Genomic DNA, 72,089 nt, shown 5'->3' with positions numbered 1-72,089 from the left:
CTCCTTCTGGTGGAGCCGTCTCCCTCCTTTCAGCGCGTCTCTCCAAAGCTGGTTTCCTTTCCGAGTACCTCTCCTCTTTGGCTTGGAGCGTTTCGCATCTCACCGCTCCTCTTAGTGTCGCCTCTTCGCTCATCTCCCAGGTCATCTGGTGAAGCAGTCCCTTCCAGTCCCTTTTATTACTCCGGGCCGAATCAAGCCGCCGGCTGCGAGGGCACGCCTACCGGGTCGCTAACCGCGGTGCTGGTTGGCCAAGTGGGGTTGGCTCACTCCTCCCCTCTATGACGAGGTGGAGACATGCCTTTCTTCTCCGAGATTAGCACATGGGCAATGGCGGCTTGCGGGATTGAACACCACTCGCACCCCTTTTGAAAGGAACTTTGGAGAGCGGAGATGTTTGGGGAAATTGAAAGGGCCTACGCTTATTTTGTTTGATACAATGCAAAGTCAATCTAGTGGGAAACACATATTTAGCCTACATAGAATAAGGAAATACACTATTTAAAAAGATATATCGTGGCCTGCGTGTAAGTGTCATGGAATTAACTAGGAGGACGGCTGCGACCATTATTTACATTACGAGGGTGTTACACATAACAAAACCATACTTTTTTACATTCGTTACACTTCCTCCAAAATTGTTACACTTCTCAAAAACCGTTACACTTCTCAAATTCGTGACACACTTCTCAAAACCGTTACAATATGTATATATATATAATTGTTAATCCCTCCTTCCCGCATTCCCGCATTCCCCTTTACCGCATAGGGCCACATGTGATGATCTTGATATGATGGCAATTTTATTTTATCTTGAAAAATTTTGCCTTAATATATTTACAGTTTTAATTAAATTTACAATTTTATTGTTTACAACTTTAACTTTTAATTAAATGTAATAATTGTTCCTGATTTTCTAAACACTTGAGTTATAATCCAGCATTGCTTACAGGATTATTTTGAGCCGTTAATATGCGGTTGATTTTTGAATTTGGTTAGTAACATCTCCGTTCACGAGAGCGGTGTGATACGGTTTCATTGGCTGTCCAGCTTTGCCCACCCCACTTTGCATATACCCCGCCCACTTTGCTTATAAGGGGATGTTGAGATGATTTTATCACTCTTGAGGAAGATTAACGGAGGCGTGTGGCTTCACATGTTGTTAATCGAAACGTTGAGTCATTGTTTGTTCAATTAAAGGATGGAGATCTTACCATGGAGTCATTTGGATTTACTCCCAACCGCAAATCTTTGCTATATATATATATATATATATATATATATATATATATATATATATATATATATATATATATATATAGATATATATATATATACAGACTTGGCATTTAATATGGAAAAAATTTTTTGTGGGGGTGAACTTACTTTTCAAGATGACTTAGAACCAAAAGTTCATTGGAATCATGTTGAAATTATTCTAGATTTTGTTAATGTGACCTTTAAAAGAAACAAAAACCACATTTGACATTTCGAAGCAAATAAATTGATCCTTGAAAGTGATGGAAACTAATATCGAACTCGATATCACTTGATATCACAGTCGAACATCACTTGAAAGTGATGTTCGACTGATATCGAACGAACCAGGAAACAATATCTCTCCGTTCTCAAGACCGAACTCTCTTATCTGTCTCCCTCTTCCAAATCCTGGTGGCGTCTGGTCAAATCCGTTTCTGGTGTTTGTTCCCCCTCCATCCCCTCCCTTACCTCAAACTGCTACACAGCTGACTCCGCACGTGAAAAAGCTGAATGCCTCAACTCTGTGTTTGCCTCTAAATCTTGTGTCCCAAACCCATCCCTCTCTGCACCCACCATACCCAGTCGTACCCAGCTGCTCCTGGACTCCATGTCCTTTCCTCCTGACAAGGTGGAAAAGTTTCTGTCAACCCTCGATTCTGATTCTGCAACTGGACCCGACGGCATCAGCCCACGGGTCCTAAAATCCTGCTCTGCCACTCTATCTCACCCTCTCTCTGTTATCTTCACCCTCTCTTTTGCTCAAGGTCAACTGCCATCTGCTTGGAAATCAGCCAACATAACCGCTTTGCACAAAAAAGGTGCAAAAACAGATCCTAGCAATTACAGACCAATCAGCCTTCTCCCAATTATCAGCAAAGTCATGGAATCCATCATTGCTTCAGATATGAAATCTTTCCTCTTCTCTAATGGCTTGATCTCTGAGCATCAATTTGGTTTCAGACCAGGTCACTCTACTCTGGACATGCTGCTTCTGCTGTCTCAACAATGGATGGAGGTCCTCAATGCCAAACAGGAAATTAGAGCTGTCCCCCTCGACATATCACGTGCCTTCGATACGGTCTGGCACCCCGCTCTGCTCACCAAACTCTCCTCCTTTGGTATCCATGGAAATCTCCACGCATCGCTGGCTGACTTCCTCTCTAGTCGTCGTCAACATGTGGCCCTGAATGGGATTCTCTCATCTCCTCTTCCTGTTCAGGCTGGAGTTCCCCAAGGCAGTGTTCTGGGCCCTGTGCTTTTTCTGGTCTTCATCAATGATCTCTCTGACTCTCTTGAAAATCCTCTCTATCTCTTTGCTGATGACTCCACTCTCTGCCGCTCAATTCCTCTTCCCTCAGATCGGCAGTCTGCAGCCTCCTCACTCTCTGAAGACTTGGACAAACTCACAGACTGGTCAAACAAGTGGAACATGTCTTTCAATCCTGACAAATCTCACACTCTTACTATGTCTCTCCGAAAAGATTGACTGGACAACCCTCCCATCTACTTTCTCAACAATCCTCTCCAAGAAGTTCTGTCGCTCAAGCTTTTGGGTCTCACTATCTGCCATGATCTTTCTTGGGAAAACCACATTTCCAAGCTGGCCTCCAAAGCCAGTCGCCGACTGGGCATCCTCCGTCGTGCGAAGTCCTTCCTCGGCACACCTAAGCTCCTCACCACATACAAGGCTTTCATCCGCAGCTCAATGGAATACTGTTCTCCCCTATGGGCCGGTGCTCCTGCCTCACACCTAGCTCGGCTTCACGCTGTTGAAACCAAAGCTTTCAGAATTATTGGAATCTCCCGCGATGAAGCTATCTCTGAGGGCCTTTCACTCACTCACCGCAGGCAGGTAGGTGGTCTTTCTGTCTTCTACCGACTCCTCTCCGGCCTTGCACCCCCAGCTCTCTCTGTGCTCTGTCCCCCAAATATTCCTACATGTCGCACAAGATCTGCCAGCAACCCTCTGATGGTTAAACTGCCGAAATCTCGGCTCTCTGCTCACCTTCACTCTTTCATTCCTCTTTTCTCCTGCCTCTGGAACAAACTCCCCCACTCCCTTCAATCCCACTCCTCCCTCCAGGTCTTTAAAACAGCTGTTCACCACCATCTCTTATCTTCCCCCATCCAAAACCTTGATCTTTTCTACCCCCGCTAATTCACCCCAGATCCACCTTGTTTGAAATTCCAACTTCTTTCCTGGAAGTCCTGGCCATGTCCATATGTTTTATACCTCTCCCTCCCCCCCCCCTTCCCATGCCCCCCCCAAAGCCCTCACCCTCTCTCAGATCTCTCGATGTCTCCATGTCTCTCGGTCCCTGCTCTCAAATGTTGTGTTTGTGTCCTTCCCCCTCTCTCCCCATCTTGTCTACCGCTCCCAATGTATATGTTTTTGTGTCGGTTTGTCTTTCTGTGTGATTAATGTTCGCTCTTTCACGAGCCTCGATCTTGTATACAAAAAAAAAAAAACTCAATTCACGGACAGTACTGTGTTAAACTTCTGTGCATTTTCCAGAAGTATCTCTTTATTTTGCACATTAGCCAAAAAATTTTTAAACAAAAGTTAAATTACGACTGGGATTACGGACAGTAAAATTACAGTTCAGTACTTCGTGTAACCCACACGAGCATTCAGGAGAGCACGTACATGTTGAGGCATGCTGTTCACGAGATTTGCCAAGGTTTGGACAGGAATCGCTTGCCATGAGGTTACAATAGCTTGCTGCAATTCACGCACAGAGGCAGGCTGCTGGCCCAAGTTGTCGATTTGATGCGTTAATTCTGCCCACAAGTTCTCTATCGGATTCATATCCGGGGACATGGCAGGCCACTTCATATGCTCTACACCACGGTCAGCAAGAAAGTGTTGGTTCACGCGAGCACGATGAGGCCGTGCATTGTCATCTTGGAAGACAAAGTTTCCTCGAAAGGCTGCACAAACAAATGGAAGCAATGTTTCTTCCAGAATGGCCCTGTGCTTGAACTGGTTCAGGTTTCCATTCAGAACAACCAGGTCAGTTTTCCCCCTGCATGAAAAGCAGCCCAAACGGTCACCCACCACCTCCAGCTTGGACTCTTGGCACTATACAATCTTCGTTGTGGGCTTCATGCACTTGTCTGCGCACTCGGACGTGGCCATCTTGACGATAGACCAGAAATCTAGACTCGTCACTGAAGATCACGTAATTCCAGTGTCCTGGCTGCCATTGACGGTGCTCTCTGGCCCACTGCAATCGGCGCTGGCGGTGTTGTGTGGTCAGACGTGGCTTTCTCAGGGGACGCCTGGCACGATAGCCTGCTTGAACCAGTCGTTAGTCGACTAGCCTTCTGGATACAGGCACATTTGTCAGTTGCTGCCACTCAGCCATAAGCCGATTAGCTGACTTGGTATGGCCATTGCAGACTAACCGGTGCAGCTGGCGATCATCCCTCCTTGTGGTTCTGCGGGGACGTCCTGGCCTTGGTATTGGAGTAGGGACACCCCTTTGAGCATTTCGTTTCAGGATCTTTGACACCTGACCTTGAGTGATGCCATACTGCCAAGCAATAGCACGCTGTTTCATGTCGGAATTTCGTAAAGCCACCACTAAATGACAAACAGCATTGTCGAGTTGACGGACCATCTCCAGGGGAAGCGGCAATAACTTTTGTCGACGTGCAGCAGTTGTTTTCCACTAATACAGAACGCAACAACCCTTATATACCCGATTGTGAAGCCAATCGTCAAATATACCTGTCCGTACATTTTGTCACGCCACCTGTGATATAATCCTGTTATTGACTTCTTGCTGCGACAGACAATCAGTGACATGGTTCTTTTAACAAAGAAATCACCGAAGCGTAAAAGAAACTCACCAGATTGATATACCGAGTTCAGAAATTAAACCCGGGTCAAGAAAAAAAAAAATCCATAGTAAATGCCAAGTCTGTATATATATATATATATATATATATATATATATATATATATATATATATATATATATATATATATATATATATATTGTTGCGAATATGGAATTTGGCCTCCATATCCGCTTGTAAATATTCCCCTATTTCCCCAATACTCCCCAACTATCCCCAATCCCCCATTCCCTAGTCCCATTGTCTGTAAACAACAATCAGTAGAGCCGACCTTCCCCTTTTTCCCCCATTAAATGTCGTGCCCAGGTCCACCGCATCTCACGTAGACAACTTTCGGACATCTTGCTAGTTATTCTTAGTCTATGTCAGTTAAGGACTCCTTTCCATTAATTCTGACTCTTCGTTGCACCAGAATGTGATTATATGGCACCAGTAGTGAGTTTAGGACCTTTCCCATACCTCCTTCCATCTTCTTCCCCAAACAACAACAACAACTACAACTACAACTACAATTACAACTACAACAACAATTACAACAACAACGACGCTCCGGACCATGCGCTCCACGGGGTTACCACGAAGGGGCTCCTTGTCAGCTCCTCGTCAAGGGCGGAGCCGGTAACCCCCCCGCACGCACCCAATGAGAAGCAACGTGCCGATTCCACGAGGCGGAGCTAACGAGCCGAGGGCGTGTCACTCCCCGCCGGATATACGCGGCCACGTAGCGGACGTGACGTCAGATGCGCCCCCAGCCTGAGCAGACAAGTCACCATCTCCGAGCGCTGTGACCTTCCCGCATCTCTGGACCGGACCGAGTCGATTCTGCCTCGAGCCCAGGTGCACCTGGAGCCATCGATTCTGCCTTTCCTTGCCATCAATCCCCGTGTGAGTCAGCCTTTTGTCCCGTTTATCTGTCGTCTGTTGGGAATAATATAAGAGTGTGTCTAAGTGCTTGTCTTTCTATGCTGTACCTCTTGTAGTTGTAATCTAACCTTCCGCCTTAATATAACCTCCTCCGGAGGTCTTGAGAACTGAACCCTGGGTGTCGTGTCATTTGAAACCCAGCCGTGTGTCCTTTTCCTTTATTGCCTTTATTGACCTAGCGTAGCGCGATTAGTCAACGTTCGAGTATAATCGGGTAACTTGTGCAGACGTGGTCATACCAAAACCGCTCGGTAAATAACATCTAAGCCACGTCTGTAACAATTGGTGTCGAGGAGTGGAATTCGAACCCGGGACTAAATTTATTAGGCCCAAATTTGTAACAATTAGAATCGATTCGGAGCGCGTTTCCCGCGCGTTGTTAGGCCCAAACCAGGGAGGGAGAATCGATTCAGAGCGCGTTTACTGCGCTCGACGAAATTATAACGGCCGAAATTTGTTTTGTTGCATAAAAACCCGAATTTTGAAAGTCGCGCTATGGCAGACCAAGACAGCTGGGGTCCGGTAGGGGAGAGTGAGGCAGGGTCGGTCCAGGACCAAATTGAGGGACATGAGGGACAGGAGGAGAGCGAAGCAGCGAGGGTAGCAGACGCACAAAATAGCGTCGTTGTGCCCGACATTGCGGGAGCGCAAAATGGCGCCTCGCTGATCACCGCGCCCGCGACCGTGGCAGCGCCGCCGGTGGATTTGAACTTGTTTTTCATACAAATGAAGGCCCTTATGGCCCAGAATAGCGAACGGTTAGAACAAAAGATGGGGGCCAATAGCGAACGGTTAGAACAAAAGATGGGGGCCAATAGCGAACGGTTAGAACAAAAGATGGGGTCCAATAGCGAGAAATTGAGGGAGGACATGGGGTCCAATAGCGAGAAATTGAGGGAGGACATGGGGGCCAATAGCCAACGGTTAGAACAAAGGATGGGGGCCCAGATCGGAGGGTTAGGGAGTAGAATAGAAGGATTAGACAATAATTTTAAGGGATTAGACATGAAATTTGGGAAATTAGACGATAGATTAGGGGAAATACAGGAGGGGTTAATGGGGGTAGAAAACAGAATGGCCGCTCAAGAGAATCAAATGGAAGGGATGCAAAAAGGGTTAGAGGGGTTAGAAAACACCATGGAAGGCAAATTGAGGGACATGAGGGACCAAGCGGAAAGGGAAGTTAAACAAATGGAGCAGCAGATAGAGGGGGTCAGAATGGGGGTAGAAACCAAACTGGATGCTCACAGGGAGGAGATGGAGCAGATGAGGGTGGCATCTGGGCAGGAGATGCAAGTGATGGGAGAGGAGATCAGAGGAGGAGTGAGTGAGGAGGTCGGAGGAGTGCGCGAGGAGGTGAGGCACTGTAAGGAGCACATGGAGAAGGAGGTGAGAAAGGGGACTGTAAAATTGCAAGGGGGCATAGAGGACCTGACGCAGGAGGTGGAGCAGCTGACGGTGGGACAAACGGAGTTAGTGGAGCAGGTTCAAAGGAACACTGCGGTATTAGGAGGTTTAAAAGCGACACAAAACGACATAAAAAACGACTTGATAGCGACAAAGAGGGAATGTCAGATGGTACGTGAGGGACTGACAACGAGGTTGGACGAGGTGATAGAGGTAATGGAGACGACGGACCGGCAGGTGAGGACGCACATGGAAACGGTCAAGGTAGCCTTGGAGGACGAACTTGAAGAGACGTACCGGGGAATAAAAGAGGTGAAGCACAAATTAGAAGAAGTGGAAGAAGGGATGAGTGAAATTAAGAAGCGACGGAGAGGGGATAAGAAAGAGATAAAAGAGGAGATAAAAGAATTGGTCCAAAGTCTGTGTTCGGATCGTGATGATGTGCTCATTAACCGGATGAGGGATTCGCAGGTGATGGAGGAGAAGCGAAGAGGAAGAGGACCCGGTGTAAGTGGTGACCAATATGGTCGTGCGTATGATGCGCCAGGGGATTTAAGAAGCTTGGGGGTCGAGATGGACCCGGGTGTTCGTGAGAGGCCGTGGGTGAAGTGTGCGACAGGTCTGGTGTGCGAAAAAGGAGGTGAGCGAGAAAGTCCGACTCTGGGGTGTGTGAGGAAAAAGTGCGTGCCAAGGAGTGAGGGTGCTGGCGAGAGTGAGTCGGTCGTAGCACATGTGCGAGGGAGCACATGGAAGCGTGGTGTGGTGAGTGTTACAGAGGGTGTGACGGGAGAGTGTGCGCGAGAAAGGTGTGTGACGGACAGGTGCATGAGGAAAGAGTGCGCTGTCAGAAGTAAGGAAGAGTGTCCACCTGTGGTGAGTGTTACAGAGGGTGTAACGGGAGAGTGTGCGCGAGAAAGGTGTGTGACGGACAGGTGCACGAGGAAAGAGTGCGCTGTCAAGAGTAAGGGTGAGTGCGCTGTCAAGAATGGAGGTGAGAGTATTGAGAGTGACAAGGAGAGTGAGTTGGTTGTGACAGGTGAGCGAGGATGTACACCTGGGATGGAAGGATGCACACCTGGAATGGTAGAGCGTGAGTGGGAATGCACGCTGGAGTTGGTAGTGAGGCACGTGGTTGGGTGTGTGAATGAGAGCACACCTGTGATTGTCACAGAGGAGGTGACCGAGGAGGGGGTGCGAAGAGGTGTGTTGGTGAGGTGTGCTACCAACGAATGTGTGCCGAAGTGTTCGGTGGTCAGGTGTGTGACCAAGGCTGTGAGTGGAATGGGTGTACCTGGGTGTGTAAGGAAAGGTACGAGGAGCATGGGCACGGCTGGATGTGTGAGCAAGGAACGGGCTGCGGGGTGTAAGCGTCCAGGTGAAGCATCGACGTTAGACGGGGTAGAGTTTAGAACGACTTATAGCCGAATCGGGCCCTCGGTGCGTGCTGGGCCTCGCTTTGAACGGCCGCGTCCGTGCTCCACTAGGCGGAGCGGGCAGCCCGATAGAAAGGGTCGTCATGGCGACCACTTTTTGTTGAGGCAGTCCGGCAGGTCGAGATCGGGACATGGGATGGCTCCACGCCGAGGTGGTGCGTGGGATCTCGGCCCGGGTAAGCCCCCGTCCCTGCACCGAGTGCCGGACGTATCCAGCCGCTGGCACAGAACAACCCGCATTCATGGCTTGGCTTTACGAAGCCGGGCTTTGGACAGGGATTGGCGCACCGAGAGGTATTAGTGAGTCGACTGGGTGATGAGGTTAGTGTTTTGGCCCCAAGTTTAGAGAAAAACAAAATTTGATGATTGGCAAGGGATTGGCAGTAGTGATTGGCAGATGATGGGTAGTGATTGGCAAATTTTTAATTTGTTGAAATTTGATGTGCAAAGTTGGTAGTGAGAGACCCCCGATGTGGTGGGATGGCATCCCTGCCACCCTTCCCATGTGTGGGGGCAAAGGAGCTATAGTTTATGGGGTGTATGGCAGTGAAAACTAGCCCGGGTGGGTTAGGTTATATGGATAGGGCCCTAGAAGATGACATTAGGTGACGTTAAGGTTAGTTAGTGACTGATACCTGTAGTGGGGACGCAGGTAGTTTAGTATGGATGATAATGACGAGGGAGCGCAATAGTTTAAAGGGGCGACTGGGAAGCGCAAGTTTCAGAAGGGAGTAGTTAGCTGAGATGATGCCGTGTGTGTGAGAATTGAACAGGTGTGATTGCACAGGTGTGCAACTGGACAGGTGTGTGGAGCAGTGTGTGAGTAATGAGTGTTGTGGATCAGCGCGAATGCGCTTGGGGAGAGAAGGGTGCAGGTGGCACCAGGTGTGAGAGCACAGGTGTGCAGGTACAGGTGTGTGGAGAGAGTTGGAGTAAGTGGTACGGAGTGGTGTGCATGGTGCGAAGGTGTGGATGGGGGAAGAGTGGACCCCTTTCACGAGTACCCGGGGCGGGTAGTGTAAGTGTTAGGTAGAGGGTACAGGTAAATTGTGGTTGGATATTGGCATTTGTGGTGCGGTGGCAGAATGGTGTTGTGGATGGGTGCATTAGTGTTGTGGAAATGGCTGGGCGTGTAGCCTGTTAGTGTGTGTAGTTGGTTGGGCACTCCACCACTGTGAGGATGTCGGCCAGGTGAGGCCGCAGGTGGGCTCTGGGAGCCGGTAGAGTTGTGGATGGGGCCCGAGGATCCGGAGGATGGACCCGGGTAGCCCAGTGCCAGAGAGGGCACCGAGTGGGGAGAGTGCCAGAGGGCCTTCCCCAGGTAGTTAGGTTAGGGTGAGGAGCAGGTAAGCTCGGAGGCAACTGCAGTGGTGGAGGTGTGCAGGTGGGTAGACCCACTGGGAGAGGTACACGCCACAGCCCAGAAATTGTGGGAGGGCACCGGGAGATGAATTGGGGGAGTGAGACCCCAAATTGAAAAGCACCACAGGTTGGCCAATGGGAATTGGTTTTTAGAACCCATAGTGTAAGAGGGCCAATGGTTTGGCCGGAGAAAGACCCCGGGTAGTGTAAAGTTGTTAAAGTCATTTAGGAAATAGTTAGGATTGATGAACCTGTCGCACCATACGCAGCCACTTACCTGTGGTGATGATGAGGACTCCACACCTGTGTTTTCTTTGTTTTGTTGCAGAAATGAGAATTGCTGTGAGGATTTGTGAGACGCATCACGACGTGGATGAGACATTGGGGTGATTCCATCTCTCCCTCCCTAGGAGGGACTGATGATGAATTGGTGATGGCAAATTATGATGTTGAGTTGGAGATGGCAAATTTTGATGTTGAGTTGAAAATGGCAAATTTGATTGGTTAGGAGGGAGAGAAGACGAATGTGGTATATGGGAGGAACGGGGAAGACAGTAGGGATGGTTGTTGATTTGTAAAGTAGATGTTTATGGGTAGTGTTGTGTTTTGTGGATACAGTAAGGGGTAAGGGAGGGGCCATGTAGGTTACCTGGTGGGGGGGGGGGGGGGCGTACGATAGGAACGTACCTGTCTCACCTGGTTCCCATGTGCCCCCAGTGTGCATTACCTTACATTGCGTGCACTTTTGCGCCCTTACCACCTTACTCACTTGTCTTTTCTTTTGTCTCCCACCTCCGAGGATCTGGCTTTGGGGTAGAGAGAGAGGAGAGAGAGGTGCTGGCTACGCAGTTGTGGGCCTGCACTTTCGCTGCTTGCTGCTTGGATCGATACACCATATGGACCGCAATGTTTGTGGCCACCCACCATGGACCGCAGCTCTTTTACGGCCAAGCACCACCCGTGGATGGACCTATGGGCCAACGTGGCACCTATGCCATACAGGTGAACCACTTATAGTTGGCCCCCTGACGGCCACAATAAAGAAATGGACGCGGTTGGCGCCTTTCTTTATTTTGTTTAAAAGAAGTAAGAAGGCCAAGTGCACCACATGAAGGCAAGACCAGCGGCAGAACATCGGCCGGCTGCGACACCACCGGTGATTTGTAAACACTTTATTGGTGCACCGGATGGTGCTCACTGTGTGATGGGGTGGTGCTTGATGCTTGGAAGGGGTGCTCTGCACATTATTAAAGGCCGTAGGCCACAGAGCACTCGTGGGTTGGTGTATCGATGCTAGCATGCGTACTCTCTCTATGCATAACATCTGCATGTGTTCCTCCAAAAACAGGTCCTGGATCGTAGTGTAAATATCAGCGTAGTCTTGTGTAAATAATGCTCCCTACCGGCTGTATGTTTAGTTTGAGGATTCTTTCCGGATTCGGTTATCCTGTGGGTGTGTTTCTGTGAGGAGAAGGGTGCAACGTCGCAGGGGGACATACTTACTCATTTGTGAATATCTGTAAAACTGTCGCACTCAGGGTAGAGTTAATAGTAGAGGGAACTACATTGCGTGCCACACTAAAGTAGGTAAAAATTTATCGGGTCGGGACGCCCCGAGGGTAGTGAAGGGTGCAATGTTGCGAATATGGAATTTGGCCTCCATATCCGCTTGTAAATATTCCCCTATTTCCCCAATACTCCCCAACTATCCCCAATCCCCCATTCCCTAGTCCCATTGTCTGTAAACAACAATCAGTAGAGCCGACCTTCCCCTTTTTCCCCCATTAAATGTCGTGCCCAGGTCCACCGCATCTCACGTAGACAACTTTCGGACATCTTGCTAGTTATTCTTAGTCTATGTCAGTTAAGGACTCCTTTCCATTAATTCTGACTCTTCGTTGCACCAGAATGTGATTATATGGCACCAGTAGTGAGTTTAGGACCTTTCCCATACCTCCTTCCATCTTCTTCCCCAAACAACAACAACAACTACAACTACAACTACAATTACAACTACAACAACAATTACAACAACAACGACGCTCCGGACCATGCGCTCCACGGGGTTACCACGAAGGGGCTCCTTGTCAGCTCCTCGTCAAGGGCGGAGCCGGTAACCCCCCCGCACGCACCCAATGAGAAGCAACGTGCCGATTCCACGAGGCGGAGCTAACGAGCCGAGGGCGTGTCACTCCCCGCCGGATATACGCGGCCACGTAGCGGACGTGACGTCAGATGCGCCCCCAGCCTGAGCAGACAAGTCACCATCTCCGAGCGCTGTGACCTTCCCGCATCTCTGGACCGGACCGAGTCGATTCTGCCTCGAGCCCAGGTGCACCTGGAGCCATCGATTCTGCCTTTCCTTGCCATCAATCCCCGTGTGAGTCAGCCTTTTGTCCCGTTTATCTGTCGTCTGTTGGGAATAATATAAGAGTGTGTCTAAGTGCTTGTCTTTCTATGCTGTACCTCTTGTAGTTGTAATCTAACCTTCCGCCTTAATATAACCTCCTCCGGAGGTCTTGAGAACTGAACCCTGGGTGTCGTGTCATTTGAAACCCAGCCGTGTGTCCTTTTCCTTTATTGCCTTTATTGACCTAGCGTAGCGCGATTAGTCAACGTTCGAGTATAATCGGGTAACTTGTGCAGACGTGGTCATACCAAAACCGCTCGGTAAATAACATCTAAGCCACGTCTGTAACAATATATATATATATATATATATATATATAGCCAGATGGCAATGCAAGACAAATGGAGTGTCTGGCAAAGCCCTGGAGGTTACTTGTGCTAAACATATGATGATATGGTACGATATTGACAGTGAAGTACACAGCGGCACGTGTATTGTACAACGTATGAGAAATGTGCTCCTTCGCTTATCGCCCGAGCACAAGTGTGTTTTCATTTGGCTGACAAGGACTTGCTTGGTTTGATTCATAAGGCTCTAGGCTCTATAGGTGGCCACATGGGTGCTTTCACACGGATGCAAACCCAATCTCATTGGTCGTCCTTGTGGAAACATAATGGCTGCCATTACAACTTTATAGATGCAGAATGAGGATGCATTCCTTGTCACGGTGAAAGAACAAGCAGTAATGTTTTAAATATAATCTGCGTTTTGTGCGCCTGGGAAGGTTATTACATGATATTTACATATTTCACCAGCAATCACGTTTTGTAGTACTGAGGTGGATTTGATACGACACTAACCACTACATTTATGCGTTTTTAGGTCATTTTTCATACTATATGTTCACAATATGCTGAATTATTTAGATCGCCTTTACCGAGAGTTCACTGTTCAAGTTCGATCCCAAACTCCGGAATTTCGGGATTTAAAAGGTCTGCGTATTGCCTTGGATTTTTGCACCTGTGATTGTCGAGTGCGTAACCTTTTAGGTGTCCTTAAAATTGTGCCCTGATTTAGAAAAGGAACTCGGAACATGAATCATTGCGACCGACCCGACTGGGTCAAATAGCATGTTGTGCAATATTTAATATGACTATCATGAACAGCTCATTAAACTAGCCGTGTGAGACGAGTTCTATTTTTACCTCCGCCACCGAAGGTGGATGGAGGTTATGTTTTCACCTGCCTGTCTGTTTGTTTGTCTGTCTGTGAACAAGATAACTCAAAAAGTTGTGGGCAGATTCGGATGAAATTTGGCAGAGAGATAGTGTATGTGACGAGAACGAAATGATTAGATTTTGGTGAAGATCCGGATTCGGATCCGGCTAGTAGAACTTTTTAAGTGATTCTTCACTATTGGGAGATAGAGCCAAAAACTATATATAGCAGGATATCTCAAAAAGTTGTGGACGGATTTGGACGAAACCTGGTAGAGGTTGTGTGCGAGACAAGGACTAATCGATTCGATTTTGTTGAAGATCTGAATATGCATTCGGATACGAGATATCTTAATTTGGCAAAGGATTACATATTGACATTTAGGAGATGACGCACCTTTGGTGTGTTGTCGAAGCCTTTTTACAAACTAGGTCATGTTGACATATTATGGTTTGATATGATCTTTAACCTATTTTTTTCCAATTGATTGATTATGCAAACCTTGATTATGTGGCTGCTTGTCTAATGCAGACACCTATCTTATGTGGCCACAATAATCTTTATTCAGGTTCATTTCTACGACAAATATTTTGTGGTGTTCAATAACCTCGATTACATGGCCACTCAGCAATACTGTTTTCATTGGCCAACATTTTGCAATATTTGTTTTTACGCACATTTTCTAAATTCTGATTAACAATTAAAAAAAAAAAAATCAGTTGTCATACCCTTCCTCCCGTCCACGATACAATGAATCTTGTGGTGAGGCAGTTGATCAGAAACAATTTGCCTTCGCCTCCTGGAAGGCAAATCCAACTGAAGACAATCTCAGTTCCTTTCACAAAGCTCGGAACAAATGTATGTCCACCCTCAGGAGAGCCAGGAAACTATATCTTTCGACTCTCAATATTGAACTCTCAAACATGTCTCCCTCTTCCAAATCCTGGTGGCATCTTGTCAAATCTGTTTCTGGTGTTTGTTCCCCTTCCGTCCCCTCCCTTACCTCAAATGGCTACACTGCTGACAACGCCCATGAAAAAGCCGAATGCCTAAACTCTGTGTTTGCCTCCAAATCTTGTGTCCCAAACCCATCTCTGTCTGTACCCACCTTACCCAGTCAAACCCAGCTGCTCCTGGACACTCAACCCTCAGAACGGCAGGCAGCAGCCTCTTCAGTCTCTACAGACCTGGATTTTAAAAAACTGGTCAAACAAGTGGTACATTTCTTTCAATCCTGACAAATCTCACACTCCCACTATGTCTCTCCGAAAAGACCGTCTGGAAAACCCTCCCATCTACCTTCCCAAGAATCCTCTCGAAGAAGTTCTGTCACTCAAGCTTTTGGGTCTCAATATCTGCCATGATCATTCCTGGGAAAACCACATTTCCAAGCTGGCCTCCAAGCCAGTCGCCGACTGGGCATCCTCCGTCGTGCGAAGTCCTTCCTTGGTGTCATGTATGCAGTGCAAATATTCACCGTTGTATCCCTACACCGGGACCGGGTTGTATCCCTACGCCAGACCTCGGATGGCGCTGCTGTGAATCGGGCCTTGATCGGCAGAGTGAATAAACGCGTACGACAATTGATCGCAGTTTGTCGAGATACTTTACATGGCGACGAGGATAAACATCTAGACCATGACTTCTTTCGGCCATATCGATGAATTCGACCCTCATGAGGGGGATTTTGACACGTATTCTGAGCAGTTGTCTTTCTACTTCGAGGCGAACGGCATCGCGACCGAAGCCCGGATGAAGGCCGTCTTCCTGTCCGTTTGCGGAGGTGAGACGTTCACACTTGTTAAAAACCTGATTCGGCCTCGGACAATCCAGGAGCTCACGTATGCAGAGCTCAAGGCCGCTTTGAAGGAACATTGCAACCCATCTCCTTCAGTCATCCTGTGTCGGTTTAATTTTTACATGTGCAGACAGCAGCAAGGTCAGTCGATCGCAGACTTCATTGCACACCTCAAAAAACTGTCACATCTGTGTGAGTTTGGGGACACGATCGATGACATGCTTCGTGATTTGCTGGTGGTTGGCATGTCCGATGACCGCACTCGTAGACGCCTGCTTGCTGAGAGAAGACTGACGTTCCAAAATGCCAGAGACACCGCCATTTCCATGGAAAGTGCTGAACGCAACGCTACAAGCATCGGTGCCACTCGCTCGTCTGGTACCAGCCCTGCTGTGAATCGGTTGGATCATGTTCAGCCAAAACGTTGGAACAAGGCTCCTCGTCAGAAGCCAGTGCAGTCTCAAACCCACAACAACTGTTTTCGGTGCAACGGAAAGCACCCTCCGGAGACGTGTCGGTTCAAAGATGCCACCTGCCATTTCTGTTCGAAAACTGGCCATATTGCTCCAGCTTGCATCACTCGCAAATCGGGAAAAGGAAAAGCTGCTGACAAGATTCATCAGTTTATCGGTTCGGAGGAACCCGAGCTTGACCAGGTGAGCTCTGTTTCCGACAACTCAGAATCGTATGACCTGCTTCATATTGATTCTCACCATAGGCGGGACCCTCTTCTTGCCAATGTTGTCGTCAACAATCGACCATTGCAAATGGAGGTCGACACTGGTGCGGCCGTCTCGCTCATCAGCCATGCTGTTTTCACAAACCTGTGGAGTGATGCTGACCGACCCCATCTGAAACCTACTACCTATGGACTCTCCACCTATACAGGTGAGAAGATTGTTCCCTGCGGTACATGTGACGTCACGGTGGGCTACGATAACCGTGAGTTTCACCTACCACTGATCGTCATTCCTGGAAAGGGCCCTTCCTTACTTGGCAGGAACTGGTTGAGCATAATTCGACTGAAGTGGGAAAGCATTCATCAACTCCGGGCAGCCAACGTTTCTCCTACCGCAGCATACACACTCAAAAATGTGCTGGATACGTACCCGGATGTCTTCAAGGATGAGCTTGGAACCTTGAAAGGACATACAGCCAAACTCAGGGTTGACCGGGATGCCAATCCTATATTTTGCAGGGCTCGCCCAGTCCCTTTCGCCCTGCATGAGCGGATTGACAAGGAACTGGATCATTTTGAAAATCTGGGGATCATCGAGCAAATCCAGTATGCCGAATGGGCGGCGCCCATCGTTCTGGTCATAAAATCGGACCAGTCCATCCGCATATGTGGAGATTATAAAATGACCGTGAACAGGTGTTCTTCATTGGATAAATATCCAATCCCGAGGATCGAAGACCTCTATGCTCGTCTCACGGGAGGCAAGACTTTTACGAAACTCGATCTCAAATCCGCCTATCTACAGCTCTGCTTGGACGAGAATTTGAAACAGTATCTTACCATCAACACGCATCGTGGGTTGTACAGGTACCACCGACTTAGTTTTGGAGTGAAATCTGCACCTGGAATTTATCAGCGTGTCATGGACAGTTTGTTTGCCGCCGAACGCAACGTCGTTTGTTACCAGGATGATATTCTGGTTACTGGTCGTACGGACGCAGAACATCTACAGAACCTGGAGAGAGTTCTGAAGAAGATTTCGGACTCCGGCCTACGTTTGCGTCGAGACAAGTGCAAGTTTATGGTGCCATCAGTCACGTACCTGGGTCATACGATTGATGCCGAGGGTCTACACCCGACAGATGAGAAAGTCCGAGCTATCAAGGATGCTCCTGCTCCACGAGATGTGACCGAATTGAAGTCATACCTCGGTTTGCTTCAGTTCTATAGTCGTTACATCCCGAATGTGACCGACGTTTTTGGCCCCCTTTATCGGCTTTTGAGGAAAGGAGTCTCCTGGAGCTGGGGGTTTACTGAACAATCAGCATTCCAGACCTCTAAGGATCTGCTCAAATCGTCCAATGTTCTCGTTCATTTTGATCCAGAGAAGGATCTTGTGCTGACATGCGATGCCTGTCGGTATGGAGTGGGGAGTGTATTATCACACGTGATGCCTGACGGTACGGAAAGACCGGTTGCATTTGCATCCAGAACGTTGTCCCCGGCAGAGAAAAACTATTCCCAACTTGACAAGGAAGGATTGGGAATCGTTTTCGGCGTCGGCAAATTTCGCCAGTACCTTCTTGGACATCATTTCACGATTCGCACTGATCACAAGCCGCTGATCAGTCTGTTTGGTCCAACTAAGGCGACATCTGACACACTACCGCCCAGGATCATCCGCTGGTCCCTGTTTCTCGCTGCTTATGACTACACCATATGTTATAAGCCCGGTTCGTCTATCACAAATGCAGATGCCATGAGTCGGTTACCCCTTCCAGAATCCGTTGATGATTCGCCTACACCAGGATCCATTATCGCACTGATGGATCATCTGGAAGATTGTGCTGTCGATTCCGGCCAGATCCGCACTCATACTCGACGAGACCCCGTTCTGTCCAGAACTGTCCAGGCTGTACAGCTTGGATGGCATTTGCTACCTGAGGGTGACCCAGATTTTGCGGCTTTTAAAGCACGTAAAAACGAACTCAGCGTGGAAAATGGTTGCCTACTCTGGGGATGTCGTGTCGTGATCCTAAAAAATCTGCATTCCAGGGTCATGGATGAAATCCATGACTGTCACCCCGGGATTGTGAAGATGAAGTCACTCGCCAGAAACTATGTGTGGTGGCCGAATATTGATGCTGATATCGAACATCATGTTCGACATTGTTACCCCTGCCAGAGCACCCGGAATACACCTGCGAAAGCGCCACTGCATCCCCGGGAATGGCCCAGCGAACCGTGGCATCGCCTACATCTCGATTATGCTGGGCCTATTAACGGCAGCATGATTCTAATAATTACGGACGCGCACACAAAATGGATTGATGCCTATGTGACGCGTGGTACTACGTCAGCCATTGTCATCGAAAGACTCAGACGCTGTTTCGCCACTCATGGTCTGCCCAGGATGATCGTGAGTGATAACGGTTCGTGTTTTTCCAGTACCGAGTTTGCCAAGTTCACACGTCGGAACGGCATCAAACATAAGTTTGTCAGCCCACATCACCAGGCTTCAAATGGCTTGGCCGAACGATCCGTAGGAATCATCAAATCCGGATTGCAGAAACTTCAGGAGGGAACCCTGGAAACAAAGCTGTCTCGTCTCCTGTTCAAATACCGTATCACGCCACAATCAACAACCGGTGCAGCTCCGTCTGAGTTATTGATGAAACGACACTTGAGATCGACACTTGACAATCTCAAACCAGACATATCATCAAATGTTTATCAGAGCCAGCTTAATCAAAAGTTGGTGCACGATAAGACGTCCAACAGTCGATGTATCAACATTGGAGATCCAGTGTTTGCCCGAAATTTTGGTGCAGGTGCGACGTGGCTACCGGGGGACATCATCGAGAAGCCAGGTCCACTGTCCTGTGTGATTTGCCTGCAGGACGGCCGCGAAATTCGTCGACATCAGGACCACATAACCTACCGTCACTGTGAGTCGATGGAGCCTGTAGCATCGTCACAGTCAGGACAACAGTTCGACCCGCCACTGCCGGAGATCGTCGTGGCCGCTCCAGCCGGCTCGGATGCCCCGAAAACCTCTGCAAACGCTACACCCTTCGTGGAGACCAAAGGAATCACCTCGGACTCTGTATCCACTGGTACACCACGACCCAAAGGAATCACCTCGGACTCTGTATCCACTGGTACACCGCGACGCTCAATGCGTGAGAGAAAAGCACCCGACCGGTTGAATCTTTGAAGATGTTTTTTTTTCACGCTGACACATGTTCTATTTTCATTATTCTCATAACCGTTTGCACACATATTTTCACATGTTTTGGAAATGTTGCTTTTGAAATGTCAATTCTGGAAATCTAGCACGTATTGCTCGTGGTAATTTTGGACTTAAAGGGGAGGATGCAGTGCAAATATTCACCGTTGTATCCCTACACCGGGACCGGGTTGTATCCCTACGCTAGACCTCGGATGGCGCTGCTGTGAATCGGGCCTTGATCGGCAGAGTGAATAAACGTGTACGACAATTGATCGCAGTTTGTCGAGATACTTCACACTTGGCACACCTGAGCTCCTCACCACATACAAGGCTTTCATCCGCAGCTCAATGGAATACTGCTCTCCCCTCTGGGCTGGTGCTCCTGCCTTACACCTAGCTCGGCTTCACGCGGTTGAAACCAAAGCATTCAGAATCATTGGAATCTCCCACAATGAAGCTGATTCTGAGGGCCTTTCACTCTCTCACCACAGGCAGGTTGGTGGTCTTTCTGTTTTCTACAGACTCCTCTCTGGCTTAGCTCCCTCAGCTCTGTCTGTGCTCTGTCCCTCAAATATTCCTTCAGGATGCACAAGATCTGCCAGCAACCCTCTTCTGGTGAAACTGCCAAAATCAAGACTCTCTGCTCACCTTCACTCTTTCATTCCTCTTTTCTCCCACCTTTGGAACAAACTCACACACTCTCTTCAATCCCACTCCTCCCTTCAGGTCTTTAAAACAGCTGCTAACCACCATCTCTTGTCTTCCCCCATCCAAAACCTTGATCTCTTCTACCCCCATTAATACATCCCAAATTCACCTCTTTCAATCTCCGACTCCATTTATACCATCCCCCCGTCCTCTCCCCCCTCCTCCCGTTTCTATTACTTCCACTTCTCTGTCTTTCTATATATCTGAATCTTTTTCTGTCTATGCATCCAATCTTTGGCTGCAGTTGTGGTTTGGTGATGAGTACACTGGAATGGCATCTTAATAGGCTTGTAAATACACCTGAACGCAGTGGTATTATTAAGGATTTGGATTATAAGCTTCAGGAAGTTGTTTGTTTCTGGAACTTAGGGAAGTCTACTTCATTTCCACATTTATTGGTTTCTCCCATGATGATGATCGAGCTCCCTTGGCTCTCTCTCTCCCTGTCTTCTGACCATCCCATAATTACTCCAAGATGCATATGTTCCTCTCGTAAACACATCCTGGAAAAAATCCCACAATACAGACTTACTGCACATCTTTACTCTTTTGTTCCTCAATTCTCCAGCTCTGGAGCTGCTTTCCTAGTGTTTTCAACCATGCAGTGCACCTCTCTCTACCATTAACTTTGATATGAAAATGAAAAGAAACAAGAGCAATAGTCTGGGTGGGGATGGTGTAGCCAGGCTTGTTTGATACTTTAGTTCCGTGGTCCTCAACCTGGGGGCCATGGTGTATTTCTCGGGGGGCCATGGGGTAATTTGAACCATACTAAAATTAAAAAAATGTAAAAAAAAAATGTTTTGACTTTGATATTGTTTTTGTTTTTTTCCTATTGCAGATTTGACGTTATGGCTTCTAGGAGTAAAAAAAAAAAAAGTATCTTGACGAATGCATAAAGCTTGGATTCACGTCCATTACCGTGTCTGGCCAAGAGAAACCACAATGTGTGCTGTGTTACAAGGTTTTGAGTACTGAATCCATGAGGCCATCCAAGTTGAAGTTGCACCTCGAGACGAATCACGCACAACATGCAAAGCAGGATCCCAAATTTTTTAAGCAACATGAAAGAAATTTAAAGCGACAGAAGTTGGATGAGGGAGGAGCTTTTCAACAACAAAATGTAGCAACTGTCCAGGCTTCTTATGAAATTTCTCTTGAAATTGCAAAGAAGAAAAAACCCCACTCGATTGGGGAGACACTCATCAAGCCTTGTACCCTCCTCATTGTCAAATGGGTTCTCAGCAAGGCAGAGGCTCGCAAAGTTGAACAGGTGTCTTTATCGAATAACACAGTGAAGCGTCGTATCCATGACATGTCGGAAGATGTGAAACAACAGATCATCAATGAGATTAAGGCGGCGCCGTTCGGCTTGTTTTCTTCTTTTCAACTACTGGCATTCGTTCGCTATGTCAAGGGAGATGATATCAAGGAAGAATTCTTGTTCTGCGGTGCCCTGGAGACAACGACAAAAGCTAACGACGTCATGGAAAAAATGAAGTTGTTCTTCAATGCGGGACTAATTCAGTGGGAGAATGTATGCGGTGTCTGTACTGACGTTGCTCCTGCCATGCTTGGTTCCAAATCCGGATTCCAAGCAAAAGTGAAGATGCTGGCACCACAAGCGAAAGGAGCCGACTGTATGATTCATCGCTCCACCCTTGCTTGTAAGACTCTCCCTCTCTCATTGAAGAAAGTTCTTGAAGTCGTAATCAAGATTGTTAACTACATCAAGGCAGGGGCTCTCAACACCCGAATGTTCAAGGAGCTGTGCAAAGACATGAACGCGGAACATGAAACATTGCTATACTATACTGCTGTATGCTGGCTTTCGAAAGAGAATGGTTTGAACCGCATCTTTGAACTTCGAAGTCAAACATTTCTTAAATCTTCAAGGGAAACATGACCTCTGCAGCATTACGAGGAAGAATTGTCCAACGAACGACTTGCTTATCTTGCTGACATTTTCGAGCAGCAGAACCAGCTGAACCTCAAGCTCCAAGGAATAGCGACTAATATTATTCTTTTCCACAATCATCTCAGAGGATTAGTTGCCAAGCTCCAAAACTGGCGCAGGAAAGTGAACACAGGAAACATTGCTATGTTCGAAAAAATGTCTGAATTGCAAGACAGCATGGGAAAACAGCTTGATCCCATACTGAAAAATGACATTCTTGAGCATCTGCAGTCACTGGAGCTAGAATTTCATAAGTATTTTCCTGATTAAGACGACAATGAGGCAAAACTTGTGAGGAATTATTTTTCCGTCAACCTTTGCATGGAGATCATGCCGGAGGCAATGCAAGATGAATTCCTGGATCGCCGAAACGATTCATTTGCCAAAGACACATTCGAAGAGAAGAGCTTGACGGAGTTTTGGGTGGGAATGGGTCACTACCCTAATATCAGCCAGATAGCTATCCATGTACTTCTGCCATTCTTGTCTACCTATCTCTGCGAAGCGGGGTTTTCCACGCTGTTGAATATCAAATCGAAACAGCGTAATCGGCTCCACGTGGAAGATGACCTCCACTGTGCCCTGACTGTGACTCAACCACGGATACTCCAATTGGTAGCAGAAATGCAATTTCAGCCATCCCACTGAGTTTTTAATTTGCTTTTACGGCGCATGCACCGCATCCCTAGTTTTGATTACCTGAGTTGTTGTCGAATTTAGTTTCTTTTTGTGAGATTATAACACACTGCGTTAAATACAGACACAACAGAGGTTTTTAGTTTTCACATATTCTTGACTTGGACCTTTTCATACTGTTTTCTTGTCTGACAGTTCTATTTTATGCTGTCCATAGTGTTGCTACTGATAATATTAAAATCTCATATCAAACATGCATCATTCTAGTGACGTTGCTTTGTTTGCTTCTTCCAAAAACGATGTAGTTGGGAGCCAGTAAGGAACAGAAAAAAAACTATGGAACTAAATGTTCATGTTGGCTACTTGGAATTCCTCATTTTCTGTGTAATAATTTACCAATTCTCATACAAGCAAAATAACTAATTAAAGGAAAAAAACACCTCTCAGAATGCACCACAGAGCATCTAGAAATCAAAAAATTTCTGGGGGACATGCCATCAGACCCCCCCAGCCTACTTACACGTGCTCCGCTGCTTGACCCTCACGAAAGGGAGGGGGGTGCTGGGGATGTGCTCTGGGAGCCAAGGGGGCCATAACACAAAAAAGGTTGGGAACCCCTGCTTTAGTTGAAGAGGATAGTATGACCTGGGTGGGGATGTTAAGTATTAAATAATGTTAAGTATTAATTTTTTTTGGACTTCAGGAATGACGGGTAAAAAAACGGCGAATGGCAAACGATGAACCAAAAAATTCCACATTCCTGATCCACCTTCAGTCGAACATCAGACATTGACAGCATGTTTGTGAATGACTTGAACGAAAACGTGCCCAATCTGAATGTTGCTATATCCAGTCAATGGCGAAACTGCAAATGGTTAATCCGTGAATGTCACGGATGGAAACCTGTACGTCATTTCCTCATTCTGTTTTAAAATCAATATCCCTATATTTTCATTACAAACAGCATCATTCATCATTTCAATCACAAATTAATACTATGGTATTGATATATCAAAATACAATGTTAAATCATGATTGTATTGAGATGTTATCAAACCAGTGAACCATTATCATCTGGTCACTTCCGGATTTGAGAACAAGGTCCATGTCGATGGCATTTCAAAATTATTGTATATTGAGGAATTTCTGAAACCTCCTACCTGCCTTACGACACCTGCTGGGACCCCAAAACATTCCACAGAAGGTTATTTTATTTCCTTTTAGTAAAATATTCAACTGTAATGGTCACTCAATGTGTCCCTCTGTCATGTGACCAGATCCTCAGCTTTGATTGGTGTGCGTTTGGGGGACATACGGACAGACAAACGCTGTTCTAGACGGCATTGTCCTCCAGGCTCCGCCATAAAACTGCCACAAACCCCGTACTTGCTCACCCTCCCAAAGTCAAACGCAAAATATACAGGCAAAGTTTTTCTGTTTTTCCAAGATGGCGGCCGAACCGCGTGACCTATGACGTCATAATTATCATTAAAACTTTTTACAGGTGGAGTTGCACCTATGGTGAAAATTTCCTGTCAATCGGACCAACGGTTACAGAGAAAATCATATTTATTCTGTGCGGACAAACAAACAGACAAACAAACAGATGAAAAATCGGTCAGAGACCGAGGACTTGCCGGAATGTACTTTTTTTATCCGCCATTTTGGATCAAGTTTTTCGGGTTTTCCAAGATGACGGCCGAACCACATGACCGATGACGTCATCCTTTTTTCTTTTTTTTTCTCCACCAGTTTATGCCGACATAGTGCTCAAGAAATTGCATCTTGATTGGATGAAGTTTTGTACTTGTCGAATTATCGAATTATGACGTCATAATGGAGGCCTTGGGCCGAGAGAGTTAAAAATTGGGCACAGTCTATTCCAGGGCAAGCCAATATGTGTGTAAATTATGGCGATGCTATGTGCAACGATGTAGACATAGCACTGCGCACAAACAGACAGACAAACCAACCAACCAACATACTTGGCGGAATCTTTTCCGGCAAGTAACAAACAGACAAACGGACTCAAATGCAATACCCTCTCCTCAGGCGAGGGTAACAAGAAATATATCGTGCGAAGAAATGTGCCCGATACTTGCGAATTCCCAAAAATAAGTTGTTGACCTTTGGCCTATGTTGACTTCAAAAATAATTGGTGGTTGAATTCAGTGATCAAGTATGCAAATCCTCTTCAAATTTCAAGTCAATCGGATGAAAATTGAGAATTTTAGAAATTCTGCATAAGTTGTTGACCTTTGACCTATGTTGACCTAAAAATATTGGTGGTTGAATTCAGTGATCAAGTATGCAAATCCTCTTCAAATTTCAAGTCAATCAGATGAAAATTGATGTTAGAAATTTGGCCTTTGTTGACCTTTTCACCTTAAGACCTCAAAAACAATTAGTGGTTGAATTTATGACCGGATATGCAAATCCTTTTCAAATTTGAAGCTAATCGGATTTAAGTTGAGGTTTTTAGGAACTTCACCTTAGTTGTTCACCTTTGGCCTATGTTGACCTTTTGGCCTGTTGACCTCAAAAATAATTGGCGGTTGAATTCACTGACCTTATATGTAAATCCTCCTCAAATTTCAAGTATATCGGATGACAATTGAGGATTTTAGAAATTTGACAAAGTTTTTGACCTTTGGCCTTTGTTGACCTTTTGGCCTTTTGACATCAAAATCAATAGGCTTCTTCCTAATGACAACTCTAGCATTTGGTGAAGTTTCATAAAGATCGGTTTAAAATTGTGACCTGTAGGTGATTGACATACAAGCATACAAACAGACAAAAAGACAGACAGAATAACACACAAGACCAACAAATAGAGTGCCTGTGGAAAGTCTACACACCCTTTCAAAATTTTCATGTTTTGTTGCCTTAAAGATTGGAATTAAAATGCATTAAATCGGGCTTTTTCCACCTTTATTTACGCATCGTAACCCACAACTTTTAAGTGAAAAACAAATTCTACAAATTTCAGAAAATAAATTAAAAATACAAAACTAGAATATTTTGGTTGGATAAGTGTTCACCCCGCTGAGTTAATACTTGGTGGAAGCACCTTTGACAGCAATTACAGCTGTTGGGATAGGTCTCTACCAATGTTGAACACCTTGATTTGGGCAATATTTTCCCGTTCTTCTGTACAAAACTGTTCAAGCTCAGTCAAGTTGCATTGGGAGCGTTGATGGACAGCAATCTCCAAGTCATGCCACAGAGTTTCGATTGGATTTAGGTCTGGACTCTGACTGGGCCACTCAAGGACATTTATCTTTTTGCTCCTTAGTCACTCCTGTGTAGCTTTGGCGGCTGTGTGCTTCGGGTCGTTGTCATGCTGAAAGGTGAACTTCCGTCCCATTTTCAGTTTCCTTGCAAAGGGCAGCAGGGGGTTTTTCTGTATTTTGCTTCATCCATTTTCCTCCCGGTGTGTACCCTGGTTTAGAATAGGTACACCGTATCCCTGCGTGTCGTAAGAGGCGACGAAGAGGGTTGGCGTCAGGAAGGGCATCCGGCCATAAAAAACATTGCCTCAAAAAGAGAACCATGACAATTACAACTACATATGGGCAGGGTACAGCCCGAAGTGGAGATCGGTTTCTGAGGTTCGGGACATGGAATGTAGGGACAATGACAGGGAGATCAGGGGAAGTGGTGGAAGTATTGATCAGAAGAAGAGTGGACATATGTTGTGTGCAAGAGACGAGATGGAAGAGAAGTGGTGTGAGAATGGTGAAGGGTAGGCAGGGACAGAAATACAAGTTTGTGTGGCAAGGGTGCCCGGAGGGCGTGAATGGTGTTGGTGTCCTGTTCTCTGAGGAGTTTATAGACAGTGTGGTGAGTGTGACTAGAGTGAGTGATAGGTTGATGATGGTGATAATGATGATTGGAAAGCTCTTGGTGAACGTCATCTCGGGATATGCTCTGCAGGTTGGTCAGAGCGATGAAGAGAAGGAGAAGTTCTGGTGTGCGATAGAGAAGCTGATGGAAAACGTGAAAGATGAGGAAGTTGTTGTAGTAGGAGGAGACCTAAATGGACATGCGGGAAGGAGTATGGACGGTTTTGAGGGAGTTCATGGGGGTTACGGATATGGTGTGAGAAATGGAGAAGGTGAAAGGATTTTGGAGTTTGCTGAAGGAGCTGATTTGTTGATTTGTAATACTCAGTTCCAGAAACGGGATAATAAGCTTGTTACATACATGTCAGGTGGGTCGACAACAACCGTTGACTACCTGATGGTGCGTAGGCGAGAAGGGGGCACCTCCGGGACACAAAGATGATCCCGGGGAAGGAGGCTGTTTCACAGCACCACTTGGTTGTCTGCGACGTAAGGGTGAAAGGTGCGAGGAGAGCTCAGCGGGTGAAGTACCAACCGAGAATGAAGGTGTGGAGGTTGAAAGAGGTGACAGTAAGGGAGGCATTAAAAGAGAGGCTGAGAAGGGTAGAGGATGATGTGGTTGAGCTTGAAAGTGGTTGGATGTCAATGAAAGATAGTCTGTTGGGAGCCGTTGGTGAGGTATGTGGATGGAGAAAAGGACCACCGAGGCACTCGGAAACATGGTGGTGGGATGATGAAGTTGGAAAGAGGATTGACGAGAAGAGGAAGAAGTTCAAGGAGTGACAGAAGGCGAAGGGTATGGGGGCAGAAAAGGCAGAGCATGAAAGTTATAAGGCAGCCAAGAAGGCTGCAAAGAAAGAGGTAGCAAAGGCGCAGGAGGCATGTAGGAAAATGTTCGGAGAATGCTTGGATTCGGAAGAGGGTCAGAGAGCGGTATTCAGGATTGCAAAGCAGATAGCGAAAGAGAGGTGTGATGTGATGGGGGTGATTTGCTTGAAGGATGAAGTGGGACAAATCGTTGTGGACCCAGATGGAATTAAAGGAAGATGTAAAATATATATGGAAATGCTGTTGAATACAGAGAATGAATGGGATGGCAACACAGAGAGTAACCCAGGTTTAGGATCGGCAGAGAAGATAACTGAGAAGGAAGTTGAGGAAGCGATAAAAGCAATGAAGAGTAGAAAAGCGGGAGGGCCGACGGGAGTTGTGGGAGATATGTTGAAGGCAGCGGGAAATTGGGGTGTGAAGAGAATGACAGAGATCTGCAATCTGGTGGTGAAAGAAGGCCGCATTCCAGTGGTTTGGGTACTGAGTACCCTCGTCCCTCTATACAAGGGGAAAGGTGACCCTCTGGACTGTGGCTCGTACCGAGCGATAAAGTTATTGGAGCATGGAATGAAGGTATTGGAAACGATGTTGGAGGGGGGAGGATAAGGAAGAAGGTGAAGATCGACGAAATTTAGTTTGGATTTATGCCAGGAAGAGGAACGACAGACGCGCCCTTTATTGTGAGGCAGTTGCAGGAGAAGTACATGGAGAAGAGGAAGAAGTTGTATCTGGGGTTTGTTGATCTGGAGAAAGCATTCGATAGGGTTCCACGCGAAGTATTGACATTGGCATTGAGGAAGTTAGGAGTGGAGGAATGGTTGATCAGAGTAGTGATGACAACATACAAAAGAACGCGCACAGCTGTAAGGACGAAGAACGGGACCAGTAGTGAGTTTGAGGTGAAGGTGGGAGTGCATCAGGGGTCTGTACTAAGTCCACTACTATTTGTAGATGTGATGGAGGGGCTGGCTCAGAATGTAAAGGAGGGTTTACCGTGGGAGTTCCTGTGTGCAGATGATCTGGTGTTGATTGCGGAAAGTATGGATGGACTCAAGAAAAAGATGGACAAGCAATGTATGGAGACAAAAGGTCTGAAGGTGAATATCGGAAAGACGAAGGTGATGGCAAGTGGTAAAGCATGTGGTGAGGTGGAAAGAACTGGGAGGTGGCCATGTGCTGTGTGCAGGAAGGGTGTCGGAGTGAACTCCATTCAATGTACAATGTGCGCTGAGTGGGTTCATCAAAAATGTAGTGGTCTGAGAGGGTCATTAACCAGTGTGGCAGCTACATTCAAATGTAAGGTGTGCACAGAGGGAGCTGCAGATGGAGGAAATGTTGAGCTGGATCTTGGAGACTGCGTGAAGCAGGAAGGTGTGAAAACATTTTGCTACCTCGGAGGCATGCTGAATGGAGAAGATGGATCAGACTCGGCAACGGTTGCTGGAGTGAGTTGTGCATGGAAGAAGTTTCGGGAACTGAGTGGCATTGAAGCTGAAGGGAAAGGTGTATGCTGCATGTGTGAGAAGTGTTATGATTTATGGGAGCGAGACATGGTTAATGAACGTAGAGCAGCAACGAAGGCTGGAAAGGGTGGAAATGCAAATGGTTCAGTGGATGTGTGGAGTATCGTTGAGAGAGAGGAAGACAAATGATGAATTGCGAAAGATGATGGGAATAGAGCCTGTGATTGATGCTGTGAAGAGGAACAGGTTGAGATGGTTTGGCCATGTGTTGAGGAAGGATGAAAGTGACTGGTTGAGAAGAGTGATGGAAATGAATGTAGAAGGAAGACGAGGACGGGTAAGACCAAGAAAGACTTGGCTAAAGATGGTGGAAGAAGAAATGCGGGCAAGGGGGTTAACAAGGAGAGATGCAGAAAATAGAGCAAAATGGAGAAGATTGTCATGGGGACCGCAAGACTAACCACCGCTCTAGCAGGGAAAATGGCCTTAAAATGCATGTTGTTGTTGTTGTTGTTTGCTTCATCCATTTTCCCTTCTATCCTGACAAGTGACTAGTGGCTGATGAGAAACATCCCCATAACATGATCCTGCCACCACCATGCTTCACAGTGGGGATGGTGTTCATTGGGTGATGTTCTGTGTTGGGTTTGCACCAGATGTAATGTTTTGCATTTAGGCCAAAAAGTTCCATCTTGGTTTCGTCAGACCACAAAACCTTTTGCCACACGGCTTTAGAATCTTCAGAGTGGTATTTTGCAAACCTCAAATGGGACTCAAGGTGGGCTTTTGAGTGTTGGCTTCCTTCTTGCCACCTGACAGTACAGGCCAGACTTGTGGAGTTATTGGGATATTGTTGCCACATGCACACAGTGACCAGGATTTGCCATAAAGGCCTGTAGCTCTTTCAAATTTGCCATTGGCGTCTTGGTGGCCTCTCTGATCAGCCTCCTCCTTGCTTGGTCATCCAGTTTGTTGGGACAGCCTGATCTATGCATGGTTTTGGTGGTACCATACGCCTTCCACTTCATAATGATTGTCTTGTCTGTGCTCCAAGGGATATTCAAGGCCTTTTCAATCTTTTTATACCCTTCCTCTGATCTGTACCTTTCCACAACTTTATCCCGGAGGTCTTTTGAAAGCTCCTTGGTGCTCATGTTTGAGTCCTTGCTGTGAATGCACTATCCAGCAGAGGAAACCTACAGGCACAGCTGATTTTATTGGAAAATAGTCATAATCACTACAATTTAACACAGGTGGGGCCAATTAACTTGGTGTGTGATTTTGAAGGTGATTGGTTACACCTGAGCTAATTTACAATTGCCATTATGAGGGTGGGGGTGGGGGTGAAGGCGGGGGGGAGGGGGGTGGACACTTATCCAACCAAGAGTCCTAGTTTTGTATTTTTAATGAATTTTCTGAAATTTGATGAATTTGTTTTTCACTTGCAAGTTGTGGATTACGATGTGTAAATAAAGGTGAATAAAGTCTGGTTTAATGCAATTTAATTCCAGGTTACAAGGCAACAAAAGGTGAACAAGTACAAAAAGTTTTAATTAAAACAAAAGCCGCGTCGATGTTACACAATGCCTAGATGCAGCTGTGCCTATAACGTCGATGTTATAGGCACAGGACATTCCTATTGATTCGATTACTTGATGTTATTTTTGTGCAAAGTGAAAATATATCTCGGCAATTTCCCGTGTGTGGCGACGAATTTTTAATATATCTCGGCATTTTCCCGTCTGTTATTTCAGGCGGTGTATGACTAACCATGCCGCGATTAAAAAAAAAAAAATCTCGGCAATTTCCCGTGTGTGGCGACACGTGAACGAAGCTATGCTCCTCTCTCCACATTATTGTGACGACGTATAAATTAAATATTTCATCGTGACGATTGTCATCAAATGGACGAATTTTTAATATATCTCGGCATTTTCCCGTCTGTTATTTCGGGCGGTGTATGACTGACCATGCCGCGATTTAAACAAAATATATATATCTCGGCATTTTCCCATCTGTTATTTCGGGCGGTGTATGACTGACCATGCCGCGATTAAAAAAAAAATATCTCAATGGACTTGAAGTTACAGGCCTTTGAGAATTCATTTCGTTCTATAAAGGGCAACTTTCATCGGATTTTCTTCCCGTTTTTTTTCAACCGAGTCTAAAACTATGTTAGCGACTGTGAAAAATGCAATGATATATCGAATTTGATTTGAAATAAAACTGTGTGAGAGAGGAAGACACCACGGGCCTACAAAACAGGCCTCAAAGCTATGCGAGTTAATAAAATGGTGGATATTTGTTTATATGAAGCCTCTTCCAGAATGGGTGGAGCTATGATTCCCAGAATGGGTGGAGCTTTGAGGTTTTGTCTTCTCTGCAAGAACAAGAAGCAGAAGAAGAACAAGAAGAAGAACAACAACAACAGCAGAGGGCACTCTATGACCAGCGTCTGCGACGCGGCTAAAAATTTGAAATGGGGTGTAGACCTCCTATAGGCACTGTACACTTGAAAAATCTTCGATTTTCACAAGTAACAAACATGGATGAAAACATAATCTTCGTTTATAGAGGTAAACATAGCCTCCATCCACCTTTGGTGGTGAAGGTAATAATAAAACACCATTTTCTCAGTATATTTGTGTTTGACGTTTTTCAGATCAAATCGGATCATGAAACATGCTCTATACAGAGCGTCGGTGTTGGTGAAGCAGTTTCTATGGATAGGGTTACAATTCGGGTCGAGCTGCCATTCCGACAGAAAGTCAAGGCAGGAATTTGGAATTTGATCAAGTTGCCGGCGATAGCTCGCCGACTCTTTACAAAGGACCCAGTGGAATCTTTAACATCCCCCAACTATTGCCAGTAAATGTGATGCCCAGTTTAACGTCAATCCGAGGGATGAATCACCCTGACTGATACACACTGATGAATAACCCTGACTCTATACACACTGATGAATCACCCTGACTGATACACACTGATGAATAACCCTGACTCTACACACACTGATGAATCACCCTGACCCTACACACACTGATGAATCACCATGACTGATACACACTGATGAATCACCCTGACCCTATACACACTGATGAATCACCCTGACTGATACACACTGATGAATAACCCTGACTCTATACACACTGATGAATCACCCTGACTCTATACACACTGATAAATCACCCTGACTCTACACACACTGATGAATCACCCTGACCCTACACACACTGATGAATCACCCTGACTGATACACACTGATGAATAACCCTGACTCTATACACACTGATGAATCACCCTGACTCTATACACACTGATAAATCACCCTGACTCTACACACACTGATGAAACACCCTGACTGATACACACTGATGAATAACCCTGACTCTATACACACTGATGAATCACCCTGACTGATACACACTGATGAATAACCCTGACTCTATACACACTGATGAATCACCCTGACTGATACACACTGATGAATAACCCTGACTCTACACACACTGATGAATCACCCTGACTGATACACACTGATGAATCACCCTGACTCTACACACACTGATGAATCACCCTGACTGATACACACTGATGAATAACCATGACTCTATACACACTGATGAATCACCCTGACTGATACACACTGATAAATCACCCTGACTCTACACACACTGATGAATCACCCTGACTGATACACACTGATGAATAACCATGACTCTATACACACTGATGAATCACCCTGACTGATACACACTGATGAATAACCATGACTCTATACACACTGATGAATCACCCTGACTGATACACACTGATAAATCACCCTGACTCTACACACACTGATGAATCACCCTGACTGATACACACTGATGAATCACCCTGACTCTATACACACTGATGAATCACCCTGACTCTACACACACTGATGAATCACCCTGACTCTACACACACTGATGAATCACCCTGACTGATACACACACTGATGAATCACCCTGACTGATACACACACTGATGAATAACCATGACTCTATACACACTGATGAATCACCCTGACTCTACACACACTGATGAATCACCCTGACTCTACACACACTGATGAATCACCCTGACTCTACACACACTGATGAATCACCCTGACTCTACACACACTGATGAATCACCCTGACTCTACACACACTGATGAATCACCCTGACTCTACACACACTGATGAATCACCCTGACTCTACACACACTGATGAATCACCCTGACTCTACACACACTGATGAATCACCCTGACTGATACACACACTGATGAATCACCCTGACTGATACACACACTGATGAATCACCCTGACTCTACACACACTGATGAATCACCCTGACTCTATACACACTGATGAATCACCCTGACTGATACACACTGATGAATCACCCTGACTCTACACACACTGATGAATCACCCTGACTGATACACACTGATGAATAACCATGACTCTATACACACTGATGAATCACCCTGACTGATACACACTGATAAATCACCCTGACTCTACACACACTGATGAATCACCCTGACTGATACACACTGATGAATCACCCTGACTGATACACACTGATGAATCACCCTGACTGATACACACTGATGAATAACCCTGACTCTACACACACTGATGAATCACCCTGACTGATACACACTGATGAATCACCCTGACTCTATACACACTGATGAATCACCCTGACTCTACACACACTGATGAATCACCCTGACTCTATACACACTGATGAATCACCCTGACTGATACACACTGATGAATCACACTGGTCAGGAAAATCACATCATTCATCACATTCATCACACTGATGAATCACACTGACTGTGAAGCACCATGATGGTGGTTTGTAGCTGAGTCGAGATTCGAACCCAAGATAGAAGGCTCAGAGTCGAGTGTGCGTACCTCTCTGTCGGCCATTTTGCCAGCCCATGTATTTCTTTTGGCAAACATAAATGGTAAAATGTATTCCAGAAAAGCACTAATCCAGACAACAAGGGCCAGAGCAAAGTGCCAGGAATGTCCCGAGTTCCAGCCAAGGCACTCGACGCCATGGCAGCTGCTGCAATGACTTCCACGTTTCTCCATGTACAATTATGCTCCCACTCTGTACAAATATGACTAACAACTTGACGCTCTCCGTGGTTAAAATTGGAGAACATGTCGGGTCAATGTCTTCCATATGACCGTGGTCGAGGCCACTCGGATGTGCCTGACGTCGTGCCCAACACTGCTGTTTGATATTCAGTGACGAGGGGGCAAGGCGAGCTTTCTTGTGGAACAGCTCAACGAACGAGGAATTTAAAGTCGTTGTGCTCTAAAAATAGTGCAGGGGCGTGCTTCAGCAATTGTCCAACAGGTAAATCATTAAGCTCTTATCTGCACATCGATTTAATCAATAAGCGATAATCAAAATAACTTCCAGATCATTTTTTCCCGCCGGGTTATTCATTCTAAACGAGGTAGGGATTAAGTCGGCAAAAACACAAATGGCATCTTGTGTCATCGAGTCCTCAAGCTGGGAGCAACAACTCACATTTATTGCCACAGCAGGTGCAATTTAAATGCTTTAACGGTGGTGAGGTGCTCCACGTGAAACTGTTTGTTCGATGTTCGCCAGTGACCACTTGATAGTGATTAATAGTAGTATTATATCACTAGCAGAAGTACCCGGCGTTGCCGGGCAGGGGAGGGGGAGAGGAGGATGGGAGGGGTGGTAGGGGAGAGGAGGGGAGGGGATGGGGGAGGGAACGGGAGGGTGGAAGAGGAGGAGAAGGGAGGGGGAAGGGGAGGGTTGGGGGGAATGGGGGGGAGGAGGGGAAGGGGCGGAGGGGGGAAGGGGAGGGAAGGACGGGGCAGGGGAGGAGAGGAAGGGAAGGGGCGGAGGGGGGAAGGGGAGGAGGGGGAAGGGGAGGGGAGGAGGTGGAAGGGGAGGGGAGGGGAGGAGGTGGAAGGGGAGGGGAGGGGGGGAAGGAGGGTGGAAGGGGAGGGGAGGAGGGGGAAGGAGGGTGGAAGGGGAGGGGGGAAGGGGAAGGAGGGTGGAAGGGGAGGGGGGAAGGGGAGGGAGGGGCAGGGCAGGGGGAGGGGAGGGAAGGGGTGGAGGGGGAGGGGAGGGAAGGGGTGGAGTGGGAGGGGGGAAGAGGAGGGGAAGGGGAGGGGAGGAGGTGGAAGGGGAGGGGAGGGGGGAAGGAGGGGGAAGGAGGGTGGAAGGGGAGGGGAGAAGGGGGAAGGAGGGTGGAATGGGAGGGTAGGAGGGGGAAGGAGGGTGGAAGGGGAGGGTAGGAGGGGGAAGGAGGGTGGAAGGGGAGGGGGAAGGGGAAGGAGGGGCAGGGCAGGGGGAGGGGAGGGAAGGGGTGGAGGGGGAGGGGGGAAGAGGAGGGGAAGGGAGGGTGGGAAGGGGAATATATAAATAGGGATATAAATTTAATTCTAAAATTGATCTAGACGTCTATTCTCTTTCAAACATTCAAACCGACAGAGGTAGTTATTTATCACAGCATCTGTAGAATTTTCACCCTTTTACTCAACTCCGTTTCGCTGTTATTTGGTGGAGAAAAAAGTCAACTGAGCTTTGTAGATATTTAGATGCTCCAGAAAGTGTTATAGTGTAGCAGCATAGCAAACCTGTTGTGCATTTTGTGATACAAGCACCAAATTTGGCACAAATGTACATTAATATGTTGCGAACATTTTCAGATATTGGGCCACTTGAAATTCCGTAATTTTTTTTTTCAAATTTTTTCAAATTTCGTAATTTCAAATTTTTCGGGTGACACCGTCACAATTTCGGTCTTCGAGGCCGGCCGATATAGTGGGGCGGCTTAGCCCAAATATTCAAAAGAATTGTGCATTTTGTGATAAAAGCACCAAATTTGGCACAAATGTACATTAATATGTTGCGAACATTGTGTGGTCAGCAATGAAGACGAGAGTCTGAATTACATGTATGCAAAAGACCTTGTGAACCAGTGAAGCAAATACACGGGTAAGCATGAATTAAATCTAGGGCATGATATAATTTCCATGATGTTTACCTCTACACTCAATGGTGGAAGGAGGTAATGTTTTGATCCCAGCTTGTCTGTATGTCTGTTTGTCTGTTAGTCCACAAAATTCCAGACAAAGCTTGTAGTAGTGGTAGTTGTAGTGGTAGTGGTGATAACAGAAATTGTTATATAGAACTGAACTTATATTATTATTATATGCAGAAAATAACTTCATTTCTATATGCCCTGCAGTGGACAGGTTAATTGGTTTATGCACTGAAGGGGTCACCCTGGTGTGCACTGCTGTGTTCTGCCTCACTGAGTTGTTCAGGTATGATGTACTCAGCACAAGCTTCCGGTCGACCCGGAGGTGGGGGTGCGGGGGCCTGTCACGGAACGTCAAAACAAACGGCCTGCCGGGGCCGCCCAAAAGTCGGGCGTGAGGGGCGCGTCCACTAATGGAACGCCTCTCGCTTCCCAGATCGAGGGCCACGTGGTCAGGAGAACCTCGTCCCTTCCGGTCACACGTTGCCTATCGGCCGGCCTCGAAGACCGAAATTGTGACGGTGTCACCCGAAAAATTTGAAATTACGAAATTTGAAAAAATTTGAAAAAAAAAATTACGGAATTTCAAGTGGCCCAATATCTGAAAATGTTCGCAACATATTAATGTACATTTGTGCCAAATTTGGTGCTTGTTTCACAAAATGCACAATTCTTTTGAATATTTGGGCTAAGCCGCCCCACTATTACATTTCAAATGCGCTAAGTTAAATATGAATAAAAAATATAGATCTCGTCATCGGAGGTCATTTTTAGGTAGGCCATGTCCTTCCCGGGCCCAATGGCCATGTCGATGCCAAAAATCAAGTACGCGAGCCTCTCCGTTTAGGAGTCTAGAGGTAACACAGACACACACACACAAACTGTGTTTTATTTATATAGATTACTCTACGAAGCCGAATGACGTCAATGTTGTCTGTGCACACGCACATGTGAGTGTAATGATACGCATCACACGTTTTGTGTTTATATATTTTAATTCACGACCTCGACATGAAGCCTCTCGGCATTCACGCACACACGGGCCGGGCTGTAAAGTATAAAATTCCGACACTGAAATGGCTATGACGACAACACGGTCCGACCTGTGTAAGGGTGCGCATGTGTGCACCACGGCGCGATTACCCCGAGGTTGCCTTGCGCAACGCGATCGCGCGTGATCACCTTGAATCAGGTGTTTAATTCGACATCACCAGGCCAATTTAGGGTCCTAAGAGCGACTTCGTTTGGCGACAAACGCACAGCCAATTCCAGGGGACGTTTCAAAGCACACCTCTCCCTGGGGTTTGGGGGAGCTCACGCGCTTCTCCCCGGCGCACGTGTGGACATCACGCTCCGATAGCCAAGGGCTCCATGGACCGACGGAACGGACGCGTCCTTCAGTTAGCTCGCTCTCCCATATTGGTTCCCGCCTATTAAAGGGGCTGAGCACCGCTTCCCCCGCCCCTCCTCGTCCTTTTGCCATGAGGTGCTGTAAAGAGCAACACGCCAAATAAACGGCTTTTGCGGACCAACGAATTCACCGAACACTTCCCCCTGCTCGGTCCCGGCCAGAACTCTCAGCCACAGATTCAGATTCATCGGCCGCTGGTCGTCGCAGAGCGAAGCGAAGTCCTCCCTGATCGGGAAGCGATCGAACCATTAATCACGGGGTCAGAGGCGATTTCTGGAATCCAGACTAGCCACTTGTCGCAAAGGTAAGGTTCATCAGAACTCGTTGCATGCATCCCCGGGCTCTGCGATGCGCTCGCGACAGATCTGCCTCTCGTTTGACGTGGGATGCGGGAGAGCATCTGCATTGGAATGGCGCTTCGGCTGGTGCGTGCTGCCTCACGACGCATTTGTGGAGATGGGTTTTGTTGATGAATCCAAATTTATACTTTTGAATTCCACCAAAACTCAGATGTATATTCCCTCATGATTGGTAAAATCGGTTCTGTTCTGCAGAACAGTCTTTGACGAGATGTAAATTGCCAAATGTTGTCGTATTGGATGAATTTAACTACATTGTGGTGTACAAGAATGTATGTAAATTGACATGTAGTATAGTCTTGTTTTCGACAACGATTTAACTGTATTATAATGAAATAAATTAACAAAATTCCACTAAATCTTGGTGCCTACAATGTTTGGCCTTTTTACCAGATTCCCAGAATTTTACCAGATTTTCTCACTTTGCTAAATTGTATATTCTTTATTATAGTCTTTGACCGATGCCTCGCGTACCTTTTCCTGTTACAGAGTGAGATGTATAATGTGATGTAGGATTCCTCATCAAGCATCCATGGACTGGCGCTGCAAATATCTTTTGACTCAGGGAGGCAGGCAATGGCACAACAATTCGTATTTACAACTGTGACCTACAACCCAAGTTTTCTGACACATTATAACAAGAGTTGGCACTGCACACAAGTGCCATCTTTCACCCAAACAAATACATGATACGTGGTAAATTAATGGATCTTAGGAAAGAGGACATCAGGCCAAATCTTTGCAGTAAATTGCAGACATGGTAATTTACATATTACATTCAAATGTTTATGCCGTCGATTACGTGGAGTTAACGTCAATAAGTGTGTGGTAAAACTGTATGTATGTATATGTACACACACACAACACACACTGCATCCTTGGACGACTCCCCATCACCGTCCCAACACACACCACTGTGTGTGCTACGGAATGAGGTATTTTAACGGCGGCCGGAGTGCAAATCCTGCCACCAACCTCCTTGAGAGAGAACCCACTGACCACATGGTACTCATTTCGCCGACCTCAGAAGGATGACAGGCTGAGTCAACCCCACCTGGGGTTAATTCAATAGCTGACCAGGATTTGAACTCAAGCCCTCCACCCTAACCGTTAAGCCAACACCAGGCTTAAGATGGTTGGAACCCTAAATCAAAGTTTTAATTATATATGATCTGGGGGGCATGCACCTTCCTCCCCTCCTGGGCCCCATCATATATTATCACCCTATTGTCATAATTTCAGTACCCCCCAATCATTAAGTGTGATAATGTGCCTAAACGCCAGGTATATGTGACCAATGTGACCAGGTATATGACATAATATATGAACGTTCCCTAAAGGGTGTTGAAAGAAGCATAACTGGCAAAGCCAAATGGCATTACATTCTACCTTTCAGAAGCGTAATTGTCGGATATAAAACACACCCAATATGTAGGATAAATATGTGAGGGACATACAGTCGTGCCCAAAAATATTGGCACCCTTGCACGTTTTTCAAATAATGTACCATTTCTTCCAGAAAACTGTTGAAATTTAAAAAATCTTTTGGCATCCACATACGTATTTATTTGGTTTGCAGTGGAGCAAAACTGAAAAATCTGAAGAAATTATTAAATCTTCGCTTATTCCACACATAATTCCTAAAATGGCATGGACAATATTATTGGCACCTTTTAGAAGTTGTTAGAAATAATTTGATTTCAAGCAGGTGATTCTCCTTTACTTTGGAATTGAACTCACCTGTGGTGAGTTGCAGGTACTGCAATATAAAAATCACTCATTCAACCAGTTTGAAAAGAGCGAAGGAGTCATTCTGCTGTTTTGCGTCACTGTGTGAACCGCAATGAGTGTAGGCAAGCATGGACAATCTCAAGTCTACAAGTCCACCTCCAGAGACCTTGATGTTCCTGTGTCCACCGTACGCAATGTTATCAGGAAGTGTAAGGCCCATGGCACTGTAGCCGACCGCCCTGGACGTGGCTGCAAAAGAAAACTTGATCGAAGATTGCAGCGAAGGATTGTTCGAATGGTGGAGAAAGCACCTCGATAAACAGCCAAACAGATTCAAGCTGACCTTCAGACACCAGGCACGACAGTTTCAACTCGCACCATCCGTCGCCAACTAAATAAAAGGGGGTCTATGGTAGGAGACCCAGGGGGACCCCACTGCTGAGAAAGCCTGACTGGAGTTTCCCAAAATACACCTGAACAAGCCAAAATCATTCTGGGAGAATGTCCTGTGGACAGATGAGACCAAATTCGAGCTTTTTGGTAAAGCACGTCATCTCTATGTTTACAGAAAACAAAATAAAGCCTTCAAAGAAAAGAACACCTTCCCTACAGTCAAACTTGGAGGAGATTCAGTGATGTTTTGGGGTTGCTGTGCTGCCTCTGGCACTGGGTACCTTGAATGTGTGCATGGCATCATGAAATCCGGAGATTACCAAGGCATTTTGGAGTGCAATGTTCAACCTAGTGTCAGAAAGCTGGGTCTCCATCGAATGTCCTCGGTCTTGCAGCAGGACAATGACCACAAACACACTTCAAAAAGCACCCAGGAATGGTTCAAGACTAACACCTTTTTCTTCTTCATGAAATCATGAAATCATTCTTGAATGGTTCAAGAATAACACCTTTTTCTTCTTCTTCTATAAAAGGATGCTTTCGACTTGCTCACCAAATCTATTCATTCCAAAAAAAAATTCCATCTCTTACAGTTCCTCTTTTCTACATTCCCGAAACTCTCCTGCACTCCACCCCTCCTTCAGCGTCCTCAAACGTATTTTTGACTCGAAGGTCTCAAGAAACTCATTTTGCAATAAATGTTCGTTTCCCATTAATCGTACACTTTTCAAAATCCAATCTCACCCCTCCCCTCCAAATCTACCCCATCACCCCTCCCCTCCAAATCTTCCCCATCACCCATCCCTTTCAAATCTTCCCCCTTGCCCCTCCCCTCCAAATCTTCCCCATCACACCTCCCCTCCAAAACTTCCCCATCACCCCTCCCCTCCAAATCTATCCCCTTGCCCCTCCCCTCCAAATCTTCCCCATCACCCATCTCTTTCAAATCTTCCCCCTTGCCCCTCCCCTCCCCTCCAAATCTTCCCTATCACCCATCCCTTTCAAATCTCCCCCCTTGCCCCTTCCCTCCTAAACTCCCCCCACACCCCTCCCCTCCGAGACTCTCCCTCGCTCCTCCCCTCTTAGACTTCCCTCTCACCCCTCCTCATCAAAGCATCCTCCCCGCTTCTTCCCCCTTCCAACTTTCACCTTCATCTCCCCCAACCTTCTGCCTCGCTCTTCCCCCTCCTCAAATAACACCTCACTGTGCCTCACCCAATCACCATCAAACCTTTTGTCTGCCCCATTCTTCCCTTTCTCCAAGCTATTCTGAAATCTCTGACACACCTTCAAACGCTCTCCCTACCTCTTCCTCCTCTTCCACATCTTACCTTACCCCACCCCCCCCCCCTGTTCTGTATCCGATGCTCCCCCTTCCTCTTCATTAATTGTATGGACCTCAAACATCCGGGGCCTTCGCTCAAACTTGACTGATCTCTCCATACAGGTTGCTTCTGACAAACCAGACGTGATCTGCTCAAAAGAAACTTTCCTCCTTCATGATGTCTCTGATTCCTTGGTATCTCTCCCAGGTTACTCCCTCCTACGGTATGATAGAGCTGAGCCTCATCCTGCAGGTGGGGTTGCTATCTTTATAAAAAAAAACTCTTCCTCACTCACCCTGCACTGCCCTCTCTCCACCTCACCCCCAGGAATACCTTTGGCTACGGCTTCCCCTTCGCTCCCACCTTTTGTTCATATGTGTGTTGTACCGTCCACCAAACAGTGATGACTCCATCCACATCTCGCTATCTGATAATATGGATAAACTTCTATCTACCCATCCCAACTCTCTCTTCCTCATATGTGGTGATTTCAATTGTCACCATGCCAGTTGGCTGGGTGTGGGTACCTCTCTCACCAGCCATGGCTCTTCAGCAAAGGAATTCTGCGACTCACTGGGACTGACCCAATCTGTCAATTTCCCGACCCGGATCTCAGTCAACAGAGCATCTTCTCTTCTGGACTTGGTTATGACTAACTTCCCTGAAAATGTCTGCTGCTCTTCTTCTGCTCCAATCGGCTCATCTGATCATGTGCTTGTTAGAGTGGACATCTCTCTGACCATTCTCAGAGAGCTTCCTCAGCATCGACGAGTCTGGGATTTCACTCAGGCCAACTGGCACGGTCTTCAAGCAACCATCAATCATCTGGACTGGTCTCCCATCTCTACCGCCTCTGACATCAACTCATCCTGGGAATTCTTCCAAAGTAAATTGCTCTCTCTCATGCACAGATTTATCCCATCTCGTCTTCAGTTGTCATACCCTTCCTCCCGTCCATGGTACACGGAATCTTGTGGTGAGGCTGTTGCCCAGAAACAACTTGCTTTCGTCTCCTCGAAAGCAAATCCAACGGAAGGAAATCTCATTTCCTTTCACAAAGCCCGAAACAAGTGTGTGTCCACCCTCAGGAGAGCCAGGAAACAATATCTCTCCGTTCTCAAGACTGAACTCTCTTATTTGTCTCCCTCTTCCAAATCCTGGTGGCGTCTGGTCAAATCTGTTTCTGGTGTTTGTTCCCCCTCCATCCCCTCCCTCACCTCAAACGGCTACACGGCTGACTCCGCACGTGAAAAAGCTGAATGCCTCAACTCTGTGTTTGCCTCTAAATCTTGTGTCCCAAACCCATCCCTCTCTGTACCCACCATACCCAGTCATTCCCAGCTGCTCCTGGACTCTGTGTCCTTTCCTCCTGACAAGGTGGAAAAGTTTCTGTCAACCCTCGACTCTGAATCTGCAACTGGACTTATGGCATCAGCCCACAGGTCCTAAAATCCTGTTCCTCCGCTATTTCACTCCCTCTCTCTGTTCCCTTCACCCTCTCTTTTGCTCAAGGTCATCTGCCATCTGCTTGGAAATCAGCCAACATCACCGCTTTGCACAAAAAAGGTGCAAAAACAGATCCTAGCAACTACAGTCCAATCAGCCTTCTCCCAATTATCAGCAAAGTCATGGAATCCATCATTGCTTCAGATATGAAATCTTTCCTCTTCTCCAAGGGCTTGATCTCTGATCATCAATTTGGTTTCAGACCTGGTCAATCTACTCTGGACATGCTGCTTCTGCTTTCTCAACAATGGATAGAGGTCCTCAATGCCAAACCGGAAAGTAGAGCTGTCTCCCTTGACATATCACGTGCCTTCGATACGGTCTGGCACCCCGCTCTGCTCACCAAACTCTTCTCCTTTGGTATCCATGGAAATCTCCACGCATGGCTGGCAGACTTCCTCTCTAGTCGTAGTCAATGTGTGGCCCTGAATGGGTTTCTCTCATCTCCTCTTCCTGTTCAGGCTGGAGTTCCCCAAGGCAGTGTTCTGGGCCCTGTGCTTTTTCTGGTCTTCATCAATGATCTCTCTGACTCTCTTGAAAATCCTCTCTATCTCTTTGCTGATGACTCTACTCTCTGTCACTCCATTCCTCATCCTTCAGATCGGCAGTCTGCAGCCTCCTCACTCTCTGCAGATCTGGACAAAATCACAGACTGGGCAAACTAGTGGAACATGTCTTTCAAACCTGACAAATCTCACACTCTTACGATTTCTCTCCGAAAAGACCGACTGGACAACCCTCCCATCCAATTTCTGAATAATCCTCTCCAAGAAGTTCTGTCACTCAAGCTTTAGGGTCTCACTATCTGCCATGATCTTTCCTGGTAAAACCACATTTCAAATCTGGCCTCCAAAGCCAGTCGCCGACTGGGCATCCTCCGTCGTGCGAAGTCCTTCCTTGGCACACCTGAGCTCCTCACCACATACAAGGCTTTCATCCGCAGCTCAATGGAATACTGCTCTCCCCTCTGGGCTGGTGCTCCTGCCTCACACCTAGCTCGTCTTCACGCTGTTGAAACCAAAGCGTTCAGAATCATTGGAATCTCCCGCGATGAAGCTAACTCCAAGGGCCTTTCACTCACTCACCACAGGCAGGTTGGTGGTCTTTCCGTCTTCTACCGACTCCTCTCTGGCCTTGCCCCCCCCAGCTCTCTCTGGGCTCAGTCCCCCAAATATTCCTACAGGTCGCACAAGATCTGCCTGCAACCCTCTTATGGTTAAACTGCCAAAATCAAGACTCTCTGCTCACCTTCACTCCTTCATTCCTCTTTTCTCCTGCCTCTGGAACAAACTCCTTCACTCTCTTCAATCCCACTCCACCCTCCAGGTCTTTAAAACAGCTGTTCACCACCATCTCTTATCTTCCCCCATCCAAAACCTTGATCTTTTCTACCCCGCTAATTTCACCCCAAATCCACTTTTTTGAAATACCAACTTCTGTCCTGGAAGTCCGTGGTGTCCTTGTGTTTTATACTTCTCCCACCCCCCCCCTTCCCACGCCTCCTCCCCCCAAGCCCTTTCCCTCCCACACATCTCCCTGCTCTAAAATGTTGTGTTTGTGTGCTTCCCCTTCTCTCCCCATCTTGTCTTCCGCTCCCTCTTTTTATATATTTTGTTTGTCTGTTTGATTTGTTTGTGAAATAAATGTACGCTCTTTCACGAGCCTCGATTCTGTATCCCCAAAAAAAAAAAAAATACACAAAACGCTGGACTGTTCTGAAGTGTTCAGGAATGAGTCCAGATCTAAATCCCATTGAACACCTGCAGGGAGATCTGAAAACAGCAGTTGGGAGAAGGCACCCGTCAAATCTGGAAGAACTGGAACAGTTTGCACAAGAAGAGTGGGCCATTGGGCCAACCTGCCAGTAGAGAGGTGTAGGAAGCTCATTCATGGTTATGTGAAGCGCTTTACTGCAGTTATTTTGTCCAAAGGCTGTGCTACCAAATATTAAGTCTGGGGTGTCAATAATTTTGTCAATGCCATTTCTTTTTATTTTCTGATTTAAAAGGATATATTATGTTTCGAATCAAAAACAAAGGTTCTGTAATATTAACAATGAAATAAGGAATTGTGGAGACCAAATACTTTTGTCAATTTCAACTTATTTTCAGAGAAAGTTGTGAGTTATTTGAAAAAAGTGCAAGGGTGACAATATTTTTGACCATGACTGTACATACAGTCACGCGAAAAAGTAAGTACACCCCAAGTAAAGTTTTCACTTTTTCAACATATTTCAACATACAGCTATTTGATCTTCATTTCAACAATATTGATAGATAAAGGTGATATAATATAACAAATATCATGAAACATTTACATTTTGTAGCCCATTGTATAATTTAAATAAACATAAATGCAAATTTCGCATGTGGAAAAAGTAAGCACACCCTTGGCTCTAATAGGTGGTATTGCCCCCTTTGGCAGAAACAACCTCAAGTAGACATTTCTTAAAACTGTCTACCAGTCTCTGACATCGACTGGGAGAAATTTTTGCCCACTCCTCCATGCAGAATTCTTTCAGCTGTGCGATGCTTGAGGGGTTTCTTCCATGCACAGCTCGTTTCAAATCCCCCCACAACATCTCGATGGGATTTAGATCCGGGCTTTGACTTGGCCATTCCAGAACCCTCCATTTCTTTCTTTTCAGCCATTCCTTGGTGGATTTACTGGATGTTTAGGGTCATTGTCATGTTGCAAGGTCCACCTTCGGTTGAGCTTCAACTTTCCGACAGATGGCCTCACATTATCCTCAAGCACCCTCTGGTACAATGAAGAATTCTTAGTGGATTCTATGATGGTGAGCTGCCCAGGCCCTGATGCAGCAAAGCTGCCCCAAACCATAATATTTCCACCACCATGCTTTACAGTTTGTATCAGGTTCTTGTGGTCAAATGCTGTCTTTGGTTTTCGCCAAACATATCTTCTGGTACTGTGACCAAATAGCTCTACCTTTGACTCATCTGTCCAGAGCACATTGTTCCAGAAGTGCTGGTCTTTGCCTAGGTGTTCATTGGCAAACTTTAGTCTTGCCCTGATGTTCTTTCTGGACAGCAAAGGTTTCCTCCTGACATACCTCCCATGTAGATCAAATTTGTGCAGCCTCTTTCTAATGGTAGACTCGTGCACTTTGACATCAACAGTGGCAAGAGCTACCTGTAGGTCCCGTGATGACATTTTGGGGTTCTTTGAGACTTCTTTCAGCATCTTGCGGTCTGCTCTCGGGCTGAACTTGGGGCGGCCTGGCCTGAACAAGTTGGCAGTTGTTTGGAATCTTCTCCACTTGTAGATGATCTTCTGGACAGTCGAATGATTGATTTCAAATTGTTTGGAGAACTTTTAAAATCCCTTCCCATACTCGTAGGCATCTATAACCTTCTTTCTGAAGGCCTCAGAGAGCTCTTTTGATCGAGGCATGGTGACATCGCACACTTGAACAACAAAGAGCAAACCAAACTAAATGTCTGAGGTTTAAATAAGACAGGTTCCTCCAAGATCCTCTCTGACGATGTTCTATTCATTTGCACCTGAGCTGGTGCACCTGATTCAAATTTTAGGTATTTGAAGTAGTGATAAATGTAGGGGTGTTTTCCACATGCGAAATTTGCATTTATGTTTATTTAAATTATACAATGGACTACAAAATGTAAATGTTTCATGATATTTGTTATATTATATCACCTTTATCTATCAATATTGTTGAAATGAAGATCAAATAGCTGTATGTTGAAATATGTTGAAAAAGTCAAAACTTTACATGGGGTGTACTTACTTTTTCACGTGACTGTACATCTGGAGACAAATGCTGTAAACGCAGGAACCAAACATCTACCCCATAAGAAAACGTTTTTGAATCACGAATTTGACAGTGATGAAAGCCTCTTTGCGATTTTGAAGAAGAGGAGGGAGCGCTAATGTATGGTTTATTCACACAGCAGTTTGAACGGAAACATTTATTATTCTACGACAGGAGAAACCCTTTAGATTCTAATGCCCACAGAATCTTGTTTCTCACAGTCTGAGAGTCCTTTCGGTGCTTTTTTGCAAACTCCAAGCAGGCTTTCATGTGTCTTTCACTGAGGAGAGGCTTCCGTCTGGCCACTCTGCCATGAACCCCAGATCGGTGGAGTGTTGCACTGATGGTTGTCCTTCTGGAAGTTTCTCCCATCTCCACACAGGATCTCTGGAGCTCAGCCAGAGTGACCATCGGGTTCTTGGTCACCTCTCTTACCAAGGCCCTTCTCTCCCGATTGCTCAGTTTGGCCGGGCGGCCAGCTCTGGGAAGAGTCCTGGTTGTTCCAAACTTCTTCCATTTAAGAATTATGGAGGGCACTGTGCTCTTGGGAACCTTCAATGCAGCAGAATTTTTTTTGTAGGCTTCCCCACATCTGTGCCTCGACACAATCCTCTGTCTGAGCTCCGCAGGCAGTTCCTTCGACCTCATGGCTTGGTTTTTGCTCTGATATGCATTGTCAGTTGTGAGACCTTATATAGACAGGTGTGTGCTTTTCCAAATCATGTCCAATCAATTGAATATACCACAGGTGGACTCCAATCAAGGTGTAGAAACATCTTTAAAATGATCAAGAGAAATGGGAGGCACCTGAGCTAAATTTCAAGTGTCATAGCAAAGGGTCTGAATACTTATGTCAATGTGATATTTCAGATTGTTCTTTTTAATAAATTTGCAAAACTTTCTAAAATCCTGTTTTCTCTTTGTCATTATGGGGTATTGAGTGTAGATTGATGAGGGAAAAAATGAATTTAAACGATTTCAGCATAAGGCTGCAACATAACAAAATGTGAAAAAAGTGAAGGGGTCTGAATACTTTCTGAATGCACTGTATGGTCGCACTCTCACACACGCGCACACACACACACACAAACACACACACACACACACACACACACACACACACACAACTCATCCATCCAATTATAACAGATATTCACGGTACTTATCTCACCGAATCTGTGAAGGTACGAATATCTTTTTCTTAACAGATTATATGTGCATGACACAGTTGGTCCGATTTTTTGACACCTTTTCTATAGACATCGTCGCAATTCACCCCTTTCATGGAGGACGCCATTGCTGGATAAATATAGCGCTTCTTGTGACAATACTGGCTGATGATTTGCTGGGTGTAAATACTACTACTCAGCTCGACCAACTCACTGTACCGCGAACAGATACACTCTGAGAAAATAGTGCTGATTATTAACGGCAACTACTTCGTGTTGGACAAAATTCATGATGCAAACTTTTTATATTGATGAGAAAATATGTTTCTGAAATTTATTCAAGGGTAGATAATATATATACAGACTTGGCATTTAATATGGAATTTTTTTATTGTGGGGGTGAACTTACTTTTCAAGATGTCTTAGAACCAAAAGTTAATTGGAATTATGTTGAAATTATTCTAGATTTTGTTGATGTGACCTTTAAAAGAAACAAAAACCACATTTGACATTTCGAAACAAATAAATTGATCCTTGAAAGTGATGGAAACTGATATCGAACTCAATTCATGGACAGTACTATGTTAAACTTCTGTACGTTTTCCAGAAGTATCTCTATATTTTGCACATGAGCCAAATATTTTTTTTAACAAAAACAAAAGTTAAATTACGACTGGGATTACGGACAGTAAAATTACAGTTCAGTACTTCGTGTAACCCCCAAGAGCATTCAGGAGAGCACGTACACGTTGAGGCATGCTGTTCACGAGATTTGCCAAGGTTTTGACAGGAATCTCTTGCCATGCAGTGACAACAGCCTGCTGCAATTCACGCACAGAGGTCAGCTGCTGGTCCAAGTGGTCGATTTGACGCGTTAATTCTGCCCACAAGTTCTCTATCGGATTCATATCCGGGGACATGGCAGGCCACTCCATATGCTTGACACCACGGTCAGCAAGAAAGTGTTGGATCATGCGAGCACGATGAGGCCGTGCATTGTCATCTTGGAAGACAAAGTTTCCTCGAAAGGCTGCACGAGCAAAGGGAAGCAATGTTTCTTCCAGAATGGCCCTGTACTTGAACTGGTTCAGGTTTCCATTCAGAACAACCAGGTCAGTTTTGCCCCCTGCATGAAAAACAGCCCAAACGGTCACCCCACCACCTCCAGCTTGGACTCTTGGCACTATACAATCTTTGTTGTAGGCTTCATGCACTTGTCTGCGCACTCGGGCGCAGCCATCTTGACGATAGACCAGAAATCTAGACTCGTCACTGAAGATCACGTGATTCCAGTGTCCTGGCTGCCATTGACGGTGCTCTCTGGCCCACTGCAATCGGCGCTGGCGGTGTTGTCTGGTCAGGCATGGCTTTCTTAGGGGACGCCTGGCACGATAGCCTGCTTGAACCAGTCGTTGGTTGACTTGCCTTCTGGATACAGGCACATTTGTCAGTTGCTGCCACTCAGCCCTAAGCCGATTAGCTGACTTGGTACGGCCATTGCGGACTAACCGGTGCAGCTGGCGATCATCCCTCCTTGTGGTTCTGCGGGGACGCCCTGGCCTCAGTATTGGAGTAGGGACACCCCTCTGAGCATTTCGTTTCAGGATCTTTGACACCTGACCTTGTGTGATGCCATACTGCCGAGCAATAGCATGCTGTTTCATGCCGTAATTTCGTAAAGCCACCACTCCATGACAAACGGCATTGTTGAGTTGACGGACCATCTCCAGAGGAAGCCTCAATAACTTTTGGAGATGTGCAGCAGTTGTTTTCCACTAATACAGAATGCAACAACCCTTGTATACCCGACTGTGAAGCCAATCATCAAATGCACCTGTCCATACATTTTGCCACGCCATCTGTGATATAATCCTGTTGTTGACTTCTTGCTGCAACAGACAATCAGTGACATGGTTCTTTTAACAAATAAATCACCAAAGTGTAAAAGAAACTCACCAGATTTATGTACTGGGTTAAGAAAGTAAACCCAAGTCAAGAAAAAAAAATATATTCCATATTAAATGCCAAGTCTGTATATATATATATATATATATATATATATATATATATATATATATATATATATATATATATATATATATATATATATATATATATATTGTTGCGGATATGAGGATTGCATTTTTTTGATTGTGTTGTATTGTATTGGAAATGGTGATGAACATTGTTTGGATATGGCCCCTCCTGCCTCCGGAGTTGTGTAAAGATAAAAAGGGCGTCTCGGTAGTTAATTCCATAAACACCACATTGCAGGACACGATAAAACCCTTGTTCAGTAGCTTATATCTTATTATGTGTTTTAGAGTAAGGCCTTGTCTTCCATTAGAATGACACTCCATTGCACCGAATCAATTAAGAATAGCTCCCCTTCAATACTTCCATTTCCCAGCCAAACTCTCCATCTGCGGGTAAAGCAGTTCACAAGCGTGGGGTGCGCGCCCTCTCATTTCGCTGCGATAGTGAATATGTGCTCCGTGCTCTGTTTGAACAGGAGGGGCGGGGGCGCCAGGGAGAGGCAAGCCCAGGGCGCGCCACGAAGGGCGGGGCTGTTCAACCCCATGCCCAAATAAGGAAACAAGCCCGTGGCTCGCCACGAGGGGCGTGCCATTGGCGCCATGCCCAAATAAGGAGTCAAGCCCGTGGGATTACGATACAAGGTCACGAAACAGAGCACGGGGGAGAGGGCGGTACCGAAACCGTGGAGGGCGTGTCAGTCCCGCGCTGGAGAGAAGTGAGAGGAAGGGAAGACGAGCTGAGCTGCGTGGAGAGGTACACGACAAAGAAAGGGTCCAAGAGAAAGCAGAGGAACTTTTACGAACGAGTTGCAAAGAGATACGGCAGATGAGTCCAGCCCCGTTTCAACCAGCCGCGTGAAGCCCTGACAGGGCAGCGAGTGACCCTGTCGGCGTGCGCTGTAAAGCCGAATACCAGGAGCTGCCGGCGTGCGCTGTAAAGCGGCTTTACAAGGAGCTGCCGGCTCCCCGCTTCCTGCCCGGAGTGGACCTGCTCGCTGTGCCCTGTGATCCCACCTGCTCATCCTTTCCAGCCATTCCTGCCTGCAAGTTCCCCATTTGCGTACGCGAGTTTGTTTTGTTCGAGCTGTCCATGGGTATTTAATTAAGCTTGTATAAGGAATTCACTGTGTCTCTAAAAAGCTTCTGTATATTATTTTCTTATCTTTCCTTCTCCTTGGTTATTTTGAGCCTGTAAATAGTAATAAATAGTAATCGTATTTCCAAACCTTTCTTTGCCTTCGTCTCCCTTTTCTTCACATCCGTCGTCTTTGTCTTTTCCCTATTGAGTAGCTGTGGCGCGATACGGCCAACGTCTGGGTGAATCGGGTGAATCGGGGAAACTGTTAGGTCGCGGAGCCTCCGCTCGGCAAACATACCATCCTTAACCGCGTACAGTAACAATTGGTGTCAGGAATGTCGGATTCGAACCTGGGACTAAATTTATTTAGCCCAAATTTTGGAACACCAATTGTACAATTGGCATAACAATTGGTGTCTGGGAGTGAGATACGAGGCCCGAACCAAATTTTAAAAACATCTATAAAAAATTTGGTCAAAATTTGGAGCTGCTGGAAATTTGTGTTGTTTTAAAGAAAAACCCGAATTTTGAAATCGCGCCATGGCTGGTCAAGGCGACGGGATGCCGGTGGGAGAGATAGACGGGGTGGAATCGACCCAGGACCTCGGGGAAATGTATATGGAGGAGGTGGTTGAGGGGGTATCAGGCGCACAAGATGGCATCCTCGCGCACGTGGGTGTAGCGGCACCAAATTTAGCCGCGCCCGTGGTCGCGGCAGCCGAGCCAGAGATGCCAGAGTACATGCGAGTCTTTTTGATTCAAATGATGGCAAAAAATGGAAGTAATGAGGGACGAAGCGAGGGCTCAGAATGAGCAATTGGGGGTAATGAGGGACGAAGCGAGGGCTCAGAATGAGCAATTGGGGGTAATGAGGGACGAAGCGAGGGGTACCGGTGAGGGGTTAGACAATAATTTTAAGGGATTAGACAAGAAATTTGAGTGGTTAGACAATGGGATAGAAGGGGTGAAACATGGGTTAACGGGGGTGGAAAATAGAATGGCTGCCCAGGAGAATCAGATAGAGGGGGTGAAAAATGGGTTAATGGGGTTAGAAAATAGGATGGAAGGCAAATTGCGGGAAATAGGGGAGCAATCCGCCTGAGAAATTAAACAAATGGGAGAGCAGATAGAGGAGGTGAAAATCGGGGTAGAAACCAAACTGGATGCTCAGAGGGATGAATTGGGACAGATGAGGGTGGCATCTACAAAAGAGAAGGAGGAGATGAAGGAGGAGATACGACGAGGTGTAAGTGAGGAGGTCTCGGGGGTACGCGAGGAGGTAAAGCGAGGTGAAAAGCGTATGGAGAAAGAGGTGAGAAATGGAACGGCTAGGTTACAGGGGGGAATAGAAGATCTGATGGAGGAGGTGGAACAGATGACGGTGGGACAGACGGAGTTAGTGGAGCAGGTTCAAAGGAACACTGCGGTACTAGGAGGGTTGAAAGCGACACAAAGAGACATCAAGGACGACTTAATAGCGACACAGAGGCAAGGTCAGATGGTACGTGAGGGACTGACAACGAGGTTGGACGAGGTGACAGAGGTAATGGAGACGAAGGACCGAGAGGTGAGGACGCACATAGAGACGGTCAAGATAGCCTTAGAGGACGAACTTGAGGAGACGCACCGGGAAATAAAAGAGGTGAAGCAAAAATTAGAGGAAGTGGAAGAAGAGGTGAGTGAAATTAAGAAGAGACGGATAGAAACTAAGAGAGAAATACAGGAGGAGGTGATGGAATATGTACAAGGTCGGTGCTCAACTCATAATGGTGTGCTCACTAACCAAATAAAGAGTTTGCATGTGGCGAAGGAGGTGCGGAGACGAGGTGCCAAGGTGAGTGGCGATATACGAGGAAAGGTATATGATGTGAGGGGAGCTTCAGTCGGCTTGGGGGTTGCTTTGGACCCCGGTGTTCGTGAGAGGCCGTTGGTGAAGTGTGCGACAGGTACGGTGTGCGAAAGAGGAGGTGTGCGAGAATGTCCGACTCTGGGGTGCGTGAGGAAAAAGTGCGCGCCGAGGAGTGAGTGTGCCGTCGAGAGTGAGTCGGTCGTAGCGCGTGTGCGAGGGAGCACATGGAAGCGCGTAGTGAGGAGTGTTACAGAGGATGTAACGGAAGCATGCACGCCTGTGGTGAGTGTTACAGAGGATGTAACGGGAGAGTGTGCGCGAGAAAGGTGTGTAACGGACGGGTGCATGGGGAAAGAGTGCGCTGTCAAAAGTAAGGAAGAATGCACACCTGTGGTGAGTGTTACAGAGGATGTAACGGGAGAGTGTGCGCGAGAAAGGTGTGTAACGGACGGGTGCATGGGGAAAGAGTGCGCTGTCAAAAGTAAGGAAGAATGCACACCTGTGGTGAGTGTTACAGAGGATGTAACGGGAGAGTGTGCGCGAGAAAGGTGTGTAACGGACGGGTGCATGGGGAAAGAGTGCGCTGTCAAGAGTAAGGGAGAATGCACGCCTGTGGTGAGTGTTACGGAGGAAGTAACGGGAGAGTGTGCGCAAGAGAGTGCGCGAGAAAGGTGTGTAATTGACAGGTGCATGGGGAAAGAGTGCGCTGTCAAGAGTAAGGGAGAATGCACGCCTGTGGTGAGTGTTACAGAGGATGTAACGGGAGAGTGTGCGCAAGAGGGTGCGCGAGAAAGGTGTGTAACGGACAGGTGCGTGAGGAAAGAGTGCGCTGTCGAGAGTAAGGGTGAGTGCGCTGTCAAGAGTGGTGGTGAAAGTAGTGAGAGTGACACGGAGCGTGAGTTGGTTGTGACAGGTGAGAGAGGATGTACACCTGGAATGGTATTGGTAGAGCGTGTGTGGGAATGCACACTTGAGTTGGTAGTGAGGCACGTGGTTGGGTGTGCGAGTGAGAGCACACCTGTGATTGTCACAGAGGAGGTGACCGAGGAGGGGGCGCGAAGAGCTGTGTTGGTGAGGTGTGCGAATGACGAGTGTGTGCAAAGGTGTTCGGTGGTCAGGTGTGTGACCAAGTCTGTGAGCGGAATGAGTGTACCGAGGTGTGTAAGAGAAGGTACGACGAGGAGCATGGGAACAGCTGGATGTATGAGCAAGAAAGGTGTAGCGTATGCATGTAAGCATGCAGGTGAGGCATCGACGGTAACCGGGTTAGCGGTTAGAACGACATTTAGCCGAATCGGGCCCTCGGTGTGCGTCGGGCAGTCTGTGAGCCACCGTGCAGCGCGTGCCGCGAGGACCAGCGGGGATCCGAACCACGGCGGGTTCGAAAGGACCGCCGTACGTGATCCACGCTGGGCCGCGTTTGGAACGGCCGCGTCCGTGCTCCACTAGGTGGAGCGGGCATCCCGATAGGAAGGGTCGTCATGGCGACCCCTTATTGTGGAGACGTTCTGGCAGGTCGAGCTCGGGCCATGGGATGGCTCTGTGCCGAGGTGGTGCGTGGGATCTCGGCCCGGGTAAGCCCCCGTCCCTGCACCGAATGCAGGACGTATCCAGCCGCTGGCACCAAACAACCCGCATTCATTGCTTGGCTTTACGAAGCCGGGCTGTAGAAGTGAATTGGCGCACCGAGAGGCATTAGTAAGTAGACTGTAATGATGAGGATAGTGGTCTGGACTCGAAATTAGAAAAACAAAATTTGATGATTGGCAAAGGATTGGCAGAGCGATGATGGGCAGAGGATTGGTAGAGTGATTGGCAAATTTTTGATTGGCTGAAATTTGGTGAGCAAAATTGGTAGTGGAACACCCCCGATGTGGTGGGATGGCAACTCTGTCATCCCTCACAGAGGGGGGTAAAGGAGCACTAGATTTATGGGGTTGATGGCAGTGAAAACTAGCCCGGGTGGGTTAGGATATATCGTGTGTAGGGATCTAGAGAGATGACATTAGGTAACGTTAAGATTAGTTAGTGACAATGACCCCTGTAGTGGGGACGCAGGTAGATTAGTGTGGATGATAATGACGAGGGAGCGCAATAATGTAAGGGGCGACTGGGAACCGCAAGTTTCAGAGGGGAGTAGTTAGATGAGATGATGCCGTGTGAGTGTTGGAGGTGTATAGAAGTGTATTGTGAAAAGTGTGTAAGTAACAGGTGTGATTGCACAGGTGTGCAACTGGACAGGTGTGTGGAGCAGTGTATGAGTGAGTGATAGTGATGTGAGTTGTATTGACCAAATGGTCCAGGGAGGAGGAGGGTGCAGGTGGCACCAGGTGTGAGTGCACAGGTGTGCAACTACAGGTGAATGGAGAATGGGAGTGTGGAATACAGGGAGTGTGGAATATATGGGGTATTGGAATGGATGGTCGTGGAGTGAGTATGATGGAAACTATGGAGTGGAGTGGATGGTGCGAAGGTGTGAATGGGGGAAGAGTGGACCCCCATCAGGAATACCCGGGGCGGGTAGTGTAAGTGTTAGGTAGAGGGTATAGGTAAATTGTGGTTGGATATTGGCATCTGTGGTGCGGGTGAGAGAATGGTATTTGGATGGGTGCATTAGTGTTGTGGAAATGGCTGGGCGTGTAGCCTGTTAGTGTGTGTAGTTGGTTTGGGCACTCCACCACTGTGAGGATGTCGGCCAGGTGAGGCCGCAGGTGGGCTCTGGGAGCCGTTAGAGTTGTTGTGGATGGGGCCTGAGGATCCGGAGGACGGACCCGGGTAGCCCAGTGCCAGAGGGCACCGAGTGGGGTGACAGAGCCAGGAGGGGCCTTCCCCAGTTAGTTAGGTTAGGGTGAGGAGCTAGGTAAGCTCGGGTGGCAACTGCAGTGGTGGAGGTGTGCAGGTGGGTAGACCTGCTGGAAGGGCTACACGACCCAGCCCAGAAATTGTGCAAGGGCACCGGGAGATGAATCGGGGGAGTGAGACCCCAAATTGAGAAGCACCACAGTTTGGTCAATGGGAATTGGTTTTTAGAACCCATAGTGTAAGTTGGCCAAAGGATTGGCAGGGAAAGACCCCGGGTAGAGTAAAGAGTGTTAAAGTCATTTAGAGGGTAGTTAGGATTGAAGTCTCCTCGCACCATCTACATCTACTCACCTGAGGTGACAGGTACTCCACACCATGCCATGTTTAATTTTTTTATGTGCAAATGTTTTGGATTGTGAAACGCATCATGACGTGGGTGTGACATTGTGCTTGTTGTTCCATCTCTTCCTCCTTATGAGGATTGATGATGAATTGATGATGGCAAATTTTGAAGTAGAGGGATTGTGGAGACGAATTTGGTATAGGGGAAATATGGGGAAGACGTGACAGTAGCGACGAATTTGTAAATGTGTAGATTTTGTACATATGGGGTAAGGGCAAGGGTAGTGTAGGTGACAGGGGGGTGACGTACGGTAGGGATGAGCTTTCTCACTTCGCCCTCCGTACGCATTTCACCTTGCATTGCCTTGTTTGATGTGTACCCTTGTGACCTTACCCCTCGCTCATCTGTCTTCCCCCTTTTGTCTCCCACATGACCTGAGCGCCACTGGGCACCGAGGGGAGCGTGCGTGAGTCGGCCATTGTGCGCCCGGAACTCCCAGAACCAGCTGTCTGCATCGATGCACCACATTATGGACCACATGTCAGTGGCCGAGCACCACTTATGGACCCCATGGGTTGGGGCATGGCCCCTCTGCTGGAACCGGCCATGAGGGCCCGAAATCTTGCTGGCGGACCTTGGCCACAGGGCACCGATGCCCCACAGGTGAACCACACTAGTCGGCCCTGTGGGCCATAAATAAAATAAATAAAAGGGACACGTTGGGTGCAAGTTTTAATACAAATAGGCCGCCAGCAAAGGAAAAAGACAACATCTGGAAGAAAATAATAATAACCAGCAGCGGGAGCCGAAGAGCAAGAGATCACCTGCAGGGTTAGGGGTTGTTGGTTTATTTTGATTATTCATGAACATTGATGAACTATGGTGACTGCACCGATGGGTGCTTGAGGGTGTTTTGGTGCGTTTTGGGTGCTTTCATGGTGCATTGATGCAGAGCAGACTGTCTCCCCCCCAGAAAGAACAATCACAGGTCCTGGGTTAGTCTTGTAAATACAAGTAGTATCAACTGTAAATAATGCTCCCCACCGTCAGTGTGTAGTTTGAAGACCATTCCGCAATTCGGTTAGCTGTGGGCGTGAGTCTGCTAGGCAGGGTGCAATGGAGCAGCGGGACATATTTATTTATGTTTTAAAACTGTCGCACTCAGGGTCAGGTTAAAAGTAGAGGGAACTACACCTACGTGTCACACTAAATAAAAGTTGTAGGCTAATAGGAGGAGGGTGCAGTGTTGCGGATATGAGGATTGCATTTTTTTGATTGTGTTGTATTGTATTGGAAATGGTGATGAACATTGTTTGGATATGGCCCCTCCTGCCTCCGGAGTTGTGTAAAGATAAAAAGAGAGCGTCTCGGTAGTTAATTCCATAAACATCACATTGCAGGACACGATAAAACCCTTGTTCAGTAGCTTATATCTTATTATGTGTTTTAGAGTAAGGCCTTGTCTTCCATTAGAATGACACTCCATTGCACCGAATCAATTAAGAATAGCTCCCCTTCAATACTTCCATTTCCCAGCCAAACTCTCCATCTGCGGGTAAAGCAGTTCACAAGCGTGGGGTGCGCGCCCTCTCATTTCGCTGTGATAGTGAATATGTGCTCCGTGCTCTGTTTGAACAGGAGGGGCGGGGGCGCCAGGGAGAGGCAAGCCCAGGGCGCGCCACGAAGGGCGGGGCTGTTCAACCCCATGCCCAAATAAGGAAACAAGCCCGTGGCTCGCCACGAGGGGCGTGCCATTGGCGCCATGCCCAAATAAGGAGTCAAGCCCGTGGGATTACGATACAAGGTCACGAAACAGAGCACGGGGGAGAGGGCGGTACCGAAACCGTGGAGGGCGTGTCAGTCCCGCGCTGGAGAGAAGTGAGAGGAAGGGAAGACGAGCTGAGCTGCGTGGAGAGGTACACGACAAAGAAAGGGTCCAAGAGAAAGCAGAGGAACTTTTACGAACGAGTTGCAAAGAGATACGGCAGATGAGTCCAGCCCCGTTTCAACCAGCCGCGTGAAGCCCTGACAGGGCAGCGAGTGACCCTGTCGGCGTGCGCTGTAAAGCCGAATACCAGGAGCTGCCGGCGTGCGCTGTAAACCGGCTTTACAAGGAGCTGCCGGCTCCCCGCTTCCCGCCTCCCCGCTTCCCGCCCGGAGTGGACCTGCTCGCTGTGCCCTGTGATCCCACCTGCTCATCCTTTCCAGCCATTCCTGCCTGCAAGTTCCCCATTTGCGTACGTGAGTTTGTTTTGTTCGTGCTGTCCTGGGTAGTAACTAAGTCTGTATAAGCTAGTAATCTTCACTGTGTCACCTGCGTTTTCATGTCCGCTGTAAATACCCGTGACTGCTCTTTTTGCTTATGTGTGTAAATAATAATTAACCCCGTTACTCTTCTGTACGTCTTCTTCTTCCTCTTTGCATTCGTCGTCTTAGTCTTTTCCCCATTTAATATCTGTGGCGCGATACGGCCAACGTTTGGGTGAATCGGGTTTAGTCGGGGAACAACTGTTCGGTCGCGGAGCCTCCGCTCGGCAAATATAACATCCTTAACCGCGTACCGTAACAATATATATACATATATATATATATATATACAGACGGCATTTAATATGGAATATTTTTTTGTGGGGGTGAACTTACTTTTCAAGATGTCTTAGAACCAAAAGTTCATTGGAATTATGTTGAAATTATTCTAGTTTTTGTTAACGTGACCTTTAAAAGAAACAAAAACCACATTTGACATTTCAAAACAAATAAATTGATCCTTGAAAGTGATGTAAACTATCGAACTCAATTCATGGACAGTACTGTGTTAAACTTCTGTACGTTTTCCAGAAGTATCTCTTTATTTTGCACATTAGCCAAATTTTTTTTAAACAAAAACAAAAGTTAAATTACAACTGGGATTACGGACAGTAAAATTACAGTTCAGTTCTTCCTGTAACCCCCACGAGCATTCAGGAGAGCACGTACACGTTGAGGCATGCTGTTCACGAGATTTGCCAAGGTTTGGACAGGAATCGGTTGCCATGCAGTGACAATAGCCTGCTGCAATTACCGCACAGAGTTCGGCTGCTGGTCCAAGTGGTCGATTTGACGCGTTAATTCTGCCCACAAGTTCTCTATCGGATTCATATCCGGGGACATGGCAGGCCACTCCATATGCTCTACACCACGGTCAGAAAGAAAGTGTTGGATCATGCGAGCACGATGAGGCCGTGCATTGTCATCTTGGAAGACAAAGTTTCCTCGAAAGGCGGCACGAGCAAATGGAAGCAATGTTTCTTCCAGAATGGCCCTGTACTTGAACTGGTTCATGTTTCCATTGAGAACAACCAGGTCAGTTTTGCCCCCTGCATGAAAAGCAGCCCAAAGAGTCACCCCACCACCTCCAGCTTGGACTCTTGGTACTATACAATCTTTGTTGTAGGCTTCATGCACTTGTCTGCGCACTCGGACGCGGCCATCTTGACGATAGACCAGAAATCTAGACTCGTCACTGAAGATCACGTGATTCCAGTGTCCTGGCTGCCATTGACGGTGCTCTCTGGCCCACTGAAATCGGCGCTGGCAGTGTTGTCTGGTCAGGCGTGGCTTTCTCAGGGGATGCCTGGCACGATAGCCTGCTTGAACCAGTCGTTGGTTGACTAGCCTTCTGGATACAGGCACATTTGTCAGTTGCTGCCACACAGCCCTAAGCCGATTAGCTGACTTGGTACGGCCATTGCGGTCTGACCGGTGCAGCTGGCGATCATCCCTCCTTGTGGTTCTGCCGGGACGTCCTGGCCTCAGTATTGGAGTCGGGACACCCCTCTGAGCATTTCGTTTCAGGATCTTTGACACCTGACCTTGAGTGATGCCATACTGCCGAGCAATAGCACTCTGTTTCATGCCGTAATTTCGTAAAGCCACCACTCCATGACAAACAGCATTGTTGAGTTGACGGACCATCTCCAGAGGAAGCGGCAATAACTTTTGGAGATGTGCAGCAGTTGTTTTCCACTAATACAGAACGCAACAACCATTGTATACCCGACTGTGAAGCCAATCATCAAATGCACCTGTCCGTACATTTTGCCACGCAACCTGTGATATAATCCTGTTGTTGACTTCTTGCTGCGACAGACAATCAGTGACATGGTTCTTTTAACAAATAAATCACTAAAGTGTATAAGAAACTCACCAGATTGATATACTGAGTTAAGAAAGTAAACCCAAGTCAAGAAAAAATATATAATCCATATTAAATGCCAAGTCTGTACATATATATATATATACATATGTGAGCATACACTGGATCAGCACGACACAGCATCCTTGGACAACTCCTCAGCACCATCCTAACACACACCACTGTGTGTGCTATGGATGAGGTGTTTCTACAGCGGCCAGAGTGCAAATCCTGCCACCAACCTCCTTGAGAGAGAGGACCCAGTACCCTCAGAACAGCTGAACGGGATTCAAACTCAGGACCTTAGGATCCCAAGCCCACCGCCCTCACCATTAGGCCAACACCTTGTGTCAGTGTAGATAAGTTGCACCCTTTTAATGAAACGAAACTGAACGAAAGCTCAGACCTGCTCATGGCCTAATAAAGCTTCTATTTATTATGTACCTATGTACAAAGCACCATTCATTATTGCTTCATCCTCCCCATCCTAATCCCATCTCACATATTTGGATCGACACAGTCCCACCTTGTTGGGTTAGGTGAGAAAGGAGTCAAATCCATACTCCGCTCTGCTTCCTTACTTTCTTGTCTCTTTCTGATCAAAGTTTCCCCGATGAATGATGGTGCCTGTCCTGTGTCTAAGTAAGTCTGTATATGAGGAAAACATATGCGCCAGGGGTTAAATCTGCTATTCTGTGTCTTTGCCTGCTTGTAATATGTGCTCAATCATTGCCTGACTGTAAATACCTGCTTGCCCATTCTGATTGTAAATATGTGCAGCTCCTTGATTGTTTAGTTGTGTAAATAAATAATTGCTGATTTTGGCCTGATGAGCATCTTTAGAATCTGCTCGTTGTCCTTTCCTTCATTGGTCTGGCATAGTATGTATGTAATCGACAAACCGGAAGTTTTTGCCCCACTGGTTCACGCTGCTTATTTAGCCAACAGGCCCCCACCTCCCCCTCCACCCCCCACACGGTTTGCTCAGCCGCAATAAGTCGATGGGGTGCAGTGAGGGTGCGGTTCCCTCGTTAAAGTGCTTAGCTTCATTAGTAAGGTAACGTGACTGAAGGCGTGAGGACCCAGCTCGACTTAACTACTTTAACTAGCGTCTGCAGTTGGTTAACAACTCGTCAGGCCGTGGAGATATCCGTGGCATGGTGTCCTCGGGGTCGGTGATTTTGCGGCGTGTCCGAGTAAGTATTTGTGAGCCCAGCGCGCTCACTCCATATCCGCAACAGTACATTCATTTTCAGTATCAATTATTTGCTCATGTTTGCCATTGTCGTATAAATTAAATTGTGTCGTTTAATAAATACAGCACAATTTCCTTGTCTTTGAATACAATACTGGTTTGTTTTTATTAAGGTCATCTTTATCTAGGCAAATAACATTTCAAGAAAACGGACTCGAGTAAACAACATGGCTTCAACTTTACGTTATCATGCACAGAATTGATATTGTGATGCTGAAAGCAAAGTTTCTGTATATTTATGTGTGTTTTTCAGATTTGATTAAAGGACACTTTTCACATACGAGTTCATAAACAACAACGTATCCCGAGAACACCGACCTTGAGGTCCACTACGAAGAAGCTTGATAACAGGATCATGAAAATATTGACGGGGTGATTCCTTTGGCATGTATTTCTCCAAAAACTTCACTTTCCACCTGCTGAACGTGGAGCCCTGCTACCCACCACACTCTGTCATAACCTTCCTCATCACAGCTTACATAGTTGTCATCATTGGGGGTTTGATTGGCAACACAGTGCTTGTGTTAGTCATTGCACATCAGAAGGAGCTACAGAATGTCACCAATGTCCTCATTGCTAACTTGGCATGCTCCGACATTCTCGTATGTCTCATATGCCTTCCACTGACCGTAGCCTACACACTCATGGACCATTGGGCCTTTGGGGAGGTTCTTTGCAAAACCTCACCATTTTTGCAATGTTCTACCGTCAGCGTTTCCATATTTTCATTGGTGCTCATTGCCATTGAGCGCCACCAACTCATCATACACCCAACAGGTTGGAAACCGAGCCTGGCCCATGCCCATTGGGCCATTGCTTTAATTTGGCTCTTAGCTTTTCTGATATCCTTACCCTATGCCGTCTTTCAGATGCTTACGAACGCACCATATGAAAACCTGACTTTGTTTTTCCCCGACTTAATAGACAAAGTTGCCTGTGTGGAGTCATGGCCCTCCAATACATACAAGGTGGCTTGTGGCACATTAATGCTGCTATTCCAGTATTGCTTTCCATTGTTGTTTATCTTTTTGTGCTACCAGCGCATCTTTCTCCGTCTCAAACGGCGTGCACGGCTGCTGCCCAGCAGTGCCAATGGCCGAGGTCGGGCCACCCATAGTAAGAAGATCAACCTGATGCTTGTAGCAATCGTGGCCGGATTTGCAATACTCTGGCTTCCACTATACGTTTTCAATGCTATCAGTGACTGGAACCACGAGGTTCTATTGAACTGTCAAAACAATCTAATCTTTTCACTCTGCCATCTCACCGCTATGTTGTCAACTTGCATCAATCCCATTTTCTACGGATTTCTGAACAACAACTTCCAGAAAGAACTTAGGGCAACGATCAGTCGCTGCCAGTGTAAGCGTGCGGAGGAAGATCTCGAAAACTTTCCACTCTCCACTATGAATACCGATGTTTCCAAAGGTTCTGTGAGATTTAGTTTAAAAACGAACGTGATGTGATATCCAATATATAAATGATAATCACAATTACAGCCCGAACAACTGACTGGTGCAATTAAGTTAATACGAAATGCGTAGAATTATGTTGGCCAGTAAATTGATTTTTTACCCCCTTTTTTTTTAACCCCTATTTTTATCCCTTTTTTTTTTTTTTACCCCTGTTTATCATTTGGTATGACACCAAAAATCGTCTGAATTTTTTAATATTATAAAACACAGCAGGTGTCCAATTTCAAAGGGGGTCAAAAATCCTGACAATGTAAATTTGCCTCTTATTGCTTTCAATAGTCTAAATGTTTACATGTTCCTCTTCTATTTTAAAATATCTAAAGACTTATAATTCGTATTTCTCAAAATAAATGGGAGAAACAGCTGCATATTGTATATAAAACATCATGTGGCTTATGATGCATGTACCATCACTGAAGAAAATCACAATTGCTTTATTTATTGTGATGTCAATGTATGGGTAAACCATGAGGATATTGATGGGTATGCATTTGCAGATACATTAATATGTGCATATAACTATGTCCATGTGTATGTGTCCTGATCATATAACCATATTGCAAAAGCTGTTGCATCATCTGAAAGTTGAATTTTGGAAGACGCGTAAACCAGAGAGGTTCTGTTACAACGAGGTGATCACGCTTGAAGCAGCGCTGCTATTTCTGTTATTGTTTGTTGCACTGTTATGCTTCTATTGTATGCACACAATGTTGAAATGACACCATGAAAAAATATATACCGATGTTTTATTTTGCAATAAACCATAAAAAACGAAAATTACATTTTTGTCCGACATTAATATGATTCATGATCTCTGTACTAAAGAGTTACAATGTAAAACTTTGTGAATACCATTATTTGAGTTATTTGAGTACTGTGGAATTAAGAGGCATTGTGTATTACATGGCTGGCAGGGTGGCCTAGATGTACGCACACTCACCTTTAACCCTCCAGTCTGGATTTGAATCCCGACCCAGCTATAAACTGTCATCCCGTTGTTTCACCAATGAGTGCGTCGTCCCTCGGATGGACGTTAAACTGCACGTCCCGTCTGTCAGAATTAGTTGGTGGACGTTTAAAAATCCCATGGTATCCTTAGTGAAGAAAAGGAGAGCTATCGCCAGCACCTTGGCCAAATTCCAAATTTCTGACTGAACTACTGCTGTAGAGGCAATGGCAAACCACCCAGTATAACCCTTACCAATAAACTGCTTCGGCAGCACCGACGCTCTGTAACAGCTTATGGAACATCAGAATCAGATTGTATGTGCAGTATTACAGCAGCATATCAAGTAAGAACATATTCACCATAATTACACCGTTTGGGAAAGCTTGCATAACATGGGCCATTTTAATTTTTCTAATGAATCATTTATTTAAAATTTTACAAATTATGTGAATTTAGCGGTACTTGTTGAAGCCCACAAATTTCCTTGAACAAGAAGAGGAAACCATTTTATTGGTGAACCATCTCAACCTCAACTCAACATCTTTTTGCAGACTGTTATGATACCTGCCACATTATTCAGGAGACATGATCATCAACGCAACTATCTCATATCTGAAGCTACAATTTCTCCCTTCAAATTCTTCTTCTTCCCAAGAACTATGAGGTTCTGGAATCAGCCACCATGCTCAACAGTCATTGCACCACCTATTACAGCCTTCCAGGAGTTCGTTCTACAAGTCCTTAGAATGATTCAACCAACTGCTGCCTTCAAGTTATAAAGTAAACAAGGAGAAAAAGACATCAAATGTCATTGCCTGTGTGGTTTTAGTAATTTTGCTGTAAGGAGTTAAAGGATGCCAGTCAGCCATCTTTGGTCAGCTGACTAAACAAAATCTTCTGCATATGTATACTCTCAGGTATTGTCTTTGTGCCAAGTTTGAACAAAATCGGTCCATGCATGTCCGATAGAATGTTGGGGACACGTTTAAGTAACAAAATGGCCGCCAGTCGGCCATCTTGGATCTGAACTCGGAATAAAAATGACATACATATGTTAGCTATCATTCATTATCTGTGTGCCAAAATGGAATAACATCGGGTAATGCATGTCCGAGAAATGGTTGAGGACGTGTTCAACATCGAGTTTTTTTACAACTAAAATGGCCACCAGTCAGCCATCTTTGATCACCCCGCGAAACAAAATGATGTGCATATGCATACCGTCATGTATTGGCTTTTTGCCAAGTATGACCAAAATCTGTCCATACATCACCGAGATACGGTTACAGCGGGACAGACAGACGGACGAGACCCAATCCATAAGCCCCCGTTTCAGAATAAGTCCGAAATAACTAACCGCATCGAGCCATAGCAAATATATCATCTTGGGTTTTTCAGACTGTAATGCATTTTATCGGTTTTACTTTCTCCTCTTTCTTCTAATTCGGCACTTCTTCACTTGCACTATTGGTCATTGATGTAATCTTAGTAATGTCATCCCAGTATGGCTTTCAGAGTGAGCTACTAAAAGGGATTACTTTGGCAAGACTTGCTTGTAGTATGTAGTATGCTAACTTTTGTGGGATGGCACCATGAAGAAAATACAAAAATGCATGCACTGAAGATTGTGCTCGACAATACTGACATAATCCGTGGGTCAAAGCCAGAAAGAAAATGAGGATCGCAAACATTGGGCCACAAACCAGGACTTAGAGACTCACTGCAACTCCATGTAAGAATTACCGAGCATAAACATCTATTGCTGTTTATTATAGTCCAATTTAGCAAACCTATTAATCACTGCGGATAACTCAACAATTCATGTGAGAAAGAACCAGATGTTGGACAAAAGCCGTACAAAAGATACTGTATAGTTGATATTTAATACGTACAATAATTTCGACTAATTGTGCATAGTATCAAAATTTCAGACAATTTGAATGGGTGTCCCAGAATTCACTGCGTAACAGATTTTTTCAAACAATCCTATTTTAGTATTGTTTTGTACAAATATAACTTAATCAGTCATATGGGTCAACTTGTTCACCATCGATTTGAATCGACTTGGACAACATTTTTGATCCCCCAAAAAAAATTAAAATTACTTATTTTATGTTCCGTAGTGATTTCTGGGATGCCCTTCATGAGGAATTAAACGTAGTCTTAAATCTTTTGTGTGCGTACACAATACGCACAATCACACACAGACAACAAAAAGTAAATAATAGTATCTTTCCATTGGAAAGGGTTTAAGGTTCAGGTAATTCTGTGGCTGCCACTGGTAACGTGTAACTCAGTGCTACCTGCCGCGTAGTGTTCCCCATAAGCAACGTGTGATGGCGACCCCTGGCTGTTGTGAGAAATGGGAAAAGGGTACCACTGAACCTGGGGTGGCGACCAAAGTGCCTAGTGGAGAAAAATGAGATAATGAGCATCAGAGTGGGAACATGGAATGTTGGCATTATAACAGACAAGGGGAGAGAGTTGGTGGATGCGATGATGAGAAGGGTTGGCATATTGTGCGTACAGGAGACAAAATTGACTGGGAAGAGTAGAAAAGAAGTAGAGGCAGGCTACAAGTTGTATTATTTTGGAGAACAGGGAAGGACAAATGAAATTGGAGTCATATTGGAGGAGTGGGAAGAGTACTGGAGGTAAAGAGAATCAGGGACAGGTTGATGCCAGTCAAGTGGGTGACAGAGAAAGGAATGGTGAACGTAAGTAATTTCAGCATATGTGCCACAAACAGGGTCTCCAGACCAGGAGAAAGATGCATTTATTGAGCAGCTACAATATCTAGCCAGAAGGGTACCAGCAGAAGAGAAAATTATAATTGGTGCAGACTTAAATATCTGCCCCAATTACGTTAGAGTGGAGGTTGGCATGTAGGACAAGAAGTGGGGGGATACAAATTGGAACATGGAAGAAATGGATATGGGCTGAGGAATGAAGATGGGAAGAGGATCCTTCAGATTTCCCAGATCCTTGAGCTAGTTAATGTGAAAATGGGGTTCAGAAAGGAAGAGAAACATCTATTGACCGACAGAAGTGTAGGTAATAGTACCCAGATTGATTATCTTTTGGTAATACAAACCATGACAAGTAGCACGTTATGAATTGCAAGGCTATATTGGGTGAAGCGGTGGTGAACCAACTATGGCTATTAGGTGGACTCGAGGTCGAGAATGAAAAGACAAATGGCAAGTTTGAGAAGGGGGAAGATGAAACTGTGGAATTTGACAAAGTAAAAGCTGGTCCTCTTCAAAGGAGAAGATGGATGGCATACCAAGAATTAAAAATTACACGAGAATATCAAGCAAGAGAACAGTATACGGTTATTTATGAAGGGCAAGGAAAATAGAGGAGTGGGCAAAGCAAGATGGGAAGTAGAGCAAGAATGACGATAAATTAGAAACACCAGTGGGTGAGAAAACAATTTATAGAATATAAAGAATGAGGCAGAATGGGGGAGTGTGAGCAGTAAAAGATGATGCTGGCCAGACCCTATGTGGAGATGGTGAAATCAAGAGAAGGTGGGAAGAGTACTTTGAAAGATGACTAAATGGGGAAAATGAGAGAGAGGACATGGTTAGGGCATGGAAAACCGAGCGTCCTATGATGGAGTTTGTAGTGTAATGCTGTTACTGCTCCATGTGTGTGTTTGGTTCTGTGTTTTGTGAAATACCATTTGCCCTTGTGACTCTAGTGGGATCACGAGATCTCGTGAGAGCACACCACGCAGCTAGGGCCTGACGAATAAAGCAGTTGTCTTACATGGTGTCATAAGTTAACTGAACTCGCTGCTTTCCGACAAACAACCATCCATAATTACGGTATGGCATTTCAGAACTTCAAATACCCAGCTATCGATTGGGTTGCAGCAGATTTATTTGGAGAATTCACGGGGTTTTGAGATAATGTTCAGTTTGTGTTCGCAGGCCCACTGTCTGAGCTAACCCTAAAAAGGCTGGGCATTTGGATCGGTGCATGAAGTTTACAAGATGCTCACATGGGAGGAAACTGAGAAAGATTATCCCGACAGGGTGCTCAGTCCTTTTGAAATGTATGTGCATCCAGGAAAGAACAGGTGGATTGCCCGGCACTGGCTCAGGCAGCGGAAACAAGCAATTGAGGAAACGTTTGAAAACTTTGTCAAGGACCTGATGATTATTCTCATGGACTGAGTATGCCGATCCCAAGGACATTCCAATAGATGCGATCACTGCTGGCATTCATGAACCCAAGATGAAGGAAAGGTGACTGGATCAAGGTGAAGGATTGACACTAGCAAAGGCTCTTGAGATTGGACAACAGTTTAAGATGTCTTGCAAGCAAATTCACATTCATATGGAATGAAGGTAGCTACCAGCCTGGAATGTCAGCCATTACAGCTCAGAGGAAATCGTATCCCAACCTTCGTGCCTCGTCATTGCAGGTGTAGGAATTCAAAGTGTGCTGTAGCAAGGATGAGCAGTATTTGTGGAACCAAAGCAAAGGCCCCGTGGACCATGGGCTCCACCAGTTCTTATTGCAAAAGCTCAAACCACTGGATGGCGGTGTGCTGTATGTGACAGCAACTGGGAAAAATACACCTAATCGATGTTGGAGAAAACAAGGAACAACTACGGGAAAACAATTCAGAGGTTCTTCGGATACACAAGGTTGAGAAGATCAGCACTCTGGCAGGTGACAAATGGTCCCAGACTGTCCAAGTCAGGGGCATTACAAACATTACCTTCCATGTTGATACAGGTGCTATGCACTCACCCTCAGGAATTTTCAAAGACTACCGATTAAGACTGAACTTCACAAGTCTAATAGAACTCTGAGAAACTACTCTAACCATATCATTCAGCCCGTTGCTTCCACATATCTTTCCCTGGAATTCAAGGGGAGGTCTGTAATAGCTTCATGCGAGCTGGAAAACCTGAATCAGGAGAATGGGATATCTGTAGAGACTGCTGAGAACCTTGGCCTCATTGCACGGCTGAGTTCCCTAGCAGAGCTCCAGTCAGCGGCTGGCGAATTGGTTACCTCAGAGCTATGAGACTATACCAATATGATTGGTACTTCAAGTACTCTACCTGGGGTCTACCAAATCAAAATAGACCAGACAGCCAATGGTGTCGTACATGCTGCATGCCGGCAACCCTCAGTGCTGATGCCTAGAATCATCGAGGAAGTGAACAGTATGGCAGATGAGGATTTCATAACTCCAGTGGAGGAGCCAACTGAGTGGGTCAGTTCAATGGTAGCTGCTGTTCGCAATGGCAAACTAAGAATATTGTTACGTGGAAAGGAGGGGGGGGGGGGGGGGAGTAGCCAGTCCATAGTCGGACCGTGGCAAGTGTAGTATGGTCCGTGTGTTTCAAGTAGTTGTTAGATTGACATGTACCATAAAATGGGGGTGAATAGGGACAGAAAGGTGAATAGGGACACAAACTGAAAAAAAGTTCGGAAACTTTTTCCGCTGAAAATTGATAACCATACTGATTTGTTGATATTTGGGTTGAAAGTGTTCTCTTGTTTTTTTTAAAAGCAATTTATAGTCCCTATTAACCCCATATATGGGTTAAATAGGAATAAATAGGATTTTTATGGCTGTCCCTATTCACCCCGTTTTACAGGTGAATAGGGACAGTCACTAATACAAAAAATAATAATCAAGAAATATACCAATATATATAGCAGGCAAAAAATTGGAAACTCAGGATTGTTTCTTGATTATTTTTTTTTGTATTAGTGACTGTCCCTATTCACCCATAAAACGGGGTGAATAGGGACAGCCATAAAAATCCTATGCTACATATTTGGCAAGACAGTGACTGATTTCACAGACCACAAGCCACTTCAAGAGTTTTTTTTTTTTAAACCGCTCCTGTCTGCTCCCACACGCTTGCAGAGGATGCAGTTAAGTCTGCAGTGGTCCGATCTTGAAATCGGGTATAAAAGAGGCATGCAAATCCCAGATACACTATCACGTGCATATCTGACCCACCAGTTGTTGAGACAAGAAGTCAAACAAGGGGAAAATGATATGGAAATCGGTGAAAATATTAATTATCGCAAGCATTGAATGGAAGGCAGAAATGGGCAATAATGATATGGAAATCGGTCAAAAGATGCCTTATCCCAAGCATAGGAAGGAAGGAAGGCAGGAGTGGGGAAAATAATATGGAAATCAGTCAACAACAACAACAACAACATGCATTTTAAGGCCATTTTCCCTGCTAGAGCGGGGGTTAGCCTTGCGGTCCCCATGACAATCTTCTCCATTTTTCCCTATTTTCTGCATCTCTCCTTGTTAACCCCCTTGCCCGCATTTCTTCTTCCACCATCTTTAGCCAAGTCTTTCTCAGTCTTCCCAATCCTCTACTTCCTTCTACATTCATTTTTTTTTTTTTTTTTTTTTTTTTTTTTTTTGTATACAAGATCGAGGCTCGTGAAGGAGCGAACATTTATCACACAGAAAGACAAACCGACAAACCGACACATAAACGACAAACCGACACATAAAACAAAAAGCATCGGGAGCGGTAGACAAGATGGGGAGAGAGGGGGAAGGACACAAACACAACATTTGAGAGCAGGAACCGAGAGACATGGAGACATCGAGAGATCTGTGGGAGGGAGAGGGCTTTGGGGGGGAGGCATGGGAAAGGGGGTGGGAGAGGCATAAAACATATGGACACTGCCAGGACTACCAGGAAAGAAGTTGGAATTACAAACAAGGTGGATCTGGGGTGAATTAGTGGGGGTAGAAAAGATCAAGGTTTTGGATGGGGGAAGATAAGAGATGGTTGTGAACAGCTGTTTTAAAGACCTGGAGGGAGGAGTGGGATTGAAGGGAGTGTGGGAGTTTGTTCCAGAGGCGGGAGAAAAGAGGAATGAAGGAGTGAAGGTGAGCAGAGAGCCGAGATTTTGGCAGTTTAACCATCAGAGGCTTGCTGGCAGATCTTGTGCGACCTGTAGGAATATTTGGGGGACAGAGCACAGAGAGAGCTGGGGGAGCAAGGCCGGAGAGGAGTCGGTAGAAGACAGAAAGACCACCTACCTGCCTGCGGTGAGTGAGTGAAAGGCCCTCAGAGATAGCTTCATCACGGGAGATTCCAATGATTCTGAAAGCTTTGGTTTCAACAGCGTGAAGCCGAGCTAGGTGTGAGGCAGGAGCACCAGCCCAAAGGGGAGAACAGTATTCCATTGAGCTGCGGATGAAAGCCTTGTATGTGGTGAGGAGCTCAGGTGTGCCTAGGAAGGACTTCGCACGACGGAGGATGCCCAGTCGGCGACTGGCTTTGCAGGCCAGCTTGGAAATGTGGTTTTCCCAAGAAAGATCATGGCAGATAGTGAGACCCAAAAGCTTGAGCGACAGAACTTCTTGGAGACCCTCTCAGACCACTCAGGTTAATGACCCTCTCAGACCACTACATTTTTGATGAACCCACTCAGCGCACATTGTACATTGAATGGAGTTCACTCCAACACCCTTCCTGCACACAGCACATGGCCACTTCCCAGTTCTTTCCACCTCACCACATGCTTTACCACTTGCCATCACCTTTCTCTTTCCTATATTCACCTTCAGACATTTTGTCTCCATACATTCCTTCCACTTGTTCATCTTTTCCTTCAGTCCATCCATACCATCCATCCATTTCCTTCAGTCCATCCATTTCCATCACTCTTCTCAACCAGTCACTTTCATCCTTCCTCAACACATGACCAAACCATCTCAACCTGTCCCACTTCACAGCATCAATCACAGGCTCTATTCCCATCATCTTTCGCAATTCATCATTTGTCTTCCTCTCTCTCAACGATACTCCACACATCCACCGAACCATTCTCATTTCCACCCTTTCCAGCCTTCGTTGCTGCTCTACATTCATGACCCATGTCACGCTCCCATAAATCATAACACTTCTCACACATGCAGCATACACCTTTCCCTTCAGCTTCAACGACACTCCCCTCCTCATCAGCACACCACTCAGTTCCCGAAACTTCTTCCATGCACATCTCACTCTAGCAACCGTTGCCGAGTCTGATCCACCTTCCCATTCAGCATGTCTCCGAGGTAGCAAAATGTTTTCACACCTTCCAGCTTCACGCGGTCTCCAAGATCCAACTCAACATTTCCTCCATCTGCAGCTCCCTCTGTGCACACCTTACATTTGAATGTAGCTGCCACACTGGTTAATGACCCTCTCAGACCACTACATTTTTGTTGAACCCACTCAGCGCACATTGTACATTGAATGGAGTTCACTCCGACACCCTTCCTGCACACAGCACAGGGCCACTTCCCAGTTCTTTCCACCTCACCACATGCTTTACCACTTGCCATCACCTTCGTCTTTCCGATATTCACCTTCAGACATTTTGTCTCCATACATTCCTTCCACTTGTTCATCT

The 72,089-nt window shown here is 46.2% G+C and overlaps 1 protein-coding gene across 3 annotated transcripts; it reads left to right on the top strand.

The window, feature by feature from the left end:
* Positions 1-37,323: 37,323 nt before the first annotated feature.
* Positions 37,324-63,505, top strand: LOC137432525 (neuropeptide Y receptor type 1-like). 3 transcript variants are annotated; one of them, XM_078783321.1, is made up of 2 exons: positions 37,324-37,741; positions 61,504-63,505. In XM_078783321.1, the coding sequence occupies exon 2, from the start codon at positions 61,637-61,639 to the stop codon at positions 62,714-62,716; it is 1,080 nt and encodes a 359-aa protein (XP_078639447.1). In that variant the 5' UTR covers positions 37,324-37,741; positions 61,504-61,636; the 3' UTR covers positions 62,717-63,505. The 3 variants fall into 3 exon arrangements, with proteins under 3 accessions (XP_078639447.1, XP_067980642.1, XP_067980641.1); XM_068124541.2 differs by lacking the exon at positions 37,324-37,741 and adding an exon at positions 54,539-56,484; XM_068124540.2 differs by lacking the exon at positions 37,324-37,741 and adding an exon at positions 57,957-58,058.
* The last annotated feature ends 8,584 nt before the right edge of the window (positions 63,506-72,089 follow it).

This window comes from Myxine glutinosa, chromosome 8 (genome assembly GCF_964187855.1).
Source record: "Myxine glutinosa chromosome 8, kmMyxGlut1.1, whole genome shotgun sequence".
Classification (NCBI taxonomy): domain Eukaryota; kingdom Metazoa; phylum Chordata; class Myxini; order Myxiniformes; family Myxinidae; genus Myxine; species Myxine glutinosa.
Note: the sequence above shows the minus strand (reverse complement) of the source record. Positions and strands in the feature narration are given on the sequence as shown.

Excerpts from the sequence above, each read along its gene's own strand:
- LOC137432525 (XM_078783321.1), top strand. The coding sequence starts at position 61,637 with ATGTATTTCTCCAAAAACTTCACTTTCCACCTGCTGAACGTGGAGCCC.